This window comes from Aquarana catesbeiana, linkage group LG01 (genome assembly GCF_042186555.1).
Source record: "Aquarana catesbeiana isolate 2022-GZ linkage group LG01, ASM4218655v1, whole genome shotgun sequence".
Lineage (NCBI taxonomy): Eukaryota > Metazoa > Chordata > Amphibia > Anura > Ranidae > Aquarana > Aquarana catesbeiana.
The window spans coordinates 285,556,024-285,628,112 of NC_133324.1; the positions used below are offsets into that span (position 1 = coordinate 285,556,024).

At 44.5% G+C, this 72,089-nt stretch overlaps 1 protein-coding gene across 1 annotated transcript; it reads right to left on the reverse strand.

Moving 5' to 3' along the window:
- Nucleotides 1-19,020: 19,020 nt before the first annotated feature.
- On the reverse strand, nucleotides 19,021-49,297 carry CRKL (CRK like proto-oncogene, adaptor protein). Its single transcript, XM_073629211.1, has 3 exons — nucleotides 48,734-49,297; nucleotides 42,366-42,822; nucleotides 19,021-20,853 (listed from the first exon to the last, which is right to left on the reverse strand). Exons 1-3 carry the CDS (start codon nucleotides 49,042-49,044, stop codon nucleotides 20,719-20,721), a joined length of 903 nt encoding a protein of 300 aa, XP_073485312.1. The 5' UTR covers nucleotides 49,045-49,297; the 3' UTR covers nucleotides 19,021-20,718.
- Nucleotides 49,298-72,089: the final 22,792 nt, after the last annotated feature.

The following is a 72,089-nucleotide window of genomic DNA, read 5'->3' on the forward strand; positions in this document are numbered from 1 at the left end:
AATGGGAGCTGCGGACAATGTGCTTGGACCTGCCCTGTCTGCTTCAGGAGCTGACGACTTGAGGATAGACTCTCGAACAGACTCCCTGATGAGATCTGTTACCTCCCTTGCGTCTGACTCTTTCTCCTTGGTTGCTTCATTGAAGCATGCACGGCAAGCTAATTTGTCTGGCATAGCTGGAGCGCCGCACACCCAGCAAGCATTTGCTGCAGGGCGGGTGTGATAGCTCCTGTTGTGAAATGATGACGGTGACCTTCTATGACGTGAGCGGCGATGGCGAGCTTAGGACCTTGATTGGCTTTTCCTAGATCTTTTGTGGCTTGAGGCATAACTTGCGCGACCTTGGTGTCTGGAGTTTGCTGATCTTGACCTGGTAGGGCTGCCAAAAAATAAAAAAAAATTGCAGCATTAGTAGTCATGCTCTCTTTTTCCTCTTCCTCTTTTCCTCTTCAATACTTACACATAAATGGAGGAGGCCTCTTACCTTACATGCTGAGGGTGTTCTGTTTGGGCAGTGGCCTCCATGAGCAGTGAGCAGGTAATAGCACCTGTGGAAATTACGTCATCGCGCATGCGCAGAAGCGGTTCGACAGCACCCGCGCCATCTTGGAGAAGGGCAAGAAGACCTATCTGGCTGCCTCACTTCCTCCGGCACATGCGCAGAACGCAGCGGAGCATGCGGTCGCCATGTTGGAAAGGTCTCTGCCTCTCGAGGAACTACAGAGTCCAGAATGGCAAGGGAAAAAGAAAAAAAGGGAAGATTTGATAATAGCTTAGTGCTGGAAATAAAGGTAGGAGGCCACTGCAATATATAAGCTTCTTTAAAGCTTGTAAAATGCCAGAAGATGTGCCACTGAGACCACCAGATTGTGGTTATGGACAGAAGTGGTGGTGACAAATGACTTGACTCGAGTCACCTGTTTGAGGACTTGCTTGACAAAATTAAATAAATGACTCGACTTGACTTTGACTTGTCACTAATGACTTGCGACTTGACTTTGACTTGGGCTATTTGACTTGCAATGACTTGGCACCACCCCCCCGAAAATATTACCCACACACTCCGCCCACCACCGCCTCTGAGCCAATCAGCATTTGCCAAATGCCATTGGAGCTGTACTGTAACCTGCCCTCCTCCTGCAGCCCGCCACATGTGATGAGACTCGAGAGGATACAGAAGACGAGGATAAAGTAGTGTATTGAGGCGGGCAGGAGTCTGCTCTGTTCCCTGCGGTTTGTTTACATTACCAGGCATCCATCACCCCCGCTTGTTCTCGGGACCGGAGCGGCTGTGAGTCTGTGACAGTGAGTGATGTAGAGACGGCTCTCTGTCTGGCAGCTATAATGGAGGGAACGATTCCAAAAATAATTAAATTTGGATTTAAGGATTATGTTTTAGATGTTGGTGAAAAGAAGAGAACGGCGGTATGCAAGGTCTGCAACTCAAAAATAAGAGACACGTCCACCACAACATCCAACTTCATCCGTCACTACAAAACCCACAAAGAAAGGTAGGTACAGTAACGTGTATGTGTAGCTAATTTTAACTAAATAATTGTCTCCTCAAACGTTAGCTAATGTTTTAATTCAAGCTAGGTTAAATTTGAAATCTATCATGTATTTTGTTGAAAAGACCTTGTGAATGTAAGACAGGACTGTAAACTTGAATTAGAGTTTTGACTAGGCAAAATGACATTGCAAATACTTACTGTATATGCAAATTAGGCCTACATCCCACTTTAGGTGGGAGCAGAGTGTATTGTTGTTCAAATCAATAAATCACATAGCTACCTTTTTTTTTTTCTATCTCTCTTCTGTTTACTCTATAGATATGAAGAGTACATCCATACCAAAGGGACTTTTGATGCTAGCCAGCCTCAAATCTCACAATTCATCGCACAGGGGACTGTGCAGCTATACCACTGCAACCACCAGCAACAGAAGGCAATTACAAACTCAATCCTGTCAGACCTCATTATAAACTGCAACATGCCACTGTCCATCATTGAACATCAAAGCTTTTGTCGCTTTTTGTCAATAGTAGACAAGTACTCTCCAGTAAGTAGAAGAACAATTACTGGCAAGCTTGACAATCTGGTGGCAGATAGGAAAATGAAGCTGAAAAATGAACTCGCAGTGGTAGATCATCTGTCAGTGACTGTAGATATATGGTCAGACCGCAGGATGAGAGGCTTTCTTGAAGTCACAGTGCACTGGATCAACATTGAGGATGACCGTCTTCAGTTGAAATCACAGTTGCTTGCGTGCAACCGCTTCAAAGGTCCCCATACAGGGGAAAGAATTTGTGAGGAATTTGAGCATATATGTGAAGAGTACAAGATTAAAAAAAAGGTAGACCACATCATCTGTGACAACGCCGCAAACATGAAAAAAGCATTCACTACATGTTTTCCAGGACAGCTAGATGAAGACGATGATCTTGATGATTCAGACATTTAAAATGACCTGTCAGTGGAAGAACAGGAGATGTTTGACAATTATTTGAGTGCAAAAACCCAGACTAGACTTCAATGTGTTGCACACACGCTTCAATTGGTAATAGGTGATGGACTTAAAGAGACTAAATTAGTCAATGCAGCTCTTGCCAAAGCTTCTAGGTTGAGCTCCTTGTTACACACAAGCACCTCTTTCAAGGAAAAATTTGAGGAGGAGTTTGGACAGCGTGGAATCCCTGCCTCTGTTACCACATGCTGGAATTCCACATTGAGGCAATTGAAATCAGTGGTCAGCTGAAACTGACTAGAATGCTTGAAGATGGGGGACACAAAGAGACCGTATTCACAGCTAGAGAGTGGAATCAGATTAAGGAACTCATGGATGTCCTTCAACCTTTTGGAGAAGCCACAGACCTCTCACAGGGTGAAAAACTTGTGATAATAAGTGCTGTTGTACCCTGTATCCTTTCTCTGAATCACCACTTGGAAAATCATAAAGAGAGCGTGCGCTACCTTGGTGGCTTGATCCGTAGCCTGCAAGAATCACTCAAAGACGATTCGAAGGGATCTTTGTCAATGTGAGGATGGCAGATGAACAGAATGATGTAGCAACCTTACCCTTCTCTGACCCTCTATACCTAAAAGCTGATCTGCTGGATCCTTCATTTGGCACCATGTGGTTGACCCATGATGTTTTGGCTCCCGAAAATGTCAAGGAGGCTGTGTCTGCGATGATAAAAAGTATGTTATGTTTTTGGTAATAACCCGTTTGCAGTAATAATACCTTAGTGCATTGAGTCACTGTTTTATGCTTGTGTTTTTCAGACTTGATTCTCAAAGAGAACTGCAAGCCCACCCCAACAACCACCGATGAAGACGAGCAAATGCCAGTGGCAGAGCCAGAGAGTCAACCTGGGCTGTTCTCAGCATACCGCAAAAAACAGAAAAGAGATTCATGTTCCAGTCCCCAAATTCAGCTGAACCAGTATTTAGACATTTGTGATGGACAGAACTGCCTTCAGTTTTGGGCCATGAACAGGCACATGCTCCCCTCTTTGTTCAGGGTAGCGGCAAGAGTTATGTCAGTCCCTGCATCAAGCTCACCTGTTGAACGTGTGTTCAGCCATGGTGGGGTAATAATGCGACCCCATCGCTCACAACTGAGCGAGAAAGTACTTTCCAATTTAATTTTTTGCAAACGCAATGCATTTTAAGTGGCTATTCTCATCACCATTCAAGTGTCCCGATGTTGGCATTGTGTCAAGTTCAAACTTTGAGCTTAGTTATTTTCCCCCTCAGCAAGGACTACATTTTTTCAGGCTTGTTGGCCATTTATTTGCTGAGTGTTCTGCTCCTTGGGCATTCAAAGTGTTTCTTTAATATGCCAAGAAAAAAGCACTAAGCAGTTTTTTAAATGTTGAAAATAAAACAAAACCTTTCCTGAAAACTGACTTTTAACTCATTTAAAGGTGGAAATGGGGTAGAACAGTATTTTGACTTAATTTGTGACTTGACTTGCTTGACTTCTAGCAGGGACTCAACTTGACTTGCTTGCTTTTCGCCACAGTAACTTGGGACTTGCTTGTGCCTTGAAGGTTAAGATATGAGACTTACTTGTGATTTGCACATGTGTGACTTACTCCCACGTGTGCTGTCCATAAAGGCTCCTTTATAGACTGCACAGGAGAGACTTCCATCCAGGAGAAGCTTAACCTGATGGGGCGAATGCGGTAAGAGGTGCGATATCCATGTTAATCTTGTCAGGTGAGGATAAAAAAAAGAGAATGAAGCGGGGTGTCTTTCTTTCAAATTTATAGTTAACCACTCCTGTCAGGTTGTGGGGGCGGAGTCACAACCCAGTGCGTGCAGCCATGATGCACCAGGAAGGCAGGGTAAGGATTTACAACTGCCGAATTGGCACAAAATGTACATTATTTCACTACTGGTTTGCATTCCTTTTAAATTCCTACGTGAGTAACCTTTTTATCACATACCATCTATCTCTCCAACTTCCTTGATTGCTGAAGTTGGCCCAACTTCCTCTTTAAGAGGGTGTTTATAAACAATATTTTCCTGTAACGCAAACTAGGAGGAACAGGCATTATTGTGGCAGATTCGGAGTAGAAAGAAACCAAGTCACATTTTCATATGTGTGCTAGATTTTCAGTGAGACCTGCAGCACAATGCTATTCCCTAGAATACTGCAGTCCTCATTGCCCATGGACCCTTAAAGTAGATTTAATCACTTCAGCTCCAGAAGATTTTACCCCCTTCATGACCAGGCCATTTTTTTTGCTATTCAGCACTGCGCTACTTTAACTGGCAATTGCGCGGTCATTCAACGTTGTACCCAAGCAAAATCTATATAATTTTTTTTTTACCCAAATATAGCTTTCTTTTGGTGGTATTTGATCACCTCTGGAATTTATTTTTTATTATACAACGAAAAAAGACTGACATTTTGAAATGTCTTTCGTAAAAAAAATAACCCAATAAGTGTATATTAATTGGTTTGCGTGAAAGTTTACAGCGTCTACAAACTAGGGTATATATATGGGAATTTAAATTAATTTTTTTAAATACTGGTAATGGCAGTGATCGATGACTTACAGTGGGACGGCACGCAATCTGACACTTTGTGGGAACTGACATCTCCAGTACCATTCTTACTGTACTAATGACACTGGGCAGGAAGGGGGTTAAATATGTGCCTAACAAGTGTTTATGTGTTTGCTGTGTGCTGCTTTTACTGAGGATCTAGTGTTTTTCATTCCCTGCCGCCCAGTCACTGAACACCACTCGGTGCTGTTTACACCAGTGTTTCTCAACCTTTTTTCAGTCAAGGCACCCTTCAAAATTATGGACAATCTCAAGGCACATTCAAAAATGTAAAAAAAAACTATTCTAATAATTTTACATAATGCAGCAACATTGACACAAATAGAACACCCAACATTAGAGGTGATTTATTCTTCCAAAGCAAATACAACTTCCCACACTAGCACAGACTAGTATGCCAGTGTTTCTCCTCTCCCTCAGTTTCTCTACATCAGGTATGTCCAAAGTCCGGCCCCCGTTCCGGTTTTAAAGTGCCCCATTTGTAATTTGGCTATATATATATATATATATATATATATATATATAAAATCTATCTTTTGTGGCCCACAAAGAATCCCAGAGCACCACAAAAGATATATACCCGTATTTATCGGCGTATAACACGCACCCTTTCCCCCTGAAAATCAGGGGGAAATCTTGTGTGCATGTTATTTGACAATTCTTGGTGTCTCTGAGCGGTGATCTCCTGTGTACCTGGCGCTCAGTCACACACAGTCCCTCCTCCTGGCCCAGGATTGGACCACTGTTCTGTCTATCACCGGTGGGACTGTGTGCGACTGATTGCTGGGTACACAGGAGATTGCCGCTCTGTGCAATCCAGTCTGACGAGGCTGCAGCTGCGCAAGGATGTGCAGGTTGCATTAATTTAAAATGGTGAGGCTGCATTAATGGTGGCCAATGGAGAGGCTGCTGCTGGGCAATGTGCAGGCTGCATTAATTGGCAATGGTGAGGCTGCTGATGAGCACTGATCAGGCTGCATTGATGGACTGTGAACCTTATTTTGCTTCAAAGTTCTTTATTTAAATATTTTTTTACTGAAATTTCCCTCTTAAAATGAAGGTGCGTGTTATACGTCGATAAATACAGTATATCCAAATAACATGCCTGAGCTCATCCTTTGTCCTGAGCGGCGCTCTGGGATTCGTTGGGGGCTACAAAAGATTATATATCCAAATAACATACCCAAGCTCATCTCTTCACCACACAGCCACAAAGGCAAGAGATTCTTGTTGGGCAGTGTCTTATTGCTCGGACAAACACACTTAAGCCTCGTACAGACAATCGGATTTTCCGCAGACAAAACCTCTGACTTTTGTCCAAAGGTGTGTGCCTGGATTTTTGTCTTGCATACAAACGGCAAGAAATTATCGGCTAACAAACACGAATGTAGTGATGTACTATGTGGTTTTTACGCTCTTTAGCGCCACCCTTTGGGCTCCTTCTGCTAATTTTATGTTAGAAGTTTTGTGAGTGTTGATTCGCGCTTTTCAGTTCATTTCTGAACGTCCGTTTGTTAACCAGACATGTTGCAGAATCGGCGGAGATAACATGTTAGTTATTATTGGCCTTAGCGTCACTGCTTTGACCCAAGTCCAGTCCAGGAACCGGAGGAGGATTTCTTGGACCAAAAAATTGGTTGCTTTATTAATCATGACCAATTATGTCATATGCCTTTGCTGCAGGAGCTCCAGGAGAATAATCCAGATGATTTTCAGAACTATCTCCGGCTGATGGACCCCTGCTTTCACCAACTCTTGACATTGTTGACCCCCTATTTTAAGAAGCAGGACACATGCATGAGGCTTTTATGTTTTTTGTTGAATACTAATGATTTGATTAGTAATATTTTCTATATTTTTGGATGCTTAGAATGCACTTTTTGGTGAAGTTCTTTTGGCAGATAGCATGTATAAAACTTTTTCTTTTTTTGATGCAAAAAAAAAAAAAAAAAAAAAAAAATTGTGGAGAATACTTGGCTATGTATTTTACTTCAAATGACAGTTTGGGAGTAGGCAGTTACATTTAAAAAAAAAAAAAAATACAAAGTAAAAGTGACAAGGGACATCAACATAGTTGTATCTTTGATCTTAAAAACTGAGATAATGGTGTATCTTGCTTTAAAAAAAAAAAAAAAAAAACATGAATATTATTCTTGATACCACTAGAAAAAAAAGCCTTTGAATATGTTTGCAATAATTCCATCAGTATCACCAGCAAAGCAGCTTTATTATTATCCCATTAAAGAAGAATTGTGCGCTGCATTTCGAGATTTCATAATTTGCCACGTCACAAATGCTTATTCTCCATTACGAACGCTAGTTTACAAGACCGACCGCTTCTGGCTCATCTTTGCTTCCGAGCACGCGTGTTTGTACTTTGGACTTTAATACACACGTTCCCAAAATCAGACAAGACATTTGTCCGCGGAACATTTTAAAACCTGCCATCCAAGATTTGTCTGTGGAAAATCCAACAATTGTCCGATGAAGTGTACAAATTGTCGGCTTTTCCGCCAACAGCCTGTCATCACACATTTCCTGTCGGAAAATCCGATCAGGTGTATGAGGCTCTAGACCGAATTTTAATGGTTCAAAAGAACGTCAGGCAAAATAGTCGGCCCTCACACATATTCACTTCATTAAATCTGGCCCTCTTTGAAAAAAGTTTGGACACCCCCTGCTCTACATAATTCGGTTAATGTGATCCCAGTGTCGACATGGGTCAGGGGAAGGTAAAACAAGGATGCAATGCAGGCAATCAACACTGATGACATCACTGGATGTAAGGATATCAGTGTCTGGAAGGTTAACCACTTAAGGACTGCCTCACGCCGATGTACGTCGGCAAGGGCAGGCAAAATAACGTATATGTATGTGATCTGCCTCCCGCGGGTGGGGGGTCCGATCGGACCCCCCCCCGGTGCCCGAGGCGGTCCTCTTTTGTCCCCCGGCGATCGGAGGTGAGGGGGAGGCCATCTGTTTGTGGCCCCCCCCTCGCGATCACCGCCGGCCAATCAGATCATTTCCTTTGCTGCTGTATGCTAAACAGCAGCAAAGGAAATGATGTCATCTCTCCTCGGCTCTGTATTTTCCGTTCCGGCGCCGAGGAGAGAAGACAGGAATGTGAGGACAGACAGACACTAGAACATGCCAGGCACACTAAACAGCCCACGATCCCCCCCCAATCACCCCTCCCCCCTCCCTGTCACACTGACACCAAGCAGTGTTTTTTTTTTTTCTGAATACTGCATGGTGTCAGTTTGTGACAGTTAGAAGTGGTAGGGCAGTTAGTGTTAGCCCCCTGTAGATCTAGGTACCCCCCTAACCCCCCCAATAAAGTTTTAACCCCTTGATCACCCCCTGTCGCCAGTGTCACTAAGCGATCATTTTTCTGATCGCTGTTTTAGTGTCGCTGGTGACGCTAGTTAGGGACGTAAATATTTAGGTTCGCCGTCAGCGTTTTATAGCGACAGGGACCCCCATATACTACCTAATAAATGTTTTAACCCCTTGATTGCCCCCTAGTTAACCCTTTCACCACTGATCACCGTATAACTGTCATGGGTGACGCTGGTTAGTTTGTTTATTTTTTATAGTGTCAGGGCACCCGCCGTTTATTACCGAATAAAAGTTTAGCCCCCTGATCGCCCGGCGGTAATATGCGTCGCCCCGGGCAGCGTCAGATTAGCGCCAGTAGCGCTAACACCCACGCACGCAGCATACGCCTCCCTTAGTGGTATAGTATCTGAACGGATCAATATCTGATCCGATCAGATCTATACTAGCGTCCCCAGCAGTTTAGGGTTCCCAAAAACGCAGTGATAGTGGAATCAGCCCAGATACCTGCTAGCACCTGCGTTTTGCCCCTCCGCCCGGCCCACCCAAGTGCAGTATCGATCGATCACTGTCACTTACAAAACACTAAACACATAACTACAGCGTTCGCAGAGTCAGGCCTGATCCCTGCGATCACTAACAGTTTTTTTTATAGCGTTTTAGTGAACTGGCAATCACCAGCCCCAGGCAGCGCCAGGTTAGTGCCAGTAGCGCTAACACCCACCGTACACCTCCCTTAGTGGTATAGTATCAGATCGATACTAGCGTCCCCAGCAGTTTAGGGTTCCCAAAAACGCAGTGTTAGCGGGATCAGCCCAGATACCTGCTAGCACCTGCGTTTTGCCCCTCCGCCTGGCCCAGCCCACCCAAGTGCAGTATCGATCGATCACTGTCACTTACAAAACACTAAACGCATAACTGCAGCGTTCGCAGAGTCAGGCCTGATCCCTGCGATCGCTAAGTTTTTTTGGTAGCGTTTTGGTGAACTGGCAAGCCCCAGCGGCCTAGTACACCCCGGTCGTAGTCAAACCAGCACTGCAGTAACACTTGGTGACGTGGCGAGTCCCATAAATGCAGTTCAAGCTGGTGAGGTGGCAAGCACAAGTAGTGTCCCCCTGCCACCAAGAAGAAGACAAACAGGCCTGTCGTGCCCATAGTGCCCTTCCTGCTGCATTCGCCAATCCTAATTGGGAACCCACCACTTCTGCAGCGCCCATACTTCCCCCATTCACATCCCCAACAAAATGCAGTCGGCTGCATGAGAGGCATTTTCTTTATGTCCTCCCAAGTACCCCTACCCAACGAACCCCCCCAAAAAAGATGTGTCTGCAGCAAGCACGGATATAGGCGTGACACCCGCTATTATTGTCCCTCCTGTCCTGACAATCATGGTCTTTGCATTGGTGAATGTTTTGAACGCTACCATTCACTAGTTGAGTATTAGCGTAGGGTACAGCATTCCACAGACTAGGCACACTTTCACAGGGTCTCCCAAGATGCCATCGCATTTTGAGAGACCCGAACCTGGAACCGGTTACAGTTATAAAAGTTAGTTACAAAAAAAAGTGTAAAAAAAAAAAAAAATTATATAAAATAAAGAAAAATAGTTGTCGTTTTATTGTTCTGTCTCTCTATTGTTCTGCTCTTTTTTACTGTATTCTATTCTGCAATGTTTTATCATGTTTGCTTTTCAGGTATGCAATTTTTTATACTTTACCGTTTACTGTGTTTTATTGTTAACCATTTTTTTGTCTTCAGGTACGCCATTCACGACTTTGAGTGGTTATACCAGAATGATTCCTGCAGGTTTAGGTATCATCTTGGTATCATTCTTTTCAGCCAGCGGTCGGCTTTCATGTAAAAGCAATCCTAGCGGCTAATTAGCCTCTAGACTGCTTTTACAAGCAGTGGGAGGGAATGCCCCCCCCCCCTCCCCCACCGTCTTCCGTGTTTTTCTCTGGCTCTCCTGTCTCAACAGGGAACCTGAGAATGCAGCCGGTGATTCAGCCAGCTGACCATAGAGCTGATCAGAGACCAGAGTGGCTCCAAACATCTCTATGGCCTAAGAAACCGGAAGCTACGAGCATTTCATGACTTAGATTTCTCCGGATGTAAACAGCGCCATTGGGAAATTGGGGAAGCATTTTAGCACACCGATCTTGGTGTGGTCAGATGCTTTGAGGGCAGAGGAGAGATCTAGGGTCTAATAGACCGCAATTTTTTCAAAAAAAGGAGTACCTGTCACTACCTATTGCGATCATAGGGAATATTTACATTCCCTGAGATAATAAAAATGATTTATAAAAAAAAAAAAAAAAAAAAAAAAGAAAGGAACAGTTTAAAAATAAGATAAAAAAGCAAAAAAAATATAAAGAAAAAAAAAAAAAAAAAAAAAAAAAAAGCACCCCTGTCCCCCCCTGCTCTCGCGCAAAGGCGAACGCAAGCGTCGGTCTGGCGTCAAATGTAAACCGCAATTGCACCATGCATGTGAGGTGTCACCGCGAACGTCAGATCGAGGGCAGTAATTTTAGCAGTAGACCTCCTCTGTAAATCTAAAGTGGTAACCTGTAAAGGCTTTTAAAAATGTATTTAGTTTGTCGCCACTGCATGTTTGTGCACAATTTTAAAGCATGTCATGTTTGGTATCCATGTACTCGGCCTAAGATCATCTTTTTTATTTCATCAAACATTTGGGCATTATAGTGTGTTTTAGTGCATTAAAATTTAAAAAAGTGTGTTTTTTCCCCAAAAAATGCGTTTGAAAAAATTCGCTGCGCAAATACTGTGTGAAAAAAAAATATGAAACACCCACCATTTTAATCTGTAGGGATTTGCTTTAAAAAAAATATATAATGTTTGGGGGTTCAAAGTAATTTTCTTGCAAAAAAAATTTTTTCATGTAAACAAAAAGTGTCAGAAAGGGCTTTGTCTTCAAGTGGTTAGAAGAGTGGGTGATGTGTGACATAAGCTTCTAAATGTTGTGCATAAAATGCCAGGAGAGTTCAAAACCGCCCCAAATGACCGCATTTTGGAAAGTAGACACCCCAAGCTATTTGCTGAGAGGCATGTCGAGTCCATGGAATATTTTATATTGTGACACAAGTTGCGGGAAAGAGACAAATTTTTTTTTTTTTTGCACAAAGTTGTCACTAAATGATATATTGCTCAAACATGCCATGGGAATATGTGAAATTAAACCCCAAAATACATTCTGTTGCTTCTCCTGAGTACGGGAATACCACATGTGTGAGACTTTTTGGGAGCCTAGCCGCGTACGGGCCCCCGAAAACCAAGCACCGCCTTCAGGCTTTCTAAGGGAGTAAATTTTGATTTCACTCTTCACTGCCTATCACAGTTTCGGAGGCCATGGAATGCCCAGGTGGCACAAAACCCCCCCAAATGACCCCATTTTGGAAAGTAGACACCCCAAGCTATTTGCTGAGAGGTATAGTGAGTATTTTGCAGACCTCACTTTTTGTCACAAAGTTTTGAAAATTGAAAAAAGAAAAAAAAAAGTTTTTTTTCTTGTCTTTCTTCATTTTCAAAAACAAATGAGGTCTGCAAAATACTCACCATGCCTCTCAGCAAATAGCTTGGGGTGTCTACTTTCCAAAATGTGGTCATTGGGGGGGGGTTTGTGCCACCTGGGCATTCCATGGCCTCCGAAACTGTGATAGGCAGTGAAGAGTGAAATCAAAAATTTATACCCTTAGAAATCCTGAAGGCGGTGATTGGTTTTCGGGGCCCCGTACGCGGCTAGGCTCCCAAAAAGTCCCACACATGTGGTATCCCCGTACTCAGGAGAAGCAGCTAAATGTATTTTGGGGTGCAATTCCACATATGCCCATTTAGTGACAACTTTGTGCAATAAAAAAAAAAAAAAGTGTCACTTTCCCGCAACTTGTGTCAAAATATAAAATATTCCATGGACTCAACATGCCTCTCAGCAAATAGCTTGGGGTGTCTACTTTCCAAAATGGGGTCATTTGGGGGGGGGGGGGTTGTGCCATCTGGGCATTTTATGGCCTTCAAAACTGTGATAGGTAGTGAGGAGTGAAATCAAAAATTTACGCCCTTAGAAATCCTGAAGGCGGTGATTGGATTTCGTGGCACCGTACGCGGCTAGGCTCCCAAAAAGTCCCACACATGTGGTATCCCCGTACTCAGGAGAAGCAGCTGAATGTATTTAGGGGTGCAATTCCACATAGGCCCATGGCCTGTGTGAGCAATATATCATTTAGTGACAACTTTTTGTAAATTTTTTTTTTTGTCATTATTCAATCACTTGGGACAAAAAAAATAAATATTCAATGGGTTCAACATGCCTCTCAGCAATTTCCTTGGGGTGTCTACTTTCCAAAATGGTGTCATTTGGGGGGGGGGGGGGGGGGGGGTTGTACTGCCCTGCCATTTTAGCACCTCAAGAAATGACATAGGCAGTCATAAACTAAAAGCTGTGTAAATTCCAGAAAATGTACCCTAGCTTGTAGATGCTATAACTTTTGCGCAAACCAATATACGCTTATTGACATTTTTTTTTACCAAAGACATGTGTCCGAATACATTTTGGCCTAAATGTATGACTAAAATGGAGTTTATTGGATTTTTTTTTATAACAAAAAGCAGAAAATATTTTTTTTCAAAATTTGTTTTTTTGCGTTTATAGCGCAAAAAATAAAAACCGCAGAGGTGATCAAATACCATCAAAAGAAAGCTCTATTTGTGGGAAGAAAAGGACGCAAATTTCGTTTGGGTACAGCATTGCATGACCGTGCAATTAGCAGTTAAAACGACACAGTGCAAAATTGGAAAAAGACCTCTGGTCCTTAGGCAGCATAATGGTCCGGGGCTGAAGTGGTTAAAATGGTGCACAATAAAAACCTGTGGCTTTGTGTAACTAAAAGGCAGGCTTCATCCACCTGGTGGCTTGTATACATTTTTGGACAATTTTTAGGCTTTTGCCAAGGTACTCTGCTTGAAAAAGGCTAGTTTAGGCTCACTAAGCCACGTTCCGTGAAGCTCATAGGTGATCACTGGGTGCCGCAGACAATCACTGGCCAGGACCCGGTGATTGGCATGTACTGTGATGAATCGCATGCATTATATAAAACACATGATTCTACACAGCCGGCCCATGCGGTCGCAGTAAATGTACAGTGCGTGGTCGGCCAGTGGTCAACAGTCCTTCTAAGGGTGCATACACACTACCTTTAAAAAAAATAATATAAAAGCTAAAGTGGACATAAAGTGGAACTTCCCCTTTCACTTTACGAAGAAGAGGGGGAGGTTTTTGTAGCCATGTCTGAGGGTTTCAACACTGGTCTTTCATGAACACAGTGAGCTGAGTCACCAAAGCATCAGAATTGTATTACTGGCAGATCACAATCTAAGCCCTTATAAAAAGCTTGAACAGAGAAAACAAATGCAGACACCACATCCAAGACACGGGGGGGAGAGGAAAGTCAATATCCTTTCTAGCAAGAATCCATATGTACCCAAATTCTAAGAATATGCTCTAGTACAGTGCAGAACTGTCTTCCCACAAAATGAAGGCACTCTGCGACGCCAGGATCTTGCAAGAGAACAGAACATTCTATTGTTTGTAATGCTGTAGCAAGACCCAGAATCCCAAATACTGCCTGCAAGCACACTAACCAAGGGACAATTAAAGTGGTTGTAGAGGTTGAAAGTTTTTTTTACAGTAATGGTAAAAAAAAAACCTCCAGTGTGCAGCTCCCTCCTCAGCCACCCCTAATGCATACCTAAGCCTGATTTCTATCTAGCCATGTGCACGAGATTGGAGGCTCTACTTGGTCTCTTCCCTCCTCATTGGCTGAGATGCAGGAGCCATTGGCTTCCACTGCTGCCAATCACAGCCAGTGAGACAGGAGTAGAAGGCTGGGGCTTAGCCACACTCAATGTGTCTTATGGACACAGAGAGCTGGCTCAGGAGCAAGCATGCACAAGTGCCCCTATAGCAAGCAGCTTGCTATGGGGGCAGTTGGCAGGGGCCTAGAGAGCCAAGGAGGATTGGGGTTGCTCTGTGTAAAACCAATGCACAGAACAGGTAAGCATGTTCTTACAAACGCTTTAATGTCAACTAACATTTGCTAGAATCAATTGCAATTAGTTCTAGTCCCTGTCACCAGTGTAGCAGCTTACATTTAGTTCACATAGCAAATGATTACATTTAAAAGGAAGTAGAGACTTTCATTACGCCTTAAATCAGTTTACATCTTGCAGAAGTTTTGTATTTTGTTGTTTTTAAGGAAACCTCAAGTTCAAACACAGGAAGTTGTATATTGCTGTCCATTCAAAAGCATACAAAATGTGCATTAAGTCAATTTGTCATGACAAATTTAATATCCAAGCATGCTAAATCAATTATTTCAGGACTCAGTCACTTACCCAGGAAAAGTACACAGATCCAGAAGTCTGACTTTGCTGGTTACCCATTTCCAAGACCGTGACAAAGCATTAAAGTGTATATAAAGGTTCCCCCCCTCCATTTTGGATGTACTGGGGAAGTGTTAAATCCTTAGTCAGGTTTTTATTACCATGTTCTTGCTAGGGGAGCCAATGTAAACTAAGGTGGGAGTATTTCAGCTAGGGAGAACATAGCATAGAGGTATGGCCTTTACCATAATCAATATTTTAAAAGCAGATTCGTTTGTTTTACCCTACTAGGGTCCATTGTCACTAAACTGCAAAGTGTACCAAAAGGTGAACTTAACCTTTAAGGACTCATTCACACCAAATGTGGCCTGCATAAATATTAACTAATCAATGCAAGCTTTGTCAACTGCAGCAAAAGTTTCTTTGCAATTATGTGATGGCGCAAAGACAAGGTGTCACACATCCTAAATTTTTATTTTTCAGAGAGTGAACCAGCTAGATAGGAAACCAGGAATTTTTCGCCAATCTTGCAGCACTGGCGCTGAAATAGCCACCCCACACAGTCTTACTGCACTTTGTGTGAATTGATCCTTCTAGCACAGATCTAATGAAGTAAATGGCAAATTCCAGGCAGTAAAATATAAAAAACACATCCACGTTTAAGGCCCCTTTCACACAATCAGCCCGCTCAGATCCACCTGACCGTTTTTCAGGTGGATCTGAACAGGCCACCCACTGACTTCTATGGGCAGGACGATGTCAGCGGAGATGTGTCCACTGACACCCGCCTGCCATCCAATCCGACAAGATTCGCTCAAAATAGACGGATGGTGATACAATCACCATCCGTCCAGCGGATTGGATGAAAAACGGACAGGCTGTCCGTTTTCATCTGATCTCCCATAGAGAACAGCAGGGCTCTGACAGGTCCGTCCTTGCATAGTGAGCAGAGACAGACCTGTCATCCGCCAGGTCAGCAGGGATCCCCGGATCGATCTCCTGCTGAGCTAGTGGAGTCCATCCAACGGAGCCTCCCTTAGGGTGTGAACCCACTCTAAGTGTTAAAAAACAAAAAACACCCTTAAAAGCAGACCCAAAAATGGAACTTCTGCTTTAAGTGCTGGTGACCCCCTGACATGCCACGTTTGGAATGTAATTTTTTGAGAGGGGGGTGTTTACAGGCACCCAGCTCCCACTTCCTCCCCTGGTGCTGGAAGGAAGATCACCTCTCCCCCTCCCTCCCTGCAATCTTCTGGGACACGTCACAGATCCCAGAAGTGTGGCTGGCGCATGTGCAGTGTGCGCCTGGCTGCAAAGCCACAGCCGGACGATCACAGTTATGGAGTTGCTGGCTCCGCAGAGAGGAGGGGGGGGGGGGGGGGGGGAGGAGCAAGGCCTCGGGCGGTTACATCGTGAGACAGGCGAGCGCCCGATTATTAAAAAAAAAAAAAAGTCAGCAGCTACAATGGGTTAAATGGGTGGAACTCCGCTTTAACCACTTAAGGACCGAGCCTGTTTTTCAGACTCTGTGTTTACAAGTTAAAAACAGGTTTTTACTAGAAAATTACATAGAACCCCCAAACATTATACCTTTTTTTTTTTTTCTCTAACACTCTAGAGAATAAAATGGTGGTCATTGCAATACTATGTTACACCGCATTTGCGCAACGGTCTTACAACCGCACTTTTTTTGGAAAAAAATTCACCTTTTGAATTAGAAAATAAGAACAGTAAAGTTAAGCCAATTTTTTTTATATTGTGAAAGATAATGTTACGCCGAGCAAATTGATACCCAACATGTCACACTTAAAAATTGCGCCCGCTCGTGGAATGGCGACAAAACATTTACCCTTAAAAATCTCCATAGGCGACGTGCAGGTTGCATGTTTTCAGTTACAGAGGAGGTCTATGGCTAGAATTATTGCTCTCGCGCGCTAACGATCGTGGCGATACCTCACATGTGGTTTGAACAGTTTTCATATGCGGGTGCTGCTCACGTATGCGTTCGCTTCTGCGTGTGAGCTCGTCGGGACGGAGAGCTTTAAAAAATTTTTCTTATTTTACTTTATTGATAAAATTAAAAAAAAAAAAAAAAATTAGGGTCACTTTTATTTCTATTACAAGGAATGTAAACATCCCTTGTAATAGAAAAAAGCATGACAGGACCTCTTAAATATGAGATCTGGAGTCAAAAAGTCCTCAGATCTCATATTTGGACTTAAATGCAAAAAAAAAAAAAAAAAAAAAAAAAAAAAAAAAAAAAAGGCCTTTTAAGAGGTATAGGCGAAAGTGACGTTTTGACGTCACTTCCGCCCTGCTATGGTATGGAGATGGGTGGGTGCCATCTTGCCCTCACATGTATCCATACCAAGGAGTAAGGACTCAATCGCCTCCGCCGCTACCGACAGCACCCGCCAATGGTGATATTGCGGCGAATCCGCCGCAGAGACCACCATTATCGTAAACAGAACCGCCCACTGAAAAGATGGATACCTCGGTTGTGGCAGCAGCTGCTGCCGTTACCGATATACCCATCTTTAAGGTGCCGACGTATCTGTACAGTGGGCAGTCATTAAGTGGTTAAGCTGAATTTCATATCTAATACTAATATGTATATATACACACCAAGTAAAAAAAAAAAAAAAAAAAGACGAAATTTGCAATAGATCAATGTCTCAAAGTGCAATCAAATTTATATAACATGAAAATGTCCATCAATTATGGTGCAGAAGGCCACAAAAAATAAACTGCTGAAAAAGTGCACATGCAACGTATCTTCTTCGATACGCTCCGCGTTTAGACATTGATCTATTGCACATTCGTTGCATTTTGATTTTTTTTATTGCTTAGTAAAATAACATGTCCTTGGGTCCCAACACTATCTGAAAAGGTGCAATGCTTATTTATTAGCAAGGATCTTAAAGTGTTATCAATGAGAACGTGGATAAAACAGACTTATATGACCAGAACACTCCACTTGCTCTGCTCTATTCCCCAGCATACAGCAGTCTGGTCAGGGTGTGCCAGCCCTTGGCGCAGATGCTGCAGTCCACAGCAATACTGGAAAAAGGAAAATATATAGCCGATTATTCCCTATTTGTGCAAAGACACTATTCTGCGCCATTCCAGAGTTCAGCTATACCATTATTGAATCACTCCTCCTGGAAAAAAAACACACCACAATTCGGTTGCGATCTGTCATTGGCTGTGTCCACTGGACACCGCTGATTGGAGATCACTCTACCGGGCTACTGCCAGGTACCATGTGATCACTGTCACCAATCACAGCAGATCACATGACAGTTGTAAACAACGTATGGCTTCCTTTCATGCCATCTATTGAGTTGCTATGTTAGTATAAGCAATGTGAAAAAAAACACCACACACATCCCCAGAGTAGTACAGTGTTACTATACTAACATTGGAATTGCTCTGGCCAGTGTATTAAAAAAAAATGTAAACAAAATTTCTTTTTTACATACTGTCAGTCAGTGTCCTTGATCACCGCCACACCAGTTATATGACAACAGCATGTAAAAAAAAAAACAGGGAAAACATTTAAAAAAAAAAAAAAAAAAAAAGACAAAAAAAAAAAATTACAACTTCAAAGAATTCATTGGGGCTCTTACTAAATACAATGGGACTGTCTACTTTCCAAAAATGGGTCAATTAGGGGATATTTTTACTGTCCTAGCATTTTCGGACCTCAAGAAATGAGCCCATCAGTATTGATCATTTTTTAGATATATACCATAGTTTGAGGACTCTGTTACTTTCCTACAGACTAAATATACACCAATTTGGGTTATTTTCACCAAGAAAATGTAGCAGAATACATTTTGGCCTAAATTTATGTAGAAAGATTTGCATAAATCTTTTTTTCCCAGTTTTTTTTCGTGATTACATACCACCAATAGAAAGAAAAGCTCTATGTGTGAAAAAGATTATAAAAATTCCATATGGGTATAGTGTTGCATGACCCCGCAACTGTCATTCAAGGTGTGACAGCGCTGAAAGACGAAAATTGGCCTGGGCAAAAAGGGGGGTTAAAGTGACCGGTATTGAAGCGGTTAATCCATAATGTTCTCTGTTTATGGAAATTAGGACAGCAACAAAAAACACATAACACCACACACAGCATTCTAAGAATATAAGTAATTTAATACTGTTAATTTTACAGCACAAAAAAAAAATAAAACTCAAAAGCTATGGATTTCCCCTTAAAAAAAAAAAAAAAAAAAAAAAAATCAGGTTAAAAAGCATACACCTAAAATATTGTGTATTCTGTGTAACCTAGTGAGACAAGTCCCTTCTGTAGGAGAAAGAACTCTGTCGATGTGGGCTGCCCCTCTGAAGAAAAAAAAAAAAAAAAAAAAAAAAAAAAAAGTTTGAGAAAAACATTGAGCAGAAATCAAAAGGTGTGGCTTATGAGCAGAAAAATCAACGGTCTGAAACAGTTAAAAATGTTAATTACACTGAATTTCAAAACATAATTTCCCCTGACCCCAGGTAAATACAATATAAAATTACAATTTACAAGCAAAACAAATGGCACAAATGCACTTTTTCCTCCCTTTGCAAAAATAAAATGGGACGGTGTCCCAAGTGACAAATTCCCTTTCAACTTTTGTCATACTCAACCAACCAAGTAGACAGTGAAATTAAAATTCAGGGCAGCTATTCATGTACTTTTTCAGCTGAAAAAGGTCCAGATCCAGCAAAGCAATCAATAGGGGAAAGTTAAAAATATCAGAATGTGAGAAGTGGGAACAGCTATTTGAAGACCATAGGCATATCAAAGCTCACTGCATAGAAGGTACATAGGCCGTAAACAGCAGTTGGGCTCTTTTCTGTTCCAGGAAAAAAGGGGAAAAATAAGAAGGAGCTATGTTCATTGTATGAGAATCCGTTTCCTCCCTTTGTGCTCAAAAGCTGTGGTAGAATAGGACAGCTCACTGCAAGATGGAGAAAAAAAAAAAAAACCCCAACAAAAGGATCATCAATCTTTGAATCAAAGCAAATAAAATTAGGACTGAGACTGAGGTTTGAAAGATGTCCCGACATATAGCATTCTGCAATAATACAGAAGCAGCACTCAAGTCTGGAATATTTCGTTTTTTCTATATTAAAAAAAAAAAAAAAAAAAGTCCAAGAGATACAAACTCACTAAGCTTTTTCAGGAGATCTATTTGCTAAACACCCGACAGGACGATTCCATAATGGCACTCACTAAGAGGAAGAGAGAAATAGAAATACAGAGTACACTGCGGCATCAAATATCAAGCTGTAAATCCATTCGTTACTAGAAGGACAAGCAGATGACATCTTTCACTACAGTGACAGAACTCCGCATCCGAAGAGGAAGTGGACATGTTCTCAATTCCTGTCTAGAACAATTAACTGTATAAATAAAGGCCTCGAATTCACCTACTACCACAATCTTGAGGTGTCCCCATAAGCATGAAGAATCTCTCCAAAAACGGGGCAGCTTATCACAGCACTCTGTTAGGTTGTAGTCAACGATCCAATGTCCCTGCAAGCCTTTAGGCATGATTTGGATTTGTTAAATAAAAAAAAAAAAAAAAAAAAAAAAAAAAAAATGAAATATCAGATGCATCAGAATTCCACCAGGCATTGTTCTCCACAGCAACACAGGATTAGCAGCTGGCAGCACAGCATTTCTAAGTAAGCTTGTTCGGGCCCTTGAACACGTGGTAAGCCGTAGCTCTGCATTATAGACAAACACAGCTATGTTACATGCGTCAGTAGGTGAACTTTGGAGTGTGTTATTTTCAGAAGTGTCAAATAACCAGGCGGCTGAAAGATCTGACTTGAATGATATGCCAAGAAAGCTTCAGAGGATCTGGAAGAAGGACAGTTCATTAAGCAGAGCTCAGAGGAGAAACACAAGTCACTCATTATCATCCGGATTCTGAGGGTCAATAATTTTCACATGTGTAAAGGGGAAAAGCCCTTTTCGACCATTCACTTCTCCTTCCCATTGGCCATTTATATTCATCCGAGTCACTTTCACCACGTCACCCACCTACAAGTGAAACAGAAAACAGCACTGGTCAGATATGGGGGTAAGCACAGCTCAGTCAGACAAGCAGCTACTTTTTTTCATTAAAGTGGTTGTAAACTTCTGACATGAAATATGAACTAAGCATATCCCTCTCTAGGGTGTACTTGTCTCAATCCAGAGCAATAGAAGTGTCATTTCTGTTTGCTGCTTCATTCCTCTGCTATCAGCATGAATCACTTCTGACAAGTTTTCCTGACACCAAGAGAAAAACCGACAAGGGAGGGACCCCCAGCCTTAGCTCTGTACCTGTGAGCTATGTGAAGGAGAGGGGGGTTCCCTTCCCTCCTATCGGTTCTCAGACCTCCCTTCACTGAGCTCTGCAGAGTGCAACTTGAGTTCCTCACACCATTTTTTTTATTTTTGACAAGCCTAATAAAAATTCAGGGACTTTGAACAGATGTAGAGAAGAGAACACTGCAGATAAACAGGTACAACTTATGTAGGAACATTTCTATATGACCTGAGGGCAGTCACTTCACTGGGTACATGTAAGGGTTTACCAACCACTTTAAATAGAAGTCATTGATATATTAAAAAAAATAAATAAATAAAAGCATACACGTGGACTCATAGAAATGTACACAAAATATGACAAACTAAGCAAGTTATAGACAAGACTAGGATTCGTGCAGACCAGGCTGCCTTTTATTTAGTAGTAATGCAATCTCTGCAATCCTGTGAAGCCAACTGATTGCTTCTTCAAAGATCTGTGAATAAATTAAAAGAAAATGTTTTGTATTAAAAAAACCCACACTAAAATGTAAGAAAATAGTCAAGAGGCGTGTTTTAGAATAGGCACAGTGCCGCACGGCAGCAGTAGAGATCAACTTAGTCGGGTCCCTCAACTATTTTTTGTTCAACCACCCGGTTGAATTAAAAAATAAAATAAGTAATTCACCAATTTCCCCATCTATACAATCACTGTGGATGAGGGAATCACACCCTCTGAGCTATCGTCTTCTGCCAGCAGGAAGCCTTTCCTGCCGACAGAATACAGTGATTGGCGCTGCCGGCCATAGACAGCGCCACCGATCACCATGCAAGAAATGTTCTGTGCTAGTATGCATTGCATGCTAGCACATTATGACAGGCATAGGCCCCTTTCACACAGGTGATCTGATCAGGTCTGCCTGTCAGTTTTTCCAGGCAGACCTGATTGGACCCTTCAGTCTCTATGAAGTGGTAGATTTCAGCAGACCGCCACCATCCGAACAGATTGTGCCTGCCAAAAACAGACAGATGGTGGTCCAAATCCAACCCCCCCACCCCGGTTCGATTGCCCCATAAATGAGACTGGGCTGTGTCCGTGTCCACTCTGTATAGTGGAGCAGACATGGATCTGTCATCTACCTGCTCAGCGGGGAGATACCCTGCTGAGCAAGCAGATTCCGCTTCACAGAGGCGCCCATGTAAAAGGGGCCTTACTTTGAAAAACAGATTTCTTCAGCAGCATGCTGTCCCCGCTGATAGGGCTTCCATCTTTCTTCAGAATTTAGCAGGCTCTGGCTGCTTGAATGGCTGAGCTGTGATGGCGTTACTCTTCCAGTTTTAGTCAAGGCCACGGCACAGCCCTCTCAATGGACGGCATACCTTCCATTGAAAGCGCAGTGCACATATGCTAATGACGTCACCGGCTGCTACTAAAGTAAATATTTTCTAAATAGTACACATTTAGGAGATATTTACTGTACATACAGGCAGGCCTGAATATAGGCTTACCAATAGGCATAAATAGAAAAGCGGACTTTACTACCGCTTTAACATACAAAAGAAGCAGCCCAGCTTTGATCTTTAACCCTTTGTTTGGACATCTTTCAAATCTAGCTTATAACTGATAATGGGATCTACCAGCGTTGTACAAACATGGGTAAAGGGGTTCTAAAGAAATCTTTTTAACCACTTGCCGCCCGCCCACTGTCAAATGCCAGAGGGAGGGTGCGGCTCTCGTTCTGGGTGAACGTCACAGCCATGCCGTGCTGCAAGGACAGGGTGAGAACCCAGTCTCTTTAACCATGTAATCAGCTTTGTCCAATCACAGCCAGTAACATGTAAATGCGGTAGTGCTGGTAATCGGCTCTCATCGCTTCACACTGACAGTGTGTGGCGAGGAGAAGCGATCAGCAGCATCTCCTCGCAGGGGAGAACAGGGCAGGTATGCTGCAGTGCCACCAATCAGTGCCCATTACTGCTGCCTTCATTATTATTATTCACGATTTATATAGCGCCAACAGTTTACGCAGTGCTTTACAATGTATAGGGGGGACAACACAATTACAGTACAGTTCAATACAAAAGGTACAGGAGGGCCCTGCTCGTAGAGCTTACATTCTAGGGAGGGGGTGGTGGTAAAAAAGGTAATAGCTGCAGAGAAAGATTTCATGGGGATGGTTAGGTGGGTGTGAGATAGGCTTCCCTGAATAAATGAGTTTTCAGGGATCTCCTAAAGGTGGACAGGGTAGGGGCTGATCAGACATACTGGGGCAGGGAGTTCCAGAGGATGGGAGAGGCTCTGGAGAAGTCCTGAAGGCGAGCATGGGAGGTGGTAACAAGGGAGCTAGAGAGCAGGAGGTCCTGGGAGGAGCGGAGGGGACGATTTGGGCGCTATCTGCAGATAAGGTTGGCGATGTAGATGGGGGCGATGTTATGAATGGCCTTGTAGGTTATGGTTAGTATTTTGAATTTTACGCGGTGGGGTAGGAGAAGCCAGTGAAGGGATTGGCAGAGAGGTGCATCAGTCATGGATTGGTAAGTGAGGTATATTAGTCTAGCAGCAGAATTCATAATAGACTGAAGGGGGGATAGCCTGCTTAAGGGTAGGCCATTAAGAAGAGAGTTTCAGTAGTCAAGGCAGGAAATAATCAAGGAGTGAATAAGTTGCTTTGTGGTGTCATTAGTCAGGAAGGGTCGAATTCTGGAGATGTTGCGGAGGTTAAGGCGTCAGGATTTAGCCAGTGATTGGATGTGGGAACTGAAGGAGTGGTCAGAGTCAAAGATTACACCCAGCACCCTGGCATGTGTGGAGGGACCAATGGTGGTATTGTTGATATTAAATGGTGAAGTCACAGGTGGGGGACCGTGAAGGAGCAAATATAACAAGTTCAGTTTTAGAAAGATTGAGTTTGAGGAAGTGATAGCATTGAGGTGGTATTGGAAGCCATGGGAGGTTATCAACTGGCCCAGGGAAGAGGTATATAGAGTGAGAATAGGAGAGGCCCAAGAATGGAGCCTTGGGGTACCCCAACAGAAAGAGGAAGGGGAGCGGAGGAGATGGAGTTGTAAGTTACACTGAAAGTGCGCTGAGATAGGTAGGAGGAGAACCAGGATAAAGCAGAATCACGTAGGCCAAGAGAGTGTAATTTGCTGAGGAGGAGCAGGTGGTCAACTGTGTCAAAGGCAGCAGAGAGGTCTAAAAGTATGAGTATGGAGCAGTGCCCATTGGTTTTAGCAGTTAGTAGGTCATTGGTTAGTTTTAGTAGGGCAGTTTCAGTAGAATGTTGTGGGCGGAAGCCAGACTGTAGGGGGTCGAGAAGGTTGTTGTCCGTGAGGTAGCGACTCATTTGGTCATGAACAAGGCGTTCGATGAGCTTGGAGGCAAACGGAAACAGGGAGATGGGTCTTAAGTTATTCAAACAGGTGGGGTCTAGTGAGGGTTTTTTGAGTATGGGGATCACCAGTGCATGTTTGGAGCGGGGAAGGAAAGGTGCCTGAGGAGAGGGAGAGGTTGAACACGTGGGTTAGGGAGTTGAGGATAGAGTGGGAAGGTGGTCGCAGTAATTGAGAGGGGACAGGGTCCAGGGGACAGGTAGTGAGGTGGGCCATGGAGAGGAGTTTATCACCTTCATCTGTGGTAACTGGGCAAAAGGAGGAGAGTATTGAGTGTGGTGTTGGACCCGATGTGTTGGGTAGGGGAGGAGTTTGAATGCTGGATATCTCCTTGCGAATTGTGTCGATTTTTCAATTAAAATGGTTGGCAATCTGTTGAGCGGTAAGCAAGTTGGTGGGTGGGGCAGTGGGGGGAGAAGTAAGGCATTAAGGGTAGAAAAGAGTTGACGAGGTTTGGATGAGAGGGTTTTGATGAGAGTATTGTAATAGGTTTGTTTAGCAGTGTGGAGGCAGGAGTTGTATTTGAGAAGGGCAGATTTGTAGAGGGTAAAGTCTTGCAGGGATTTAGATTTACGCCATGGTCGCTCAAGAGCACGGCTGTGTCTCTTAAGACTTCTGGTGTCGTCTGTTTGCCAAGGTTGTGGCAGATGGGGCCTGGTACTGCGTGTAGAAAGAGGAGCAAGTATGTCTAGGGAGGACTTTTAGTGCCCATAAGTGCCTGCTCATCAGTGCTGCCAATCAATTCCCATCAGTGCTGCCCGTTAGTGCCACCTATCCGTGCCCCTCAGTGCAGCATAATAGCGTCTCCTCATCAGTGCAGAAAAATGATTTACTAAAAGTCCTTTTTTTATTTAACCGGTTCAATACCGGGCCTTTTCACCCCCTTCCTTCCCAGACCAATTTTTAGTTTTCAGCGCTGTCGCACTTTAAACGACAATTGCACGGTTGTGCGACGTTGTACCCAAACAAAATTGACGTCCTCTTTTCCCCACAAATCGAGCTTTCTTTTGGTGGTATTTGATCACCTCTGCGGTTTTTATTTTTGCACTATAAACAAAAGAGCGACAATTTTGAAAAAAAAAAAAACAAAAAACATTTTTTCCTCAGTTTCGGCCGATACGTATTCTTCTACAATTTTTTTTTTTTTTTAACCAAAAATAATCGCAATAAGCGTATATTGATTGGTTTGCGCAAAAGTTATAGTGTCTATAAAATACGGGATAGATTTATGGCATTTAAAAAAAAATTATTTTTTTTTTTTTACTAATAGCGGCGATCGCGATTTTTTTTCGTGACTGTGACATTATGGCGGACACATTGGACACTTTTTGGGACCACATTTATACAGCGATCAATGCTATAAAATTGCATTGATTACTGTGTAAATGTGACAGGCAGTGAAGGGGTTAACCACTAGGGGGACACAAGGGGTTAAATGTGTTTCCTAGGGAATGCTTCTAACTGTAGGGGGCGAGGACGTACAAGGGGAGGAGACCGATCAGTGTTCCGCTGTTCTGGGAACACAGATCGCTCTCCTCTGAACTGACAGGACATGGATCTGTGCGTTTACACACAGATCCACGGTCCGGCCCGGTTAACGGGCAATCGCGGGTGCCTGGCGGACATCGCGGCCACCGTGCACACCACCGGGTCCCGAGCAACGCGGCGGGCGCGCGTGCCCCCTAGGCGGCCGGGAACCCGAGGCCGTCATATGACGTCCACCCAGGATGGGAGATCCCATCTGTGGACGTAATTTGACTATAGGCGGGTAGGGAAGTGGTTAAACAAAAAACACAGCAGTGATTAAATACCACCAAAAGAAAGCTATTTGAGTGACGAAAATGATAAAAATTTCATCATCTGGGTACAGTGTTGCATGACCACGCAATTTTCAAAGTGCAACAGCGCTGAAAGCTGAAAAATGGCCTGGGCAGGAAGGGGGTGAAAGTGCCCTGTATTAAGGTGGTTAAACCTTAGGGGTGTCTTCACACTGCTGTGCTTTTGCTAAAGTGCACCTAACCCGTGAGTTAGCTGTGCTTTCCCATAGACTTCTATTATGTCCCGCGGTTTTAGAAAGCGTATTAAAGATGCAGCATGTAAGAGTTTGGGTGCGTTTTCTGAAACTTCACCAAAACCGCAGAACATCAGAAAAGTCTATAGGAAAGCACAGCTAACCTACATGAAAACCGCAACTTAATTATGCTTCAGCAAAAATGCAGTGGGGCAGTGTGAAGCCACCCTAAAAAGTATAAAACCCAAAAGCAATGATTATATTGCAGCTTACCAGTTTTTAGATGTGATGGCTGTATTAGTTTTCTTTTTCAGCCTATCCTTTATTTTCACCTGGTGATCAAGCCAGTAAATCTGTTTAAGAGAACAAGCTCTCCTACAAAATGTATCAGTTGAGTTGAGACAAACCATTTACCACTGACAGTAATAATTACAACTACCAGCTTTAGACCCCTTTCACACTGGGCGGTTTGCAGGCGTTATTGCGCTAAAAATACCGCCTGCAAACCGCCCCAAAACAGCCTCCGCTGTTTGTTCAGTGCGAAAGCCTGAGGGCTTTCACACTGAAGTGGTGCGCTGGCAGGAGAAGAAAAAATCTCCTGCAAGCCGCATCTTTGGAGCAGTGTATTCACCGCTCCTGCCCATTGAAATCAATGGGACAGCGCGGCTATATCGCGGCTATAGCAGCGCTATACGAGTGGTTTTAACCCTTTTTCGGCCGCCAGCGGGGTGTTAAAACCGCACCACTAGCGGCCGAATACCGTGGTAAAACAGCACTAAAAATAGCGCTGTTTTACTGCCGACGCCCCCTACAGCCCCAGTGTGAAAGCAGCCTTAGGGCTCTTTCACAGGGGGCGGATCAGTGATGATCCGCCCCGTGAACACCCGTTGCTCAGCAGGGATCGCTCCGCCGATCCCCGCTGAGCAGGAAGATGACGGACCTGTCAGAGCGCCGCTCTCCCCTATGGGGGATCGGATGATGACGGACCGTAGAGTCCGTCGTCACCCAATCCGATCACGGATGGAAAAGTAGGGTTTTCCTCCATTACACTTTTCGGATCGGAGCGGGTCGGATGTCAGCAGACATGTCACCGCTGACATCCGACGCTCCAAAGGGATACATGTATGTCCGTTTTTCATCCGAAAACGGAAGGATGAAAAACGGACATACGGATCGTCAGTGTGAAAGAGCCATTAAGTTTAAGTTAATCCTTTACCAAAAAAAAAAAAAAAAAAAAAAAAAAAAAAAAAAAAAAAAAAAACACAAACAAAAACACACCACAGTTGCTATAAGTGCTTGTGTAAGGCAGACCATACACTGTTCAAATTGAGATCTCAACCATGTATTGGCAGGCTGAATGTACAAAGTTGACCGATCAACTTGGATACAACCAGCATGCCGGGATTTACCTGCGATCACTAGTGGCTGCTACAGCAGCTAGCATTAGTCAGTCTTCTCCCGCCGGGAGAAGACAATGGCCCGGCAGGAGGGATTCCCCTGTCAGCAGTCTGTATTGATGAGGGAAATCAGGCAAAATTTCTTTCCTGCTACCCATGGTTGCAGGAAATAAAACTGCTCTGTGCATGGCCGACCTTACTACAGTGTGAGCTGGAGTTTTTCTTCAGTTTGTTAGTCTAACTAAATGTGCCCCTGTGCTCCTTCATCCAGAGTGGGGACACTCTAAAACAGAAGGATGTGTTACTGGACAGATCATTAGGTGAAAAAATAAAATAAATAAATAAAATATTATAAGAAACTGAATGCAGCCACAACATCTAATGAATGATATATTACATTTAAGGGTTTGGGTTTAACCACTTAAGGACCAGAAGGATTTACCCCTTTAATGACCAAGCCATTTTTTGCGATATGGCACTGCGCCGCTTTACCTGACAATTGCAGTCGTGAGATGCTGTACCCAAACAAAATGTATGTCCTTTATTGCCCACAAATAGAGCTTTCTTATTTATTTTATATATTTCAGGTACTTGTATAGCGCCGTCAATTTACGCAGCGCTTTACATATACATTGTACATTCACATCAGTCCCTACCCTCAAGGAGCTTACAACCTAAGGTCCCCAACTCACATTCATACTTTCTTTTGGTGGTATTTGATCACCTCTGTGGTTATTTTTGTGCTATATACAAAAAAATTGTGACAATTTTGAAAATTTTGCAATAAAATATCCAAAAAAAAAAAAAAAAAAAACAAATTTCTTCCTCAGTTTAGGCCGATATGTATTGTACTACATATTCTTGCTATATAAAAAAAAAAAAAAACACAATAAGCGTATATTGATTGGTTTGCGCAAAAGTTATAGTTTCTACAAAATAGGGGAAAGATTTATGGCATTTTTATTTCAAATTATTATTTTTTAATTTTTTTAACTAGTAATGGCGCTGATCAGCGATTTTTAATGGGTCTGCGACATTGCGGCGGACAGATCGGACACGTGACACTTTTATGGGACCAGTGACATTTATACAGCGATCAGTGTTATAAAAATGCACCAATTATTGTGTAAATGTCACCGGCAAAAAAGGGGTTAACACTAGGGGGCGATCAAGGGGTTAAATGTGTGTCCAAGGGAGTGTTTCCAACTGTGGGGGGATGGGACTGCCTGGAGGAGGAGACTGATCGCTGTTCATAACCAGTATGAACAGCAGATCTGTCTCCTCTTCCCTGACAGAACAGAGATCTGTCCGTTTACATTGACAGATTTCTGTTCTGTCTCTCTCAGGAGCAATCGCAAAAGCATTAAAAGGTGGAAATGTCCCACTACTTGTTCCAGCCTCCCACTCCAACACTTACCCGAGTTCTCTCAACCCAGCATTGTGCCTGTCTGCAGCATCACTGGTCCCTCTACCTGCTCTCACAAGACAGACCGCAAGCAGGAGCCAAAGGCTCCTGCTGCTATCAGTCAAATCCTGTGAAGAGGGAGTGGGGACGGTGCTGAGCCATGCCCTGTGCATCTAGGGACACACACAGCCCAGCTTGGGAGCACCCCCTCGGTACACAGCTTGCTATGGGTGCATTCAGAGAAGAGGTGGAAAGGAGATGTCAGTCAACCCACATTGTACAGAAAAAAAAAAAAAAAAAAAAAAAAAATTACACCACTAGGAATTAACTTAGAAACCTATTTAAACATTCTTGGCCACTACATTTTTAAACAGGCCAGGAACAAACAGCCCAAAAGCCTCCTAGTGTCCCGCATTGATTCTCAACCTGTGGCACTCCAGCTGTTGCTAAACTACAAGTCCCATGAGGCATTGCAAGCCACTGACCGTTACAAGCATGACTCCCAAAGGCATAGGCATAATGGGACTTGTAGTTCAACAGCTGGAGGGCCACGGGTTGAGCACCCATGCTTTAGGTTGTGTATCAAACACACAAAAGGGGTTGATTTACTAAAACTGGAGATTACAAAATCTGGTGCAGCTGTGCATGGTAGCCAATCCGCTTCCAACTTCAGCTTGTACAATTAAGCTTTGACAAGAATTACTCGTTCACATTGACCAGGGCTTTGAAATCGCGTGACTTCATCTGAAGCCGCACGATTTCAAAGCCGCATGTCCATGCAACCTCTGGTGTGACTTGAAAGACATCAGTGCGGCTTCATGCACAGATGTCTATTGAAGTAGCACCCAAAAATTGGCAAACTTAGTGCAGGAACTACTTTTGCAAATCGGTGTGGCGCCGCAAAATCAAAACGGTGTCACTGCCAGCAATAGGCTGCAACTTGTCATGCAATTTGACCTGACAAATCGCTTCAATGTGAATGAGGGCTTAAACCTGGAAGCTGATTGGTTTCTAAGCACAGCAGCACCAGAGTTTGCACTCTTCAGTTTTAGTAGTGTAACAAACATGAAGTACTACTACACATGCAAGATTATACACGGACATGGCAATTTCAACATTAGGATTTCCCTAGATCGCCTGGACGTTGCTACAATAACACTCAAATTCAAACAGCGTTCTATGTAATAGATGAAGGCTTGCCTGTGCAAGATCCAACAAGTCTATCTGAATGCAACTAGAAACATTCGTCATTGTCAGCCACATGTTTCACCCCACCCATTCTGAACCTGCAGGTGGTTTGCTGTGATCTCCTGCCCAATTGTTATTCCAGGAATCTCTAGCCTCGGGGAGGGAATAGTGACTCAGAACTCCATGCACACCTCAGTCCCACCTGAGCACACACACTCTTCCTCTGAGTCAATGGCAAGCTTTTACCATGTGTCATTTCCTCATCTTACACATCCTTCTCTCCGCTGACTTATACCAAGCTGTTCTTCCTGATAACAGTGTGAGGGTTCTTTTTGCCTGAGCATTCACAAAGCCGGAACAAAGGGGGAGGTGAATATAAAACGTTACTACTTACATCAATTCACAACTTCCAGCTTCTGCTGTGCAGCTTTTTCATTTCTGGTCAAGGAGCATGCACTCTAAAATGAGAACAAGTCTGACTAGCCTCCTCAGCATTACATGTTCCATCACATAGAGCATTGTCAAGCATGCCCACCCAGTCATGACATCACTGCTTTCTATTCCTCAAGGCTCCTAAGTGTGTCCAGCTCATATTAAGTGAGCATGCATGTAAGAGTTGCTCCAGTGGAACTTCAAAAAGACCCTGCAAGCCAAGCAGCCACCCTTACAATATAAATCAGGGCCAGAGATTGGGGAACCCGGGGATAAGGGAGGTAAGAAAAAGGAGAAACTTCAGAAGTAAAGCTGGGTACACACTAAACGTTAGAAGAAAAATTCCGTAGGAGGAACGATCAGTCGATTATCTGATCATTGGTATAGTGCTTTCAACAGCTGATTCTGACTGTTTTCGGACAGGGGGGAAAAAAAAAGTTATAGGAAGAAGGTGCAAGATAGAGATTTTTTTTTATCATGCGTGAATAGTCGATTTTTATGCAATGTGTACAGTAATTGTACGGAAAAAAAACATGCATGATCAGAAGCAAAGAAAGACCCAGAAGAAGGTGGCAACAAACATAGAAATCATACACAGGAAAGAATGTTTGCCTTTATCATTTGAGAATTTTCGTACAAGTTAATACCATTGTCAGTGACATAGGCACCTTCGTGGAAAATCGGATGACAGTTCGTCCAATACCAGTCCAGTACCCCACTTAAGCCATGAAATAAAAAAAAAAAAAAAAAAAAAAAAAAAGCTACCTTCAATAACTAAATGTCAAAACAACCAGTAGATCTCATCAGCTGATCTTTTAAAGGAAACTTAGAATGTTTCTGTAACAATTAAAGCGATATCAAAGGTTCAGGGTTCTTAAAAACAAACAAAAAAACTTGTCGTAATTACCTACTCCTTGCAGTGCTTTTGCACAGAACAGCCCCAATCCTCCTCTTCTTGATTCCCCCGCCAGCACTCCTGGCCCCTCCCCCTCGACCAGTGCAAGCGGCTTACTATAGGGGCACCGTGTTCACTCCCGAGCCCCGCTATATGCGTTCATGAGACACAGAGCCGTGGCTTAGGTCCTGCCTCACTGGCTGTGATTGATAGCAGGAGGAGCCAATGGCTACAATAATGGGGCAAGACAATTTTATGGTAAAGTTTGAGGCCCCGACTAGGAATGGCGCTCTGCTGGACCTGGTAATCTCAAACCATGCAGAGCTTATTACTAATAATCATATAAAATAGCATCTGGGTAGCAGTGACATGATTTCATTTAACCACTTCCAGACCAGCCGCCGCAGTTTTAATGCGGCAGGTTGGCTCTGCAAATCAACTTTACCTTACGTCGGGCGCGCCCTAGGCAGCAGCACCGATCGGATTCACTTTAGAACTGATCAGTCTCCAGGCCTGGACCTATTGGTCGGTCCTGACGAATGAAATCCTCCCCTGCCTGTGCAAGTGTAAATACAGACAGGGGAAGTGATATCATCTCCCTCTCTGGAATTCTTTTCCGTTCCAGAGAGAGGACATCCAAACGTGAGTTGCACCAACACTACACTGACACAGTACACATAGGCACATATTTCACCTAGGGCTGAAACAACTAATCGATTAATCGACAACTAATCGATTATGAAATTAATCGATTACTATTTTCATAATCGATTAATCGGCCAGTAACATAATGGGGTTAAAAAAAACTAAAACGAGCCCTTCATAGTACAAAAAGAGCAAATAATCGCTACTGTAGATGTTACTTTCACAGTTCTACAATAAAAAAATGAACCCCTTACAGTAGTGATTAACTGCTTTTTATTTTTATTTTTTTTGTACTATAAAGGGCTAATTTTAGTTTTTTTTAACCCAATTGGCCAAAAAAATGCAAAAACGTAAATCGCCGCAAAATCACGTGCGCCTTATTCTGGCCACAAGGATCAATTTTCAGACGAGAATATTCAGACGAAAAGTCTTTGTACATTCGCTGAATGAAAGAATGTTGTTTGAAATTTTTACTTGTTTTCAACATTCTGTTTTTAAAATGAATGTAATTTCTGAACGAAAACCACATACACTGTCTGAAAATTCCTTTGACCAAGAAGTTTTCAATTTCCAAATTTTCCCGTCACTGTGGTTAAAAATGAACGTTGACTTGACCCCACTAACGATTAGAAAATAGAACGAACATTCTTAAAATTAAATTTTTTTTGGAGGAAGACATTTGATCTCAGTCTGATAATATTTATCAGATTCACCCTTTAATAGTATGTACAGTATATCTCTTCTCTAACAGTTTATACAGTGTATCTCCTCTAATAGTATATACAGTATATCTCTTCTGTCTGTTATTCTCAGAGTGGATTAGATATTTTGCTCCCTAACCATATAGTTGGTTATTTATATTTACCACTGCATAGAGATATTTAAGAATAAATTGCCTTTTTTTTAAAACTTTACATATTAACTAAATTATACGCCACTTTTTTTTTTAAGGTTATTAACCGATTAATCGATTAATCGAAACAATAATCGGCCAACTAATCGATTATGAAAATAATCGTTAGTTGCAGCCCTAATTTCACCGCCCGAACAACCCGCCCCCCCCCTAACCCTTCACTTTCCGTCACTGTGTCACCCAGTGCAGTGTTCATATTTTTCTTTGATCACTGTACACCTGTCATTTGTCACACCAATCAGCATTAAGAGTACTTAGTAGTAGCCCCAGATAGGTCTAGGGACCCCCCCGCCCTAAGATTTAACCCCTTGATCATCCCGTCACCAGTGATCACCGTATTAGTGTGTCACAGGTGACGCTGGTTAGCTATTTTTTATAGCGTCAGCGCACCCACCATATATTACCTAATAAAAGGTTTAACCCCCTGATCACCCGGCGGGTTTTAGCGTCAGTCAGGGTCCGCGTCGCCCCAGGCAGCATAAGATTGCTAGTAGTGCCAACACCCACACACGCACCATACATCTCCCTTAACAGTATAGTGTCTGAACGGATCAATATCTGATCAGATCTATACTAGCGTCCCCAGTAGTTTAGGGTTCCCAAATACGCAGCGTTAGTGGGATCAGCCCAGATACCTGCTAGCACCTGCTTTTAGCCCCTCCGCCCAGCCAAGTGCAGAATCAAATCGATCACTGTCACTTACAAAACCACTAAACACTTAAGTGCAACATTCGCAGAGTCAGGCCTGATCCCTGCGAACGCTAACCGTTTTTTTGGTAGAATTTGAAGCAGTCGCTGACAGTCAGGTGCTCTTTTTTCTGTGAGTCTCACTAGTTGTACCAGTAAATTTAGAGGCCAAAATGTCCAATGGCCCAGAGTCTTGGTAAACTCCCTTCTGCGAAAAAGTTTTATCCCTATTGTGGGGTCACCAGTCCGGTATTTGTAAGTTGAAATCATATCCCCTCTCAAGTGTCTCTTCTCCAGAGAGAATTCAGTGCTCACAACCTTTCCTCATAGCCAATATCCTCCAGACCCTTTATTAGCTTTGTTGCCCTTCTTTGTACTCGCTCCATTTCCAGTACATCCTTCCTGAGGACTGGTGCCCAGAACTGGACAGCATACTCTAGGTTCGGCCGGACCAGAGTCTTGTAGAGCGGGAGAATTATCGTTTTATCCTTGGAATGAATCCCCTTTTTAATGCATGCCAATATTCTGTTTGCTTTATTAGCAGCAGCTTGGCATTGCATGTCATCGCTGAGCCTATCATCTACTAGGACCCCAAGGTCCTTTTCCATCCAAGATTCCCCCAGAGGATCTCCCCCCAGTGTATAGATTGCGTTCATATTTTTGCCACCCAAATGCATCATTTTACATTGAACCTCATTTGCCATGTTGCCCAACCCATTAATTTGTTCAGATCTTTTTGCAAGGTTTCCACATCCTGCGGAGAAGTTATTGCCCTGCTTAGCTTAGTATCATCCGCAAATACAGAGATTGAACTGTTTACCCCATCCTGCAGGTCGTTTATGAACAAAACTAAACAGGATTGGTTCCAGCACAGAACCCTGGGGGCTCGTCTATCAAACAGTATCTTCCCAGCAAGCATGCCAGATATGGGGTCAAGATGTAGAAGCTCTGAAAGGGCAACAGGCTATACATAATTTTATGGTTTACAAGGGAAAAGATAGTCACGTGGAGCCGGAGAACTGCCCAGACTACATGGGGAACGCTGGTAAGATTGTGTGGGACTTGGTGCCCCCTTAATAAGGAAGGGGTACCACTTGTATGTGGACAATCATTACACGAGCGTGCCACTTTTAGTCACTTGTTTGATCATGGAATTGGCACATGTGGCACCGTGCATCTAATTGCCAGGGCTTCCCCCCAACGGCTTATAGAATCCCAACTTAGACGGGGGGGAGGGGGGTTAGAGTCTGCTTGACATGTAATAATTTGTTAGCAGTGAAGTGGAGGGATACACAGAATGTTTTTGTTCTGTCCTCCCTTCACGCAGATACGAGAGTCCAAATTCCTATGGCGACTGGCGTTGTGGAGAAACCCCTCTGTGTCCACGAACACAACCTTAACATGGGAAGGGTGGACCTAAACGACCAGTTGCTGGTGCCATACCCAATTGCCCGTAAGGCCAGACGCTGGTATAAAAAAAGTGTCTGTATATTTATTCCAATTGGCTCTGCTGAACACTTCTGTGCTATACAAAGCTTCAGGACGAACTGGATCCTTCCTAAAATTCCAGGAAAAGATCATCACAGCCCTTCTGTTTCCAGACTGTGCTGTGGCCCACCTTCCCAATGCAAATGCAGTGAGCCAGCTGCATGAGATGCATTTTCCGTATGTCCTCCCTGGTACGCCTACCCAAAGAAACCCACAAAAGAAGAAAATGCAGATATAGGCGTGACACCCGCTCTTATTGTCCCTCCTGTCCTGACCAACCTGGTCTCTGCATTAGTGACGGTTTCAAACGCGACCACACACACACTAGTGGAGTATTAGCGTAGGGTACAGCATTGCAGTCCTAGGGCACAGGGTCTCGAAAGATGAGATGGCCATCACATTTTGAGAGACCCTAATCGGGAACGTTTATAGTTACAGTTTATAAAAATGCAAAAAAAAAAAAAAAGTGTTGTCGTTCTGTTTTTCTTCTCTCCATTGTTCTCTCTCTCTTACGTTTGCCCTATATTGTCCGCTGTATTGTTACTGTATTTTAGAACTGTAATGTTTTATTGTATTTGCTTTGCAGATATGGTATATCTTACTGTTGTACTGTAATGTTACTTTGTTACCCATAATTTGTTTAGCAGGTACACCATTCAGCTGCAGCACTGGTTTATTTATTCTGACAGCAACAGGGTTTGCTCCCACGATGCATAAAGCCGTGACTCCAGCACTGTAGGAGGAGATTTCACCACCACAGTTTAAAAAAAAAAAAAAAAAAAAAAGGGTGCATGTATGCCCATCATTAGAAGTGGGTGGATGAAGGGCGGCATTCTAATGGTGGACATACCCACTGATCAATCTCTTTTTGTTCAGCCCACAGGCTGCATGAAAAAAAAAAAGAACATTACAATATATGCCCAACAAGGACCAGCAATGTACTGGGGTATGTTGCTGGACTTTAAATGCTTATACCAGAATGATGCCTGCAGGTTTAGGTATCATCCTTTTCAGCCGGTGGTCGGCTTTTATGTAAAAGCAATCCTAGCAGCCAATTAGCTTCTAGACTGCTTTTACAAGCAGTGGGAGGGAACGTTCTCCCCCCCCAACCGTCTTCCATGGTTTTCTCTGGCTCTCCTATCCCACCAGGGAACCCGAGAATGCAGCCGGTGGTTCTGCCAGCTGACTATAGAGCTGAGCGGAGACCAGAACGGCTCCAATCATATCTCTCGCCTAAGAAACCGGAAGCTACGAGCATTTCATGACTTGCCAGGACAGTTCAAAACCCCCACAAATGACCCCTTTTTGGAAAGTCGACACTTCAAGCTATTTGCCGAGAAGCATGTTGTGTCCATGGAATATTTTGCCACAAGTTTCAGAAAAATTACAATTTTGTTTTATTTTTACAAAGTTGTCACTAAATGATATATTGTTCAAACATGGCATGGTTATATGTGGAATTACACCCCAAAATACATTCTGCTGCTTCTCCCGAGTACAGGGATACCACATGCGAGACTTTTTGGGAGCCTAGACATGTACAGGAACCCGAAAACCAATCACTGCCTTCAGGCTTTCTAAAGGCGTAAAATTGTGATTTTACTCCTCACTACCTATCACAGTTTCGAAGGCCATAAAATGCCAAGATAGCACAAACCCCCCCTCAAATGACTCCATTTTGGAAAGTAGACACCCCAGCTGTGGTGCCGACATCGCTGGACTCCAGGACAGGTAAGTGTCCGATTATTAAAAGTCAGCAGCTGCTGGCTTTTAATTTTTGCAGCTGTGAGTGGACCTCTGCTTTAACTTTGAGAGCACATTTTCCAAGGATGACGACTGCTCTCCAGGATTTAGACTGAGAGGGAATATTGGCATCAATGGGCACAGAAATGGGAATGCGTCAAAACGTCTGTATGCAAACTCACTACTCCTAAAATTGAGCTCTGTCATTTCAAGGCCATTGTTTCCAATATTTAGGGACTCGTTAATGACGAATGGTACCACTGGATTGGCGCAGGGCCAATGTGGTGCCCATATTTAAAAAGGGATCAAAGTCTTTAACCGGTAACTATAGACCTGTTAGTTTACCTTCTATCGTTGGGATGATACTGGAGAGTTTAATAAAAGACCACATAGAAGAATTCTTGCTGGAAAAATATATTTTAAGCAACAGACAGGAGTCATGAAAGACAGAAGTTGTTAAACCCGATTTCTTTTTATGAGGAGGTAAGTAAAACCTTGAACAGAGGGGTGACTGTGGATGTGGTATACTTGGATTTTGCAAAGGCGTTTGACACAGTTCCCCACACACGGCTCATGTGTAAGGTAAAGTCTACAGGCTTGGAGAGATCAATTTGTAAATGGATAGAAAACTGGCTAAAAGACAGAATTCAGAGAGTAGTGGTTAATGATTCATACTCTGAATGGTCTAAGGTTATCAGCGGTATACCCCAAGGTTTAGTGCTGGGGCCCTAGCTTTTTAAATGATATAGGGTCTGGGATTAAAAGGAACGTTTGTCTTTGCAGATGACCCCAAACTATGCAGTGGAATAACGTCCTTACAGTAGGTCTCCAATTTACAAGCCGACCTCAATGCTCTGTTTAATGTTGATAAATGCAACATTATGCATGATACATACTAGGGGGGAAATCAATGGTGGAGGAGGGAGAGGGAGAGGGACTGTACAAATCATTAGTAAGACCTCATCTGGCATATAGATTTGGGCATCAGTTCTCAAAAAGGATAATGAAAGTGCAGAGAAGGGCAACCAAACAGATAAGAGGCATGGAGGAGCTCAGGTATGAGGAAAGATTAGAGGAACTGAATTTATTTAATTATTCCCTCTTAAGAAGAGGAGATTAAGGGGGGATATAAGCAACGTGTACAAATACATAAGTGGTTCATATAGTGAACTTGGTGTTGAGTTATTCACTTTAGGGTCATCACAGAGGACAGGGGGGCACTCTTTCCATCTAGAGCAAGGATATGTAATTAGCGGACCTCCAGCTGTTGCAGAACTACAAGTCCCATGAGGCAAGACTGACAGCCGCAAGCATGACGGGACTTGTAGTTTTGCAACAGCTGGAGGTCCGCTAATTGCATATCCCTGATCTAGAGGGAAAAAAAAAGATTTAAATCTCCAAATACGAAAAGGTTTCTTTACATTAAGGAGCAGTGAAAACGTGGAATAGACTCCCTCCAGAGGTGGTTATAGCAAGCTCAGTAGATTGCTTTAAAAAAGGCCTGGATTATTTCCTAACTGCACATACTATAACTGGGTACTAACATTTATTGGTAAAATTAATCCAGGGAAAATGCCTCTCCAGGGATCAGTTAGGATTTTATTCCCCTGCTGCAGCAAATAGGAGCATGCTTTGCTGGGTTTTTTGCCTTTCTCCGGATCAACTGTGGGTGAAGGATTGTGTATTTTTTTATTTTGGTTGAACTGGATGGACTTGAGTCTTTTTTCAACCTGGATAACTATATATTCAGTCTAAACTGACATACTGACCGATATCAAAAAACGTACCCTCAAAGAATAGACCAACAGGATTTCACAATTTACAAAAATAAACGCTCCAAAAGATGAAGTTAGCAGCAAATATTAAGTCAAATCTGGTCTGGTGTGAGATCATAACATTAAGATTGAGGAAACCATACAAGAAAATCTTTTACAATGAATCCCAATATGTAGGTTAAGCTGTGCTATTAAGCATATAGAACGTGCCTTTAATTTAAAGGCTAAATGGCTCATACGTATTTGTACTTCAGCTTACGTAAGAGATGTGTTAAGAATTTTGTTTCCAAAAACCAGAGCTCAAACAGTTACTGAAAATATATCAGGCCTGTCAAGCAAACTTGCTGGGATTTCAAGAGCTAGGAACACAACGACCTACTTGTTAACCTTCTGAAGTGTGTCAATTTGCCAAGAAACAACCTAATTAGAATAACAACCCAGAGAGACTCTGTGATAATGTTCTACTAATTAACACTTGATAAATTGAGCCAGTCAAGACCTACTTAAAATTAGGTATATAAAATGAGAATACAGTGCCTGCAAACCTCTTTCCTGACAACCTATGTACTACAAACAGAGCAGAACAACAACTTTATCATTAAACTTGTAAATCTAATTTGCACACATTTAATCTAGAAAATTAGGTATCAAATCCAAAATAAACACAAATCAGGAAACTTTTTCCCCAGATCACAATCTGATTAGTTAATTTCAAGAGAGCTTCTGTACCCTTAAAACCCACAATGCTCTTATGCAAACAGCAACCACAATTCTGGATTTCACAGCAATCTGCCCCTACCCGACTCCCACTTGACTACAAAAGTGTGACAGGCTACCTCCAGGCCAACAGAAAGAAGGACCACAATGCTAATAGAATGGATTAAAGATATGGTCACTGTTTGCGTTAAAGCAATTAGGATAACTGTGTATGCCAGTGGAATCACTGAGCAGCAAATTATATCATCTGTGATGTATTTAAGTTATCCTGAAAACCTGGCCTGTTAGTGGGTCCTGAAGACAGGAGTTGAGAACCCCTGATGTATGCAGGCTCATCAGGTGGTGTCCGATTTATGATCCCACAACAGGTTTTCCCTCTTCATCAGACCTACAGGGTAGCTTTTAGGTGGTCAATCTTTACACTAACTGCAGAGCAGGCACATGTCTTAAGGCGGTATTAACCCTTTCACTGTGAGGTCCGTACATCATACAGACCTGACAGCGGGGGGTTTACACACACAATCCGGTGTGTAAATCTGACAGTCAGACTCCTGCCCGTCAGGTGAACGCATTCAGGCACCTGCGCTGCCACCCAACTGCTCTCACACACCACCGGTACTGGCTCCCCCTGTGCCACCCCACCCCACCATGTTATCCGGGCTTTGCTTGCCCATCTGCGGGCCCAGGATCAACATGGTAGGTACCGGCAGGTGGAGTTGAAGGATTAGAGCAGACACACATCCGCTCTCCTCCCTTTCTGGCTGTGACCCTGAATGCAACCTCTATGATGTCACTTCCAGGTCAGTCCCTTGGTGCCCCCAGCTAGCTAAGCCTGGAAGCAATGTTTTGCAATGCGATCTGCATTGCAAAACATTCATTGGAGCCTAGAGGTATTAACGTGCTTTAAACATTTCGAACTACCACTATTTTACTCTCTAGGGTGTCAGCTTTCAGAAAATGTTTATGTAATGCTTGGGGGTTTTGTGTAACCTTAAGGCCTAAAATTACTTTTTTTTTTTTTTTTTTTTTTTAAACGTGTGCAAAAAAAAAAAAAAAAAAACTGCTCTGGCATCAAAAGGGTTAAACCCAAAACCAAAAGGGTCATATTGCAAGTTACTAATATCAATCATTAGATGTAGTGGTTGCATTAATTCTCCCCCCCACCCCACCCCCGTTTTCACCTGGTGATCTAGCTAGTAACATACCTCCTGTATTAGTGTGCCCCCACTTCAGATGAAGGAGCTCAGGGGCACCTTTGGACAGCAGCAGTCAGTCTGGGGGGAGGGTTGTGTTAAATGTACTAGCAGATTTAGAGACACTAAAACTAAAAGGGAAGTTCCAGCTCACACTTTATAATTAGTTACAGCAACAGTTTTTTCCTTTTGAAAAACAGGTTTTGCAGGAATAAAAGCTGATCGTTGTAAGCACCCCTTGCCAGTGTTAAAAGGTTTGTCTCATGCCTGTAAACGGATACATAATGCTAGAGAGGTTGTGCTTTTGAAGACTTGCTGGCTGGATCATCAGATGAGAATAGAAGAAAGGAAGCCTAAAAAATAAAACGACTGCAGCCACCAAGTCTAAGAAGCCTGTACACACGATACGAAAATCGGATTGGAAAATTCGGACAAACTGTCTGCCGATTTTCGGATCGTTAATACAGTGCTTTCAACAGCCGATTTCACTTTTTCAGACAAAAGCTGGACGTGCAGACTATTGTCGGATGTGAACTCAACGTACAATTTTCGTTTCATTAGTATGCTTTTCGCACGGGAAAAAAAAAAAAAAAACAAACCCCAAAAAAAAAAAAATGTAAGAGCAAGACTACGCATGCTCAGAAACGAAAGAATACATTCAAAACTATTTAACACATTACATCACTTCTGACGTTGTATTCTGTCATACGAAAATTTTCGTATTGGTAACCTGTTCACTTTTGATATGAGACTAGCAAGCCACAAAAAAAACAAAACAAAAAAAAAAAAAAAAAACACATTTGGTCGACCGAAAATCTAAGTGTGTGTACGAGGCTTAAGAATTGGCAGGCTGAAAAATAATAAACAGTTGCTTTCGAGTTTAAAACTGCTTTAAAAAGTCAGACTCTCTGAAACGCTCATCATTACAATCTAATGTACCCTTACAAGGCCTGGTAGACTCCAGCAACCAAACATTTCAAGGGAACCTGCCTGGATGACATAATCACATCCAAAGTTCCCTACCAGCACTGGAGACGGCTACTCTCTCAGTTCCCAAAGTGGTGCTTGTTCCAGGGTAGAGCACACACCTCTGTAGCCACAATGACAAGCTTGCCCTGGAACAGGCACATGTACTGGGAAAAAAAGGCAACCGCAGAGGCAACCGCAGCCTACAGCACTGATGAAAGATAACCGACAGTCAGCTTTCCTGACATATAAAAAGTGCACTGATCTACAGAACGGACTGAAGAAATAAGACTTCTTGCAAAGGATGCAACACATTGACGAGGCAAGTAAGATGGCATAGAAAGATGGCTGCATCAAATGCATTCTTCATATCTTTCATAGGAACTATAAGCTTACTCCATGCACAGCAACTTACCTCTAACGCAAGAGCAGTTTTATCATAAGCACATGGCACTCTTTTCTGAATAGCTTTAGCATAGACAGGTCCATTCTGGGTAGATGGCAATGGAGTGATAGGAGGATTCCCAGAGGTAGGCAGTGGGCTGGGAGTCTGCGGCTGAGCGTATGCATGTGCGGGTTCTGGTATACCGTAACTGTTTGAATTCCTGTTCCCCATTTTGCCATGAACTGCTACACGGGATATCTTGTCGACGTAGGGTACAGGGATCATACCAGCACGACCGTCTTTGTTTCGAGCACTCCACCATTGTTCCTCTGGTTTTTCTACAATTACTAAAATTTCTCCCTTTTTAAAAGGAAGGTCCTCCGCATCGTTCCCAGGGAAGTCATACAGAGTTCGTACATATTCCAAGTTGTCCTCGGATGCTACAACATTGGGTGCCGATCCTGCACTGACAGGTGGGCTTGGATACCTTCAGGCAAAAAAGAGAAAATGTTTAAGAAAAAAAAAAAGTAATAATGCTTAAATGCAGCAATGCTTATATACAATAATTAAGCAATATGAACTAAAAAGTAGACAGTTGCAGGAAGTATATATACCAATTTCAAGCAATATGGTGGTAGGAGCCAACATGTATACAGCCCTCGGGCAAGCACTAACAAAAAATTGAAATGTGAAATAAGAAGTTTTGAAAACTAAGCATGTGCCAAAACTAAGGGTGGCCATACATTATACATAAATTTTCCTTTAGAGTTATCAAAACTATATAATATCACCCAAATTGTCTTCTCCACTCCTCCCAATACAGTTTGCTCTCCAGCTCCCTTGTCACCTTCTCCCATGCTGATCTCCAGGACTTATCCCATCCTCAGAAACCCCCTACCCCAGTATGTCCGGTCAGCTCCTACCCTGTCCGCCTTTAGGTGATCCTTAAAAACTCATTTAAATTTCAGTGAAGCCCTGTACTCGAGTCCCCTTGATCATCCGCTGCAGCTATTACCTTTTGGACCACCCTCCCTTTAGATTGTAAGCCCTATGAGCAGGCCCTCCCATTCCTTTTGTATTGAACTGTATTGTAATTGTACTGTCCCCCTTTATATTGTTACGCGCTGCATAAACTGTTGGCGCTACATAAATCCTGCATGAGGTCAAGCCTAAACACTTTCAATTTGTATGCACTTGAGCAGGCCCTTGCACTACATAGTTGATGTAAATCTAAAAGGAAAGTTTAAAAGAAAATTTTAAAATATATGGCCGGCTTAAGAATTTTATCCAAGGTAAAGCTAACCAAAGAATGGAGGCAGTTAAAAACAATAAGAACATTTTGTGCAACTAGCTCACCATATATGGGCCAAGAAAATATGCATCTAGGAAATTTTATTTGAGGTCATTCGTGTTTGAAACTTTAGGGATTTTTTTTTTTTTTTTGCTTTGCACTAAGCAACAGGGATAGTGCCCAACAAGGCTGAATAGTGCACGCCAAAAGGGAACTGGGGGATCGTTAAAAGATATGATCATTTAGAAACAAAAATGATCCTTGCAAATATGACCATGTTTACACAGCAAGGAGGTATACATTCAAGAGATCTTGTAGAGTAAGATGAAGGGATCAGCGTTATGCAAGTTTCATGTCGCGTAATATTTTAATCTCAGACAAGTGCCCATACAGTATTACGAATCAAACCCAACTAATCGCATTTAGTGAATAAGCTTAGCAAATTACAATGCATGTAAAGCACCAAGTAATTTGATTATCAGATTAACAATCCCTAAAACATACCAGCTGCCAAAGGCCAACTGTCCCCTAGATTCCATTTGTTACTAAAGTCTCTTTACACCTAGACAGCTTGCCAAGCTGCCAAATATGATGCAATGCAGTGGCTACCAAAGAAAGCAGAGCACAGATCAGTAAAGGACTGCATTCAGCAGAACAGATCAAGCTGCCAAGGAAAATAAAGCACTAATAAGATCTGTAGAAGAAACTTGTGTGAATATTGCTATCAACTCATTATGGCTTTAATAAACATTCTACACAAGTTTACAAACGAGAAAGATAGAGCTGGAGTTATTCAGCAAAAAATGGGATGAGGCTGTCAAGTGCAGAACTTCTAGCAAGAAATCAATACTAACAAAAAGGTGCTGCAATATACAAGCTAGGATCCAAAATGAAAAAACAAAAAACAAACACTGCCTCTGGAGCAGAGACTTTTGTAATAGCCTATTAAATATTCCAGACACTATTGATTTGTTTAAGCTGATGCACTAACTAGTAACATCCAGAGTAGTGAGAAATCAGCACTAAATAAAATAGCACAGCGGCTGGCCAGCAATCTGAAACCAGCTAACTCTGCATCAGCAACTTGTTTTGTGTTTCTAAACAAAGCAAGGAATTAATTGACACAAACAAGAACCATCAAGCTGATGGAAGCGATGTGTCACACAGGCTGGCCACCGGAGTGCCCAGGAATGACAACTTCTATCAGTAGTTAGGAGACATAGGGGAAGCATTACTTGTCATATCAATCAATGGAATATTGACAGACAACCTGAGTTCACATCTTTCCACAAAAACAGACAACTGTTGCTAAAGAAAAAAATAAAAAGTCCATTGCACCCAATAGGTTTCACCCTCAAAATGAAGCAAAGAATCGTATATGGAATGAGCCATCTTTAGAAAAGAGCCAATGAAAGTGGACCCTGTGTGAAAATGTATGATCCACTTATGCTGCATCCCTGATTACAACAAACGATCACTGAAAGCCATATAGAAAGAAAACATTGGAAGAAAAAGTTAAATAAATACTTACAACTCCGCTCTTATCATGGAACCCTCAGCTTTCCCAGGGTCCTATGAGAAGGTTGAACCTCACCTAGGGGGGGTGCTGGATCCAGTGTTTTGTTTTTTTGACATTTTTCTCCTAATTTCTATTTTTTGTTCTACCATGTTTTTTTTATTCAGCAGGTGTCAGGCTATTAATATTATACAGGATTTATATAGCGCCAACAGTTTACGCACAATATAAAAAAGGGAGACAATACAGTTATAATACAATAAAATACAAGAGGATTAAGAGGGCCCTGTTCAGAAAAGCTTACAATCTAATAGGGAGGGGCAGGTGGTACAACATAAGCAGATCTTGCATTTTCATACAAGGTCCACATTACAAAAGTCAGGGAAAACACTGGCTCTATTTGTTCCTATAGTATAACATTAGTGCTACTCTCCATACTAACAAGCAGGGCCTAGTGCACCAGTCATGTGCAAAGTTCAGGATACAAAAGTCACCTTACAAATGACATGTGACTGGCTGCTATGGGCCCCAGTACTCACAATCTGATCCCAGTCCAGCTGTGAGGGCATGTTTTTTGGGGGGGGGTCACTGTACTTTGCATATTGCTGAAACCCAATAGGGATTCTAATAAAGAGTCCAAGCTATTAGGGGTTTAGATAAAAAGGAAGGTGCTCCTGGAGTCGAGAGAAATGTGACTTCTAAATTCTGGTTCATGGATCTTTATTAATAATAATCATAATAAAGATCCATGAACCAGATTTTAAAAGCCACATTGCTCTGCACACCGGGCGCTCCTTCCTAAGTCTACATGTTGAAACAACCTTAAGGCCGCACAGTATAGGCAGCAGCCCAGTCCTCAAGAGGGCCCATTGCCACCATCCATCACTGGGAACTATCCACCAGAAAACAACCCTTCCTTTTTGCCCATACGCATATCCGACTCAGGACCAGTGACCAATCCAGTCAGTCCAGCGCGGTCTCCAACACAAGCAAGCTATGGGGGGGCAGCGATGGGCCCCTGCACTCATCACACATCTAACACTCAAGGACTCTGAGCAGTGTTTGATGGGAAAGTGGGGTGGGGGGATATGGCCCCCTAGACTCACACTGCTGTCACCTTTAAAGTGGTTGTACAGGCATAAGGTTTTTCCCTAATGCATTAAGATCAAAAAATCTCCTGTGTGCAGCAGCCCTCCTAAGCCTCCCTAATACTTACCTGAGGCCCATTTCTGTGCACGAGACTGTCTGAATGGACACACGGAGCTGAGGCTCAGCTCATTGCTCCCATAACAAGGAGCACCGAAGAGGGACCCGAGAAGAGGAGGATCCATTAAATTATTTTATACTTTGTTGTATATGCACTGTATCTGTGTGCCAGGATTAGGGCATGGTTAGCACACTCTAGCGCATCATATTTATTTAGGCATGTATAACATGTTTGTTATTTTTAAATAAAGAGAAAAAAAGACGACTTTAGTATCACTTTAAGTGACTTATCACAGTCTAGTTGTGAAGTGGGGTGACCACGGGCCCCTCAATTCAGCATAGTACTGGCACCCATTAGGGACTCGCTCACAGTCCAGCTGGGAAGTGTGTGTGTGGGGCAACTATGGGCATCTGTACTCACACTGCTGACACCCTTCAGGTAGACTGATCACAGCCCAGCTGTGAAGGTGGCTGCTACGGGCCCCTGGATTGAGCAGGTAGCTGACATCTCTCAGAGACTCTGATCACAGCCCAATTATGAGGACGACAACTATGGGCCCCTGGACTCTGCACACACTGCTAGCACCCATCGGGGAGACTGATCAGTGCAGAATGTGGCTGCTATGCACCCCTGGATTTAGCATAATGCTCCTAGTGGGGGGGATGGGCTCCTGGACTCTGCATACTACTGACACTCATCAGGGAGACCGAATACAATGCAGCTTTAAAAAGTGGTTGCTGTGGGCCCCTGGACGGAGCATGTTCCCAACATCTCTCAGGGACTCCTTAGAGGGGGCAGCTATGAGCACCTGGACTCTGCATACTACGAACACCCATAAGGGGCTCTGCCTACAGTCCAGGGGGTAAAGGAGTCTGCACACTGCTGACACTCCCCCAGCTGTGATGGGCCCCTGTGCCGTGCACACTGCTGACACTCCCCCAGCTGTGATGGGCCCCTGTGCCGTGCACACTGCTGACACTCCCCCCGCTGTGATGGGCCCCTGTGCCGGGTATATAGTGGGCACTTCCCCCGCTGCCATGGGCCCCAGTGCCGGGTATATAGTGGGCACTTCCCCCGCTGCCATGGGCCCCAGTGCCGGGTATATAGTGGGCACTTCCCCCGCTGCCATGGACCCCAGTGCCGGGTATATAGTGGGCACTTCCCCCGCTGCCATGGACCCCAGTGCCGGGTATATAGTGGGCACTTCCCCCGCTGCCATGGACCCCAGTGCCGGGTATATAGTGGGCACTTCCCCCGCTGCCATGGACCCCAGTGCCGGGTATATAGTGGGCACTTCCCCCGCTGCCATGGACCCCAGTGCCGGGTATATAGTGGGCACTTCCCCCGCTGCCATGGACCCCAGTGCCGGGTATATAGTGGGCACTTCCCCCGCTGCCATGGACCCCAGTGCCGGGTATATAGTGGGCACTTCCCCCGCTGCCATGGACCCCAGTGCCGGGTATATAGTGGGCACTTCCCCCGCTGCCATGGACCCCAGTGCCGGGTATATAGTGGGCACTTCCCCCGCTGCCATGGACCCCAGTGCCGGGTATATAGTGGGCACTTCCCCCGCTGCCATGGACCCCAGTGCCGGGTATATAGTGGGCACTTCCCCCGCTGCCATGGACCTCAGTGCCGGGTATATAGTGGGCACTTCCCCCGCTGCCATGGACCCCAGTGCCGGGTATATAGTGGGCACTTCCCCCGCTGCCATGGACCCCAGTGCCGGGTATATAGTGGGCACTTCCCCCGCTGCCATGGACCCCAGTGCCGGGTATATAGTGGGCACTTCCCCCGCTGCCATGGACCCCAGTGCTGGGTATATAGTGGGCACTTCCCCCGCTGCCATGGACCCCAGTGATGGGTATATAGTGGGCACTTCCCCCACTGCCATGGACCCCAATGCCGGGTATATAGTGGGCACTTCCCCCGCTGCCATGGACCCCAGTGCCGGGTATATAGTGGGCACCCCCCGCTGCCATGGACCCCAGTGCTGGGTATATAGTGGGCACTTCCCCCGCTGCCATGGACCCCAGTGCTGGGTATATAGTGGGCACTTCCCCCGCTGCCATGGACCCCAGTGCTGGGTATATAGTGGGCACTTCCCCCGCTGCCATGGACCCCAGTGCTGGGTATATAGTGGGCACTTCCCCCGCTGCCATGGACCCCAATGCCGGGTATATAGTGGGCACTTCCCCCGCTGCCATGGACCCCAGTGCCGGGTATATAGTGGGCACCCCCCGCTGCCATGGACCCCAGTGCTGGGTATATAGTGGGCACTTCCCCCGCTGCCATGGACCCCAGTGCCGGGTATATAGTGGGCACCCCCCGCTGCCATGGACCCCAGTGCTGGGCACACTGCTGACACTCCATATGTCTCTCACCTTGGGGCCGGCTCGATGAGGGTGGTGGTGTCCAGGTAATGGATCTTGTAGAAGTCGAGCAGGGCGGGCAGGTTGTCGAACTCCTGGTCCCCGATCTTGTAGCGGCGGCCGGGCAGGGAGTTGATGATGTAGTGGGAGACCCGGGAGTTCTCGGAGACGGACAGCACGTGATCCCCGGGACAGGTAGACGAGTCTCGGACCAGGAAGACTCCGTGCCGCTGGCCCTGTAGCCGGGACTGAGCCTCGTGCCGGGAGACCGGTCCGAAGTACCAGCTCGAGCGGTCCGAAGATTCGAAGCGAGCGGACGACATGACTGAGCGGTCGATGAGAGATAACGGTGGTGAGGAGAGGGTGCGGGCAGAGGCTGGTCACTGGCTGGCTGTTCCCCAGGCAGCTCTGGGTGTCATGGTCACAGCGGAAGCGCCAGGTCCTGTCAGGCCCGCGCGGTCTGTGCGTGACCAGTCTCGGGTCCCCTCCCTATTCTCTACTCTACGAGACTGGGGAGACAGTAAAGATGGCGGAGGGACTGCGGGCTTTCACATACAGTGAACCGGATACACGTCACGAAGCCGCGGCAACCAATAGCACGCCTAATCATGGCGGTCACGTCCCAGTTTACCTCCTGTTAAGGAGCGGGGCGTTTCCTTGACATTTCATTGGATGCCGCTCACGTCACTTTTCATCGAGCGAACAGAAGCGCGACTTTTCATATGGCCGTCCGAACGTCTCGCCAAAATGCCGACCAATGGGCTCCGACTAGCCGCTGACGTCAATGAATATTCTGGATCCTGTGCTGGGGATTGGCTAGGCTGCCCCGCAGGGTGGTCTGAGCGCTCAGTTCGGGCTGCCTTTGACGTAACGCAGACAATTACATCACTTTATTAAAATACACCCAGCGTCGGTTTTTATAATTGGAGCCCTATATAAAGTGACGGAGAGAAGCTGAGCTAATGGGCTGCGAGTCTCCTCCTTCAGTGGTAAAGCACAGCGTGGTCCCTGGAAATGCCCGGTCCTAAAACAGGGACAGCCTTTGTGTGACAGGACTTCAAATAAACTTTACATAGTTACATAGGTTGAAAAAAAGACACAAGTCTATCCAGTTCAACCTTAAAAACAATAAATAAATAAAATAAAAAATATTGTACAATCCAATACACCCAATTTTATACCCTCAGTTGATCCAGAGGAAGGCAAAAAACCCCAGCAGAGCATGCTCCAATTTGCTACAGCAGGGGGAAAAAACTCCTTCCTGATCCCCCAAGAGGCAATGAGATTTTCCCTGGATCAACTTTACCTATAAATATTAGTACCCAGTTACATAGTTGCCAACATTGTAAAAAAAAAATGTGGGACACTTTTGTGGCTGTAGGCGGAGCTGTCCAATAATTAGGGGGCGGGGCATTCACCAGCAGGCGTGGCCTATCAAAAACATACAAGTGCGGCGCGCGAAGCGCGCCGCGCCGAAAAATGGGCGTGGTTTACGCGAAATTGTGGGCGTGGCTTAAATGGGCGTGGCTCTAGAGGGTGTGGTTAGAGTCTGAAATGAATGAGGGATGGAGAGGGGGGGAGAGGGGGAGAGAGAGGGAAATGACGGGACAGCAGCCCCAGATCCTACACAATAAAAATATGTGTATTCTAGAAAGTTTAACAATCAGCAGATAAAGATACTCCAAACACCTGGTGTTAATGCTTCAATCATCCCGGCACCATGGTTGTTATGGTGTCAGGATGATTGAAGCGCATTATTTCTATTATTACATTGTAATATAAAATGAAATCATTCAACTCACCATAATGCAGAATCAGTGGGATCCCTGAGCGTGTCACCTGCCACGTCGCCTGCCACCAGCCGTCCGTCCTTGCTTCAGATGTCCGAGCAGAGTCCGTCCTTGCATCAGGTGCCCCCAGCGGAGCCCCCCTCACACCAGGAGTCCCCGGCGGAGCCCCCCTCACATCAGAAGTCCCCAGCGGAGCCCCCCTCACATCAAGAGTCCCCAGCGGAGCCCCCCTCACATCAAGAGTCCCCAGCGGAGCCCCCCTCACATCAAGAGTCCCCGGCGGAGCCCCCCTCACATCAGGTGTCCCCGGCGGAGCCCCCCCTCACACCAGGAGTCCCCAGCGGAGCCCCCCTCACACCAGGAGTCCCCGGCGGAGCCCCCCTCACATCAGAAGTCCCCGGTGGAGCCCCCCTCACATCAGAAGTCCCCAGCGGAGCCCCCCTCACACCAGGAGTCCCCGGCGGAGCCCCCCCTCACACCAGGAGTCCCCGGCGGAGCCCCCCCTCACACCAGGAGTCCCCGGCGGAGCCCCCCCTCACATCAGGAGTCCCCGGCGGAGCCCCCCTCACATCAGGAGTCCCCGGCGGAGCCCCCCCTCACATCAGGAGTCCCCGGCGAAGCTCCCCCTCACATCAGGTGTCCCCAGTGCCCCCGCCTCACATCAGGTGTCCCCAGTGCCCCCCCCTCACATCAGGTGTCCCCAGTGCCCCCCCACTCACATCAGGTGTCCCCAGTGCCCCCCCCACTCACATCAGGTGTCCCCCCCTCACATCAGGTGTCCCCCACTCACATCAGGTGTCCCCCACTCACATCAGGTGTCCCCAGTGCCCCCCCCACTCACATCAGGTGTCCCCAGTGCCCCCCCCCCACTCACATCAGGTGTCCCCCCTCACATCAGGTGTCCCCAGTGCCCTCCCCCCCTCACATCAGGTGTCCCCCCCTCACATCAGGTGTCCCCCCCTCACATCAGGTGTCCCCAGTGCCCCCCCACTCACATCAGGTGTCCCCAGTGCCCCCCCCTCACATCAGGTGTCCCCAGTGCCCCCCCCTCACATCAGGTGTCCCCCCCTCACATCAGGTGTCCCCAGTGCCCCCCCCTCACATCAGGTGTCCCCCCCTCACATCAGGTGTCCCCAGTGCCCCCCCCTCACATCAGGTGTCTCCCCCCTCACATCAGGTGTCCCCAGTGCCCCCCCCTCACATCAGGTGTCCCCAGTGCCCCCCCCACTCACATCAGGTGTCCCCAGTGCCCCCCCCACTCACATCAGGTGTCCCCTGTGCCCCCCCCACTCACATCGTGTCCCACAGCGGTGCGCGCGCTCACCCCCACCTAGAACCCCCGCCCCTTTCCATATCAGACTGGCAGCGGGGCGGGGGGTAGGCGGGGCGAGGCGGAGCGGGGCGGGCCGAGGCGGGGCGGGCCGAGGCGGGGCGAGGCGGAGCGGAGCGGGCCGAGGCGGGGCGGGCCGAGGCAGGCCGAGGCGGAGCGGGGCGGGCCGAGGCGTAGCGGGGCAGGGGGTGGGCGGCGACGCAGAAGCTTCGTCTAGCCCCCCCCCAGCCGTCTTCCTGAACTCCAACAAAATGGCGGCCGGCGGAGACAATGTCTCCGCCGGCCGCCGACATCTAGCGGCGGCGGCGGCGGCAGCGGCGGCGGTTTCAAAAACCGGAACCAAATTTTTCGGGACATTTCCCGGGACGCCACAAATCCGGGAATGAAGTCCAAGTCCCGGGAATGTCCCGGGAAATTCGGGACAGTTGGCAGCTATGCAGTTATATTATGTACATTTAGGAAAGAATCCAGGCCTTTCTTAAAGCAATCTACTGAGCTGGCCAGAACCACCTCTGTCAGGAGTCTATTCCACATTTTCACAGCTCTTACTGTGAAGAAACCTTTCCGTATTTGGAGATGAAATCTTTTTTCCTCTAGACCAGTGGTTCTCAACCTGGGGGTCAAATGATGATTTGCCAAGGGTCACCGAATCCTGGGCTGTTCCTGAAGCCCGTACCGCTCTCCCAGCCTTTTTGCGGCCACCCAGCTGGGCTGTTCCTGGGGTCCGTGGCCCCCCACTCAGCCACCCATTCAGTTAACGGTGTGGCCGTGGGTGCAGAGACTAGAGGTCAGCTGACTGCAGAGGAATGTGAAGTGGGAGGGGCTGGAGGAGACCCTATCCTGATTTCAACATAGGTGTCACTTCTACGAGACACCATAAAGTCGGAGACACAGTGAAGCCAGAGACAGTGAGTAGCACTACCTGTGATTATAGTTGCCATTAAAAGTCCCCACTACAGTTCTCAGATCAGCAGATGACCTTGATCAAGAGCACCTAAGTTGGCTGATCAGAACTCCCCCCAGCATTGCCCCTCATCCCAACTCCCCGCCAGCACTGCCACTCTTCCCATTCCCCCCACCCAGTCCACCAAGGAGTAAGAGAAGGAATAAAAATAGAGAATACAGGGAAGGGAGAGGAAAAAGAATGGAAGGAACAAAGAAAGAGGGAGAGAAAGAAAACGAGAAAGGGGCAGTGAAAAAAAGCAAGAAATTAGTATAGAGAGAGATAAAAGGGAAAGAAAGGAGAACAAAGAGAAAGAGTGGTACACACTAAAATGTACTAAAATGGGTTTTAATACTGTACAAGTAGAAGGGACTCCTAATATCCATGGGTTAGGGGTTCAAATTACTTGTTTTGCCTTGGGTGCCGATAACCAATGCTACCTAAATAATTTTATTGTTAGGGGTCCCCACAACTTTATCAAGGGGTCACTAGTAAGGTTGAGAACCACTGCTCTAGACGTAAAGAGTGCCCCGGTGTCCTCTGGGTTGACCGTAAAGAGAATAACTCAACACCAAGTTCACTATATGGACCCCTTATATATTTGAACATATTGATCATATCCCCCCTTAATCTCCTCTTCTCAAGAGAGAATAAATTCAGTTCCTCTAATCTTTCCTCATAGCTAATCTCCTCCATGCCTCCTATCAGTTTGGTTGCCCTTCTCTGTACTTTCTCCAGTTCTCCGATATCCTTTTTGAGAACTGGTGCCCAAAACTTAACTGCATATTCCAGATGAGGTCTTACTAATGATTTGTACAGGGGCAAAATGATATCTCTCTGGAGTCCATACCTCTTTTAATACAAGAAAGAACTTTGCTCGCTTTGGAAACCACAGCTTGGCATTGTATGTTATTATTGAGTTTATGATCTACCAAAACCCCCAAATCCTTCTCCACTATGGATTCCCCCAGTTGTACTCCCCCTAGTATGTATGATGCGTGCATATTCTTAGCCCCCGAGTGCATAACTTTACATTTCTCAACATTAAACCTCATCTGCCACATAGTCGCCCAATTAGACAGTGCATTGAGGTCGGCTTGTAAATTGGAGACATCCTGTAAAGACGTTATTCCACTGCATAGCTTGGTGTCATCTGCAAAGACAGAAATGTTACTTTTGATCCCAGACCCAATATGATTTATAAAGATATTAAAGAGTAAGGGTCCTAGCATTGAACCTTGGGGTACACCACTGATAACCTTAGACCATTCAGAGTAAGAATCATTAACCACTGCTCTCTGAATTCGGTCTTTTAGCCAGTTTTCTATCTATTTACAAACTGATATTTCCAAGCCTGTAGACTTTACCTTACACATGAGCCGTGTGTGCAGAACTGTGTCGAACGCTTTTGCAAAATCCAAGTATACCACGTCCACAGCCACCCCTCTGTCCAAGGTTTTACTTACCTCTTCATAAAAAGAAATCAGGTTTGTCTGACAACTTCTGTCTTTCATGAATCCATGCTGTCTGTTGCTTAAAATGTTTTTTTTCAGCAAGAACTCATCTATGTGGTCTTTTATTAAACGCTCCAGTATCTTCCCGACTATAGAAGTTAAACAGGTCTATAGTTACTTGGTAAAGACTTTGATCCCTTTTTAAATATAGGCATCACGTTCGCCCTGCGCCAATCCAGTGGTACTATTCCCGTCATTAATGAGTCCCTAAAAATTAGATACAATGGCTTTGAAATTATAGAGCTCAATTCTTTTAGGATCCACGGGTGGATGCCATCAGGTCCAAGTGCTTTATCCACCTTTATTCTGTCTAAATATTTCTGGACCATATCACTTTTGAGCCATTGTGGATCATTCGGGGCTGTGTCGCTACCACCCCCATTATGGACATGAGCTCCGCCATGCTCTTTTGTATACACAGAGCTGAAGAAAGTATTTCATAAATTTGCCTCCTCTTTGACCCTAGTCACCCACTCTAGATTATTTTGTAAAGGGCCTACATGCTCAGACCTGGCCTTTTTACTATTAATATATTTGAAGAATTTTTTGGGGCTTGTCCTACTATCATTTCAATCTTCAAACTTTTTACATATTCTGTTAAATTCTTTGTAACATTTAAATGACACTAATGTTCCTTCATTTTTTTATTTTTTAAAAGCTCTTTTCTTATTGTTTATAGCTTATTTAACTTTGGCCGTGAGCCACATAGGTTTTGTTTTTAGCCTTTTAAACTTATTGCCCATGGGAATATACTTTGCAGTGAGGTCCCAAACAGTCTTTTTGAAGAATTCCCATTTCTGTTCTCTGTTTATCAAAGCAAATATGCCCTCCCAGTCTAAATCATGGAGAGCAGCCCTCATCCTTGGAAAATTTGCTCTCTTGAAGTGTTTTTATCTTTCCCGTATGCATTTCTTGTGTACAGCTAACATCAAATGAAATCATGTTATGATCACTGTTACCCAGGTGTACCTTTATCTGGACATTATTAATAAGCTCTGCATGGTTTGAGATTACCAGGTCCAACAGAGCTTCATTCCTAGTTGGGGCCTCAATAAACTGGACGATAAAATTGTCCTGTAATAGGTTTATACATTTTTGCCCTTTAACTGTCCCAGCAGTGCCATTACTCCAGTCAATTTCTGGGTAGTTAAAATCCCCCATTATTATCACTGTCCCAGCCCTTACAGCCCTTTCCATCTGTGCAAGGAGTTGAGTCTCCACCTCGTTGTTAACATTGGGTGGTCTATAACAAACTCCAATGATTAACTTTGAACTACGCCCATCTATATGCAGTTCCACCCATAATGCTTCAGACTCATCACACTCTCCATCAACCAGGTCCTCTTTCACACTTGCTTTGAGATCACTTCTCACATAGAGACAGACTCTGCCACCTTTCCTTTTTACCCTGTCTCTCCGAAAGAGTGCATAGCCAGGAATATTAATAGTCTAGTCATGTGAGGATTGAAGCCAATTTTCAGCAATACCGATTACATCATAGCTCTCCTCATGCACCAGAGCTTCCAACTCACCTAGTTTGCTTGGCAGACTTATGGCATTGGTGTACAAACACTTTAATGCATTATTACATTTTAATCTGGTGTTTACTTTATTGGAACATCTGCTGGCCTTCAAGTGAGAATAGCCTTCATTTGTTAAAGTGATTGTAAATAATCACCAGGTAAAACAACCCATTCTGTTTAAAATAGAAATGAAAAGCAAAACATTTTTGTATAGATATTAAAAAAAAAAAAAGATAAATACCTATTTCCCCCCCTTTCTTATAAGTGATCACATTCTCTCTGTTCTCAGTAGCCTAAGAGCTGGGGGAGGAGAAGCAGCAGCAAACTGAGCTTCCCAATGAAAGGCTGTGGGTCATGTCAATTTTAGTGTGGTCAGTTTTTAATAGGAAAGCTGAGGGACTGGCAGGATCACCAGGGATTCCACACAAAGGAAGTAATACAAAGAGAACAGGATACTTTCTCATACAAGTACATGATACAGCAGGCGCATATCAGGAATATGAAATGTTGGGGATTAAATACGCTTTAAAGAAAAGTAAGTATGCCTATTTATGGAGTACAGGAGTCACCCATAGCCACTAATCCTCTGAGACGGGGAATACCATCAGCACAGTGAGGAAATGCCAGCTTATGACTCAGTAATCCAACATAAAGTCCTATCAGCTGAGATCGCCATACAGGAGAAACCTGCGCTACGCAAATTCTATGACTTGGAGTTCTAAGTGCAAAAAAAAAATCACACTTCACCTCTTCCCAACCCTGTAGTGCATATATGTGGCGGCAGGAAAAGTGGGGCAGTACAGCTAGTGTTCAGAACAGGCTGTGTATGAAGGCGTATCCTTCTTGAATAATGCCGTGATCTGTGAGGCGGGACTTGGGAGGTTGGGACTCTTCCTGTAGGTGTGACTGAATGCTAATTAGAATGTATTCTATCCCACCCACCATCAGAGCTGTGAAGAAAGTTACATAATTTGCAGAGTCTGAAAGACTATAAAGGGGAGTTTTACAGACTTTAGCTACTGCAGGAAGTGTCTGTGGAAGGGACAGAGTCTATAAGCAAGCTATACAAAGTGTCGCATGGTACAAAGCCACAACTAAACCCAGATTATCAGGGGATCTGCAGACAACAGAGAGACATGGTACAAAAGGTATGATCTATGCTGTGACTGATCATTCCATTCAGTTCTAGTGAGAAGAAAGTTGGAGTTCAGCTTTAAATGTGACTGTTTTGGGCAACAAAAGGAGTTTAGTTACACCTTATACTGAACCCCCGGGCAGAATTTTTTAAATATAAATATTATTAATTACCTTTCAGCAACAAGTCCTTCATGTTTTCAAATAGACCCCCGACCCCCCCCCGAGAAATCCCTTCTGGAGGCAGTCATAAGAAGGGCTCTGTCCCCTAATTTACATTTTGTATGTCCAGATGCTGTTATGCAAGCTATATCCCCAGGCACAATCTTGTGACATCCCCTGTGTAGTTCTAGTTTCAGTAAGCAGCGACGTAAATAAGTCACTGCTTGTTGTAGTGGGAGGACTCGGCCATCAGCCCCATTCACAACTGAAATTTCCATGGCATGGTGGCAATTGTATTTTCTTAAAGCAGTACAACAGTATTCCCTTGTCATCTTTGTGTGCCTCTGTACCTCAGGTCATGACCCAGAAGTAATGACTTGTAGTGCAGAGGAAATGCAGGAGTCAGCAGGGAACACTAGTATATATATATCAATATATATCGGGCTGTCATTAGATTAGAATGAATAAATAGAACCTGAGTCTCTTTATATCAGGTTTCCCTATCAGAGTCCCCTTTAACATCACAGTTTCCCTTTACATTATGGTCTATATCAGATTACCCCCTTACAACGGTTGTCCTCATAAGAGTGCCCCTTTACATCAACTGTCTCAATCAGAACCCCTTACATCATTTGCCCCATCAGCACGCCCCCTTACATCAACTGTCCCAATCAGAGCCCCCCTTACATCATTTGCCCCCATCAGAGTGGCCCCTACCATCAACTGTCCCCATTAGAGAGCCCCCTTACATCAACTGTCCCAATCAGAGCCTCCCTCTTTCATCATTTGCCCCTTACATCAACTGTCCCCATTAGAGTGCCCCTTACATCAACTTTCCCAACATGAGCCCCCTTACATCAACCGTCTCAATCAGAGCCCCTTATATCAACTGTCCCAATCAGAGCCCCCTACATCATTTGCCCCCATCAGAGTGCCCCCTTACATCAAATGTCCCCATCAGAGTCCCCTTACATCAACTGTCCCCATCAGAGTGCCCCCCTACATCAACTGCCCCTATCAGAGCACCCCCTTACATCAAATGTCCTCATCAGAATGCCCCCTTACATCAAATATCCTCATCAGAGTTCCCCCTTACCTCAAATGTCCTCATCAGAGTTCCCCCTTACATCAAATGTCCCCATTAGAATGCTCCCTTACATCAAATGTCCTAATCAGAGTTCCCCCTTACATCAACTGTCCCCATCAGAGTACCCCCTTACATCCAATACTGTATCCCTATCAGAGCCCCCTTACATCAATTGCCCCATTAGCATGCCCCCTTACATCAAATGTCCCCATCAGAATGCCCCCTCACATCCATTGTCCTCATCAGAGTTCCCCCTTACATTAACTGTCCCCATCAGAGTACCCCCTTACATCCAATACTGTATCCCTATCAGAGTCCCCTTACATCAATTTCCCCATCAGAGTGCCCCCCTACATGAAATGTCCCCATCAGAGTACTCCCTCACATCCTCCAACCTCAATGCACTGTTTAATTGGGCAAATGAGGTTTAATGTTGATAAATGAAAAGTTATGCACTTGGGGGCTTAAAACATGCATGCACCTTACATACTAGGGGGGATACAACTGAGGGTATCAATGGTGGAAAAAGATCTGGGGGTTCTGGTAGATCATAAGCTTAATGATGGGACGCAATGCCAAGCAGCAGTTTCCAAAGTGAGCAAAATACCTTCTTGTTGTAATAAGAGGTATGGACTGCATAGAGATATCATTACGCCCCTGTACAAATCATTAGTAAGACCTCATCTGGAATATGCAGTTCAGTTTTGGGCACCAGTTCTCAAAAAGAATATCGGGGAACTGGAGAAAGTGCAGAGAAGGGCAACCAAACTGATAAGAGGAATGGAGGAGCTCAGCTATGGGGAAAGATTAGAGGAACTGAATTTATTCTCTCTTGAGAAGAGGAGATTAAGGGGGGATACGATCAACATGTACAAATATATAAGGGGTCCATATAGTGAACTTGGTGTTGAGTTATTCACTTTAAGGTCATCACAGAGGACAAGGGGGCATCCTTTACATCTGGAGAAAACGAGATTTAACCTCCAAGTACAAAAAGGCTACTTCACAATAAGAGCTGTGAAAATGTGGAATAGACTCCCTCAAGAGGTAGTTCTGGCCAGCTCAATAGATTGCTTTACAAAAGGCCTGGATTCTTTCCCAAATGTACATAATATAACTGGGTACTAACATTTATAGGTAAAGTTGATCCAGGGAATATCCAATTGCTTGTTGGGGATCAGGAAGGAATTTTTCCCCCCACTAGAGCAAATTAGATCATACTTCATTGGGGTTTTCTTTTTGCCTTCCTCTGGATCAACTGTGGGTATAAGATAATGTATGGAGAGTGTTTTTGTTTTCTGTGTTGGTTGAACTGGATGGACTTGTGTCTTTTTTCAACCAGATTGATAGGGTTGAAATAATGACTTAGAGTTCCACTTTAAATTGTTTGTGCTCCTTTCTTACCTGTGTACGTATCAATTGTTCTATTTAAATTGTTTGTGCTCTTTTCTCTTCTGTGTACGTATCAATCTGTATCTAGATGGAATTTGGAACTGCTGAATAATCATTACATGTTCGCTGATAAGAAACTCTTTGTACCTTAACCTCATTTGGTAATGCCGATAAGATTACTGCTTGTAGAACTGCCTATAAAAGAAGTAAAGGGAGCAGTCCTTTATGCTCAGAACTGTGATACAGACATACCTGACTCCGTGTCATCTTTCTTATAGAAGCAATAATTTGACAAAGCAATATAAACTTAAAGCAACTTATTTAAAAGTTGAACCTAACATTTTGGCGCCCGAACAACAGGGACCCACCAAGTTGCTACAAGAGGTGGCTGAGCTACGCTGACGGAACAAAAGGAATAGGCATTCCGGGAACAACAGATCAAAAAACCTGGCCAGGTAAGAAAAAGCTTTATTTTTCTTATATTCTGTGCTCCCCTGATTTGTGCCTATCCGTTCTGTCAGTTACGGTTCTCCTGGTTTTAAAACACCAGCCTCTGTAGTGGTGAGTCTAGAATTACTGCATATTTTAGTTTATATTGCTGGAATTATTTGTTTGTTTTGTTGTCTGTGTCTGTCTTGTCTGTCTTGTTGAGAAAGTGAATGAGCCTTGTCAAGGATGGTATGAGTTAGAAGGGGATTGCCGAACTAAGCAACGGAATGCGCCTTACCTCACATGATTGGGAACTTGAGGGCTTGTGAGCTTGGGGGTCTGACGCTTATGCTTAACCTCACATCTAACTCATAAACCATAGACGGGTTGAGAGTATAAGCCCTGTCTGCTCCATAAAGCAGGGATAAGAGTGTATGAGAGGGATTCCCAGATACGGGGAGGGAATAAGATCTCCAAAAGTCCGGAGATCTAGTCGGATACCTGGCCAATTAAAGGAATGCTTGTATATGTTGTAGCCGCATTTTTGTATATGTTGTAGCCGCATTCTGGTTTGTTATTGGGCTAGCATATAAAATAATTATTTATTATTGGGCTAGCATATAAAGTAATTCGATTTCAGAAATCTCATTCCGGAAGAGGTTTTTAGTATTCTAGCACCCTAGGAGGAAGGCAACGAGGAACTAGTGTAACTTAGCTGGTTTGTTATTGGGCTAGCACATAAAGTAATTATTCATTCTTGTATATGTTGTAGCCGCATTATATTGTACACTAAGTGTCCCACACGCTACCTAGGCAGGACTGTTAGAATGGGCCAGAGGAACACAAAACCCCGTCAGGGAATTGTGGCGCACTATACGGTGCCACAGATAATTAAGAACATTTATGGGAAAACCGAAGCACAGGACTTAAAGGATGTCCTTCGTAAATTTAAGGTGAAAGGAGCAGCGGGCTTAGACCCGGATGTATGGAGTGAAATAAAAAGGGACAGACAAGGAGAGGTGTTAGAGAAGCAATGGATGCGTCAGGTTCAATGCTTAATTAAGGTTTCAAATAGAGCGAAAGAAGAGGGGTGGAAATATAATCCAGATTGTGATGGTTGGGATATGAAAGATAGAAGAACAAAAAATGTCGAGGCTCCCAGCTCAGCCATCCCACCCCCATACACTGACGTAGAACGCAAACCACACAAGATATATCCTGTACTTGAGGGGAGAGGATGGGTTTGTCAGGATTGTGGAGCACAAAACCCAGAATGGGCAGTAGAATGTGTGCATTGTGGGGCACAAAAACCTCATCCAGAAACTGTAGCTCCCGTACGCACTGATACACGCATTGTTCAGGTAAACAATCCAGAATTTGGACAAGCAGCCCATCCAAATGCCCCGCCTACTGTCACTCGTAGAATGCAAATAAGGACTTGGGCACCATGGTCGGCAGACACCCTTATGGCATTAATACAGAGCGCCCCAGACCCGGTAGCAAAGCCAGCTGCTTTTTGTAGATTTGTGACACAGTTAATGAATACACATGAAGCAACCTGGCAGGATGAGGAGGATTTATGCAGACATAAAATGACTCTGACCCTGTTTAACCAGTTTATGACTGACCTGCAGACCGAGCTGAGGGGGATGGCAATACTGGAGTTAGGACATGTCAGACATATAGACTCAAGGGCCCCTTTTATTGCTAGATTAGAAGCTTTTTGTCAGGCAAAACAACAGGAGAGGGGGTCCATATCACCCATGAAGCAAATGCCAGGACAGACTGTATCGGAATTTTACTTATCTATGGAAAGTATGATGGCAGATGAGGGATTGGATTTGACTCTGCCAGTCACGATCTGAGCTTCAATAGACAGTTTATCGAAGGATTAATTCCACAGATAAGTGAAAGACTGAAAGCTTGCACACCACCCTTAATTTGTTGCGATTTTTGGCAGAAAAAGGTTGCAAGGTTAATAAGAAAAAGTTGCAAGTGTGTCAGGAAAAAGTTATCTTTTTGGGACATTGTATATCACAGGGTACGAGACATCTCACTGAGGAGAGGGTTCAAGTGATAAAGGGAATGTTACCCCCACGGAATTTCAAACAATTGCGTATGTTTTTAGGTATCGTGTCATATTGTAGACAGTGGATACCACATGCTAGCGCTTTGATGCAGCCATTATACGATTGTTTGAAAATTGTACCGTATATGCTTACAGAAGTAGCATATGAGTAGTTTATCACTTTAGATTATACTAAGATATTTAATCTGTACATTGCTGAGATCACTGGACACGCCACAGGTGTTCTGACACAGGCACATGTAAAACAAAGACCAGTCGTTTACTTTTCAGCAGCATTAGATCCAGTATCTAGAGGTTCACCGTCCTGTGTACGGGCGGTAGCTGCAGTGTCAATTATCATAGATAAGTCATCAGAGATTGTTCTAGACAATCCAGTCGTAGTGCATACCACACATGACATACATGCAATCTTGTCTCAGGTACAGCCCAAACACATTTCAATGGCTAGGCAATTAAGGTTACAGTGTACTTTACTCTTACCTCCAAATGTCACTTTTCAGCGCTGTACAACTTTAAATTTGGCCACCTTTTTGCCTCTTCAGTCACCAGATTTGGCAAGGGGGAATGATAGTACTAATAGTACTAGTGAGAAAAGAAATGAGGACACTGACACTCTTTTGTTTAAAGAAGTAGATCAGCACGATTGTTTTCAGCTCATGGAACAGGAGACAATGGGATTCCCACACGTTACAGATACACCAATTTTAAACGCTGAGTACACCTTGTATATAGATGGTAGTAGGTTTGCTGATGACAAAGGTAAATATCACACAGGGTATGCTGTAGTGACTGATAGGCAGGTAATTGAAGCACAGGCCTTACCAGCCCACATGTCAGCACAGGAAGCAGAATTAAAAGCTTTAGAACAAGCCTTAGAATACTTAAAAGGACGAGAAGGGAATATTTACACTGACTCTGCCTACGCTTATGGTGTAGCGCACGATTATGGCCACATATGGAGGGCTAGAGGTTATCTGACAGCAGCAGGTACACCTGTAAAACATGGAGAAGGGATTAAGAGAGTCCTGAACAATCTTCAAAAGGTTAAACGAGTAGCCATCATGAAGATAGCGGCACACACGAGCGCAAAAACAATTGAGGCAAAAGGAAATGCATTTGCAGATTTGACTGCAAAACAGGCAGCTCTAGGGGAAGGAAGCCCTGAGACCTTAGCAGCGGTAGAGGTAAGTATCCCAGAACCAACATGGCAGCAGCTGAGTAAATTACAGGAGCAAGCAGGGGAGAGCAAGAAAGATAAGTGGGTCAGAATGGGAGCAGCACCAGACCTTGACAATGTATGGAGGGAAGGGGGCAAAATATGCCTACCTGCCTCTCTGTACCCAGCAATGGCAGCGGCAGTTCACCTACCCACACACGTCAGTTCCAATTCCATGTATAGGATTGTGAACCAAGGATGGCTCGCCCCTGGATTCAGTAGCACTGCAAGAAACTACTGTTCAGCCTGCCAAATCTGTCTCCTGAATAACCCAGGACAGAGAGTAAAAACCCCACGAAAACACCAGGTCCGGGCCCAATACCCCTTCCAGAGACTGCAAATTGATTACATACAAATGCCTAAGAGCGGCCCCTTTGGATTTTTTCCTCGTGTGTATCGATTTATTCTCAGGTTGGCCCGAAAGTTATCCAGTAAAATCAGCTACAGCTAAAGCCACAGCTAAGAAACTGATCACTGAGTTAATACCTAGGTTTGGTCTTCCTGAAACCATAGAATCAGATAGGGGGACACACTTTATAGGAGAAATCATGCAGAACGTGATGACCATGTTAGGGGTTCAACAAAGTTTTCACACCCCTTACCACCCACAGAGTTCAGGATCAGTGGAGAGAGTAAATGGGACAATAAAGTTAAAAATACAAAAAGCCGTGCAAGAGTTAAACAAGCCTTGGCCAGAATGCCTGCCTCTGGCTTTATTCTCTATAAGGTACACTCCAACAGGAAAAACAGGATTATCCCCATACAAAATACTTTTTGGGAATGCACCTAGATTAGGTTTATACTTTCCACAGAGTATGCAATTGCAATGTGATAGTTTGACTGCATATGTGATACAATTACAACAACGTCTAACTAAGATCCACAAAAGTGTGTATTCTTCTCTTCCAGACCCTAATTCAATAACAGGTACACATACGCTGCTACCAGGGGATTATGTATATGTAAAGAAACACACCAGAAAGACATTGGAACCCAGGTTTCCTGTCGCATCATGGCAGCATACACCTATGGGTTGTGGCTCCGCCCCCGCAACCTGATAGGACCGCGTAGCTATTAAAGTCTGAGAGAGCCCCTGCCCCAGCATTCTCCTTTTTTTCCTCACCTGTCAAGGACCGAAAACATGCATCCCTTACCTAAAACATTCGCCCCAGCCAGGTTCTAGCCTCTCCTGGGTGGAAGTCCTATCCTGTACAGCCTCTAAATGAGCTCAATGGAAGGAACCCCACTCTGATGGTCTCAGGGGTATGTTACAATACATTACAAACCTTAAACAGGTTTATGGATCGCAGCGGTCTCCAGCTCCTTTCTGTGCACCTGTGGGTAACTTCCCCTCCTGTCTGTCTCCATAGCTCCAGCTTGTCAGGACATCCCACTTTCCAGCTTCCAAAATGGCGTCGGAGGCCTCAGAGCGCATCTGAGCATGCTCGAGCGTGACGTCATCACCCCAGGACGGCGGCAAGTTTAAAAATGCTGTAATGTCAGCATTTTCTTGTCTCTTCTCTCCTGAGCCTGTAAGGGGGAATTTTGACCGGATTTCTTTTGCTACTCTACCCAGCTGTTCTACCCTGTCTCTCTCTTGCTATCTCCATGCCCAGGTAAGATCTATGATGGCTTTTTTTCTTTGCTTGTTTACTATCTGCTATCCCATGCATGCTAAGCCACCTATATAATTATAGGTTGATTCATCACCTTTCATGGAGACCGTTGCCCAGGTAGACCATCGCCAGCCTACTAGGTAAGAGGGGATGATGGGTAAGTATGAAGAGAAGGAAAAAGAGAGCCCTCACTAATGCTGTTTAAATTGAACAGCCCCACCAGGTCTTCCAGATCGTCACATTCAAGACGAGGGGAGCCTTCAAGAAGGAGCCGCTCAAGCCACAGGCAGAGTCGCTCAGAGCGCGGCAGAAGTCGCTCAAGTCGCAGAAGCCGCTCAAGTCGCAGGAGGAGCAGATCAAGTCGCAGGAGAAGCCGATCAAGATCAAGGCATAGTCGCTCCCACCACAAAAAATCCCCTGCGCGCAGGAAATCTCCTGTCACCCAGCCTTCCCGTCCACCCGGGAACTCCTGCTGGATTTGCGGTGCTACAGCACTTCCAGACAAACTGGCCTGTCGCACTTGCTTCATTGAGGAAACTAAGGACAGAGAAACAGAGGCAAGAGAACCAATTGATCTATCACCACAAGTAGCAGAGCCAGAAGCCAGCAGACCTATACAAAGTACCTCATCCACTGCCCCATCATCATCAAAGACGTCAGACCCTCTCTCTGACACTGATGATCTAGAGGCATCCACCGGCTTCGACTTCTCATTGATAGACCCATTCGTGAAGTCAGTAAAAGAGGCAATCGACTGGGTGGAAGAAAAAGAAACTCCTCAAAAAGTGAGGAAATACTTTCCAAATCTTAAAAAAGACCCAGAGAACTTCCCGTTCATTGAGGAACTTGAGGATCTAATTAAGGATGAGTGGCAAAAGCCAGAGAAAAAAACTGGCCTCAGCAACAGATTATCAAAACTCTATCCACTTAAAGAGCCTAACGTCAACCCACTAATATCTCCTCCAGTGGTCGACTCCTCCCTAATGCGCCTCGCCAGGCACGTAACACTTCCAATAGAGGATGCAGTCACATTTAAAGACGTCCTGGATAGAAAGATCGATCTGGATCTTAAGAGAACCTACCTCTCGGCAGGTGGCGCTTGCAGGCCAGCAATAGCATTGGCTGCCGTCGGTAAGGCTATCTCAAGCTGGTCCACGATGGCCGAGAAGCTGGTATCGGAAGGAATAGAGCAGGAGAAAGTTATCTCAGCACTCCAAGAACTTAGTCTTGCAGGCGACTTTGTCGCAGAAGCCTCTGTGGATATAATTAAAACCACTTCAAGAGCAATGTTAAGCTCAGTAATGGCCAGAAGGGCGCTCTGGTTAAAACCCTGGTCGGCAGATCCCTCCTCAAAATCCAATTGGTGCAAAATACCCTTTGATGGCGTAAACCTTTTTGGAGAAAAACTGGACGTGGCTATTTCTAAAGTCACGGGGGGAAAATCGGGACTCATCCCTTCAGATAGGAGGCCCAGGCAGCAGAGACCACCGGTTTCTAGAAGAAATCTGCCAGATAAATACAGAGAGGCAAGATCCTACAGGCCCGGAAAAGAGTATAGGAGGAACTGGAAGAATCCCCAGTCATCATTCCTCAAGCTCCAAAAGTCTAAGACCCCTGCGTCAGGGGAACAAAAGTCTTTTTGAAGGTGCGTCCGCCCAACCAGCTTTAGTGGGGGCCAGACTCATGAGTTTCAAGCAGGTCTGGGCGGATACAATAAAGGACCCATGGATGATAGACACTGTCCAGTTCGGCCACAAATGGAAATTCAAGACACGGGCTCCAAGAGACCAATTCTCTGTAACCAGATTACCTGCATCTCGGGAAAAAAGGATGCTACTGACAAAGTACGTCCAAGACCTGTTACAAAAGGAAGCCATAGTGGAAGTTCCAATATCCCAAAGGTCAACGGGATTCTACTCCCCGTTGTTTCTGGTGAAGAAGAAATCGGGGGATCTACGCCCTGTCTTAGATCTAAAGAATCTCAATCGCTCAATCTTAGTCGAGACATTCAAAATGGAGAGCCTCCAGTCAATTCTTTGGGCCATGAATATCGGGGATTGGATGCTTTCCGTCGATTTACAAGACGCCTATCTGCACGTCCCCATTCACATCTCATTCCAAAAATTTCTCCGCTTTGCGGTAGGTCTACATCATTTTCAATTCCGAAGCCTCCCGTTCGGGATCTCCACTGCTCCAAGGACATTCACAAAAATCTTACTGCCAGTAATAGCCTTACTAAGAGAACAAGGATTGAGGGTCCATCATTACCTGGACGACATCCTTTTGCTAGCAGACAATCAGGATTCCCTTCTACTGCATCGATCCATTCTGATTACCACCCTACAAAACTTCGGCTGGATCATAAACTGGGGGAAAAGCAATCTGCAGCCCACTCAGAGAATGATATTCCTGGGGGCGGAACTAGACACCCGTCTCAATACGGTGGAACTTCCGCAGGAAAAAATCCCCAGCCTCATTCAGAAGGCAAGAAAGTTATTAGCCTCTACCACACTACCAGCCCGGGAGTACCTCAGCATACTGGGGTCATTCTCAGCAACCATCCCAATGGTACAATGGGCCCAATGGAACACCAGACCTCTGCAAGCATCATTGTTAAAACAATGGAACGGGGTATCATTGTCTCAGCCGATCGCAGTCCAGAAAGAAATAAAACAATCACTCTGGTGGTGGACCAGATTGAACAATCTGAAGAGATGCAGGCATATAGTCCCTCTTCCTCAGGAAATAATCACTTCAGACGCCAGCCTGAAGGGCTGGGGGGCACACTACCGCCATCACGCAGTCCAGGGCCTTTGGACATTCAGAACACAGAACGTGGTTTCAAATATATTGGAGATGAAAGCAGCTTTCCAAGCTCTGTTAGCCTTCAGCCCCCTCCTCAGGGGCAAAGAGGTCCTGCTAAAATTGGACAACAGAGTGGCAGTTGCCTATATCAACAGGCAGGGGGGCACCAGGAGTCGCTCCATGATGCGGGAAGTCCGTCCAGTCTTCGAGTGGGCACAGCTGAACCTGTCGGGATTAACGGCAGCGTATGTCCCAGGAGTCCAAAATCAACTAGCCGACTCTCTAAGTCGGACCTTTGTATCAAACAACGAGTGGGCCTTAAGTCACCAAGCCTTTACCCTCATAACCCAGACCTGGGGGATACCGGATATAGACCTGGCGGCAACACCGGTCAACACGAAATGCCAGAGATATCTAGCCAGAATTCCTTTCCCATCGGCAGAAGGCACGGATTGCCTACAACACGACTGGAACTTCCGTTTGGGGTACATATTTCCGCCAACACCACTCATTCCGAGATTCTTACTCAGACTCAAGAGGTCGAAAGCCACAGTGCTAGCAGTCCTCCCATTTTGGCCGAGACGACCATGGTTTACGACGCTCCTCCAATTGAGCACAGCAGAACCACTGACACTCCCAATGACAGCGGATATACTGTCGCAGGGGCAACTCCTTCACCCATTTCCGGAGAGGCTGCATCTAACAGCATGGAGATTGAAAGGACTAGGTTCTTAGTCCAAGGTTGCTCCCAGAAAGTGATAGACACTCTCCTCCAGGCCAGAAAATCCACGACCAATAAAACCTATAAAAGGGTCTGGGAGAGTTTTCTCTTAGTCGCACAACAGCAATCCTGGAACCCGGCATCTCCATCAGTTCCTCAGATCCTCGAGTTTCTCCAGTTAGGTCTAGATAAAGGTCTTAGGTCTAGTACCCTGAAGGTACATGTATCAGCCCTATCCGCTATGACAGGAGTGAAATGGGCTCAAGAACCTCTCATCATCCAATTTCAGAAGGCTTGCCTAAAGCTGAGACCACCTAGGAAACCTTCCTTCCCGACATGGGATCTTTCAGTAGTGTTGGAAGCCTTATCCCATGAGCCATTTTTTCCGTTAGAGAATGTTTCCCTGTGGGACCTAACTCTCAAAGTCACTTTCCTAATAGCAATTACATCAGCTAAAAGGGTATCGGAAATTCAGGCCTTACAGGCTAAGGAACCATACTTGATGTTCTATCCAGACAAAGTAGTCTTAAAACCATCGGATCGCTTCATCCCGAAAGTGTCATCATCTTTCCACTTTAACCAAGAACTATGTCTCCCCACCCTATCCACAGAACAGGGTGATCCACATCCGCTTGACATAAAGTCGAATATCCAGGCCTACCTCCTGGCAACCAGCAATTTAAGGAAGACAGAGGACCTACTGGTCATTCCTCATGGGTTTAGAAGAGGACAAGCAGCAACCTCTCGCACCATCGCAGCATGGTTGGTGAAGATCATTAAGAGAGCTTACGCATCTAACAATGCACGAGTACCTGAGGGCTTAAGGGCACACTCCACAAGGGCAATGGCGACCTCCTGGGCGGCCTACTGCAGGGTATCAGCCGAAACCATCTGCAAAGCAGCCACTTGGTCTTCGAAAACCACTTTTATCTCTCATTATAAAGTGGACTCCGCTAGATTGTCCACGGTAGAATTTGGGAGAGCAATTATTCAGGCTAACTCCTCAATACCTTCTAAATAAAAAACGTATCTTTTGCTCATACCCACCCAGTTTGCGAGTTATTCCCCATAGGTGTATGCTGCCATGATGCGACAGGAAAACGGAAAATTGTATACTCACCTTTCCGTAATTTTCCTTTCCTGTCGCATCTCATGGCAGCATACAAATGCCCACCCATCTGAGGTGAGGTATATATACACGGAGAATGCTGGGGCAGGGGCTCTCTCAGACTTTAATAGCTACGCGGTCCTATCAGGTTGCGGGGGCGGAGCCACAACCCATAGGTGTATGCTGCCATGAGATGCGACAGGAAAGGAAAATTACGGAAAGGTGAGTATACAATTTTCCGTTTTGAAGGTCCTTACCAAGTACTCTTGACCACAGCCACCTCAGTAAAGCTGGAAGGAAAACCTACCTGGATACACGCATCACATTGCAAGAAACAACCCGAGAAAACAACATGATCAAATATCTACTTACATATTTTTTGTTGAAGATTGTTGTTTTACAAATATATGCATGGACTCCTGGTATTAATGTACTTGAAGTAGAGGAAACAACAACTTTCGAATGGGCTATAGATGATCCTAAAGTAGCAAATGATTCAAGATATGAGATGAATAAGGATTATAATGTAGGTAATTACACTGTAAATAGGGCCAGGACTGAACTACAGTTGGGAAATTATCATACCTGGATGAAATATTTTAGGGGTCTAACTGATGATGGTGTATGGTTCCAAGTAAAAGGGGATAAGATAGAATGTGAGGAGAAATGGTGTGTAGGAAGGTTTGAAGCATACCGGGTAGCAGATGTAATGGAAATGTGTAAAATAGTGGTCATGCCACTAGTAATTAAAGACGAGTTTTGGTATCCAGAAATATATGGGAAATATGTAGATAAAGGAAACAGAACCCATGATTTAACTCTATGTGAAGGAACCAATAAGGGAATGGTATGTGGCAGAAGTTCCCCAGTATATGAACCTTGCTTGTTAAAATACCAAACTAGCATATGCAAAATGCAAAGAACACCGATAAATGTGAACAATAGATTCATAGAAATAGGACCCCAGCATATTTGTATCATTACTAATGATAACCGCACCATGTCAGCATTAAATAAATCGGCGCCGTTTGCGGGATGTATAAAAAAGATTAAAATATTACAATGGGGTAACGACACCTATCTTTTTGAACCAGACGCCGATAAGATATTCTCTTCAGTCTATGAGGTACATAATCTCACTGACACTACACCCTTTATAATTTCTTTAGACCCACTAAAACAGGTTTTGGAACAATCAGAGTTGTTAAGACAACACATAGAAACACTAGAACATACCCTACAGAATAACCTTGTATCTGCAATTATTGACAAAGGTAGACTAGTACATCTTTCCTCACAGATACAACAGGATACTGCACCACATTGGTGGGATATATTTAGTGGAATGTCTTCTACAGCGACTAGTACCTTTCACTGGTTGTTAAGTCCAATGGTAATTATTATTCTAATATTAATATCACTTACAATCACGAATATATGTGTATACAGGAAAATAAATAGGAAAATTAGGAGAATAGACAGGGCATACCGATAAATGTGTATTGACATCACCCTACTCCTATAAAACTCCTCTTCTTGAATTTTAAGATGTTGGTAATACCTAGGGGGATGGGTTCTACCCCTCTGACAACTCGCGGTCAGGGAAAGGACTCTGGGGAAAAACTGACTAGAACTTATTCATGAGGACCCAGGGGGAGGGAGAGGATGATGTCAAAGGGGGAAATTGATAGGGTTGAAATAATGACTTAGAGTTCCACTTTAATTGTTTCTGCTTTTTCTTACCTGTGTACGTATCAATTGTTCTATTTAAATTGTTTGTGCTCCTTTCTTACCTGTGTACGTATCAATTGTTCTATTTAAATTGTTTGTGCTCTTTTCTCTTCTGTGTACGTATCAATCTGTATCTAGATGGAATTTGGAACTGCTGAATAATCATTACATGTTCGCTGATAAGAAACTCTTTGTACCTTAACCTCATTTGGTAATGCCGATAAGATTACTGCTTGTAGAACTGCCTATAAAAGAAGTAAAGGGAGCAGTCCTTTATGCTCAGAACTGTGATACAGACATACCTGACTCCGTGTCATCTTTCTTATAGAAGCAATAATTTGACAAAGCAATATAAACTTAAAGCAACTTATTTAAAAGTTGAACCTAACAAGATTAACTATACAACTATGATGCCGCGTACACACGACGGACTTTACGGCATACTTGGTCCGGCGGACCGGAGTCCGTCAGTCAATTCGATCGTGTGTGGGCTCCAGCGAACTTTTTTCCCAAAAAGTTTGACGGACCTAGAAATGAAATGTTTCAAATCTTTCCGACGCACTCGAGTCCAGTCGAAAAGTCTGCTCGTCTGTATGCTAGTCCGAAGGACAAAAACCGACGCTAGGGTAGCTATTGGCTACTGGCTATGAACTTCCTTGTTTTAGTCCGGTCGTACGTCATCACGTAGGAATCCGTCGGACTTTGGTTGATTGTGTGTAGGCAAGTCCGTTCATTCAGAAAGTCCATTGTAAAGTCCGACAAGTAGTCCGCCGGACAA

Bases quoted from the DNA above. Each gene is read 5' to 3' on its own strand.
- CRKL (XM_073629211.1), bottom strand. From the start codon at position 49,044: ATGTCGTCCGCTCGCTTCGAATCTTCGGACCGCTCGAGCTGGTACTTC. The intron at 42,823-48,733 runs GTGAGAGACATA...TTTTGCCTGAAG, and splicing joins CTCATCGAGCCGGCCCCAAG to GTATCCAAGCCCACCTGTCA. The intron at 20,854-42,365 runs GTAAGTTGCTGT...TTTCACTTGTAG, and splicing joins AAACTGCTCTTGCGTTAGAG to GTGGGTGACGTGGTGAAAGT.